This window comes from Poecilia formosa, unplaced genomic scaffold (genome assembly GCF_000485575.1).
Source record: "Poecilia formosa unplaced genomic scaffold, Poecilia_formosa-5.1.2 Scaffold186, whole genome shotgun sequence".
NCBI lineage: Eukaryota > Metazoa > Chordata > Actinopteri > Cyprinodontiformes > Poeciliidae > Poecilia > Poecilia formosa.
This window is the reverse complement of record NW_006800125.1, coordinates 1,016,790-1,086,869: the sequence shown is the minus strand read 5'-3', so window position 1 is coordinate 1,086,869 and position 70,080 is coordinate 1,016,790. Positions and strand designations below refer to the sequence as shown.

At 38.8% G+C, this 70,080-nt stretch overlaps 7 protein-coding genes across 12 annotated transcripts in view; 2 read left to right on the top strand and 5 right to left on the bottom strand.

Annotated features, from left to right (window-relative positions):
• LOC103147657 (zinc finger protein 385A-like) overlaps positions 1–7,002 on the bottom strand; it is a 44,164-nt gene extending 37,162 nt beyond the window's left edge. The window contains exon 1 of one of the 2 annotated variants that reach the window (XM_007566106.2): positions 6,526–7,002. In XM_007566106.2, coding sequence (XP_007566168.1) covers positions 6,526–6,538 — 13 coding nt within the window. In that variant the 5' untranslated portion in view covers positions 6,539–7,002. Of the gene's footprint in view, positions 1–137; positions 572–6,525 lie in introns of those variants that run through there. The other variant, XM_007566107.2, reaches the window with a different exon arrangement.
• A 7,343-nt stretch (positions 7,003–14,345) lies between these two features.
• LOC103147656 (neurogenic differentiation factor 4-like) lies at positions 14,346–18,776 on the bottom strand. The gene is made up of 2 exons (XM_007566105.2): positions 18,605–18,776; positions 14,346–15,517 (listed from the first exon to the last, which is right to left on the bottom strand). The coding sequence occupies exon 2, from the start codon at positions 15,509–15,511 to the stop codon at positions 14,510–14,512; it is 1,002 nt and encodes a 333-aa protein (XP_007566167.1). The 5' UTR covers positions 15,512–15,517; positions 18,605–18,776; the 3' UTR covers positions 14,346–14,509.
• A 5,354-nt stretch (positions 18,777–24,130) lies between these two features.
• Positions 24,131–35,536, bottom strand: endou (endonuclease, polyU-specific). Of its 4 annotated transcripts, XM_007566101.2 has the most exons (11): positions 35,282–35,536; positions 31,226–31,300; positions 31,000–31,113; positions 28,844–28,966; positions 28,115–28,243; positions 26,097–26,262; positions 25,797–26,002; positions 25,243–25,356; positions 25,053–25,159; positions 24,820–24,962; positions 24,131–24,336 (listed from the first exon to the last, which is right to left on the bottom strand). In XM_007566101.2, the coding sequence occupies exons 2-11, from the start codon at positions 31,281–31,283 to the stop codon at positions 24,222–24,224; spliced, it is 1,275 nt and encodes a 424-aa protein (XP_007566163.1). In that variant the 5' UTR covers positions 31,284–31,300; positions 35,282–35,536; the 3' UTR covers positions 24,131–24,221. The 4 variants fall into 4 exon arrangements, with proteins under 4 accessions (XP_007566163.1, XP_007566162.1, XP_007566164.1 ...); XM_007566100.2 differs by lacking the exon at positions 35,282–35,536 and having other exon boundaries at positions 31,226–31,332; XM_007566102.2 differs by lacking the exons at positions 28,115–28,243; positions 35,282–35,536 and having other exon boundaries at positions 31,226–31,332.
• tsfm (Ts translation elongation factor, mitochondrial) lies at positions 32,655–37,501 on the top strand. Its single transcript, XM_007566104.2, has 6 exons — positions 32,655–32,800; positions 33,012–33,164; positions 33,244–33,372; positions 33,457–33,579; positions 34,434–34,515; positions 36,810–37,501. The coding sequence occupies exons 1-6, from the start codon at positions 32,753–32,755 to the stop codon at positions 37,196–37,198; spliced, it is 924 nt and encodes a 307-aa protein (XP_007566166.1). The 5' UTR covers positions 32,655–32,752; the 3' UTR covers positions 37,199–37,501.
• A 660-nt stretch (positions 37,502–38,161) lies between these two features.
• myl6 (myosin, light chain 6, alkali, smooth muscle and non-muscle) lies at positions 38,162–41,575 on the top strand. Its single transcript, XM_007566099.2, has 6 exons — positions 38,162–38,280; positions 38,461–38,488; positions 39,550–39,693; positions 39,891–40,064; positions 40,219–40,296; positions 41,204–41,575. Exons 1-6 carry the CDS (start codon positions 38,278–38,280, stop codon positions 41,230–41,232), a joined length of 456 nt encoding a protein of 151 aa, XP_007566161.1. The 5' UTR covers positions 38,162–38,277; the 3' UTR covers positions 41,233–41,575.
• A 1,829-nt stretch (positions 41,576–43,404) lies between these two features.
• On the bottom strand, positions 43,405–57,497 carry smarcc2 (SWI/SNF related BAF chromatin remodeling complex subunit C2). 2 transcript variants are annotated; one of them, XM_016678656.1, is made up of 26 exons: positions 57,353–57,497; positions 55,644–55,763; positions 55,466–55,551; positions 55,225–55,306; positions 54,726–54,818; positions 54,484–54,553; positions 54,323–54,392; positions 53,871–53,946; positions 52,404–52,648; positions 51,718–51,842; positions 51,548–51,601; positions 51,073–51,110; positions 50,774–50,904; positions 50,165–50,236; positions 49,941–50,054; positions 49,696–49,849; positions 49,493–49,609; positions 49,143–49,205; positions 48,802–49,060; positions 47,781–47,942; positions 47,635–47,696; positions 46,848–46,968; positions 46,599–46,762; positions 46,370–46,504; positions 45,340–45,703; positions 43,405–44,386 (listed from the first exon to the last, which is right to left on the bottom strand). In XM_016678656.1, the coding sequence occupies exons 1-26, from the start codon at positions 57,461–57,463 to the stop codon at positions 44,322–44,324; spliced, it is 3,153 nt and encodes a 1,050-aa protein (XP_016534142.1). In that variant the 5' UTR covers positions 57,464–57,497; the 3' UTR covers positions 43,405–44,321. The 2 variants fall into 2 exon arrangements, with proteins under 2 accessions (XP_016534142.1, XP_016534143.1); XM_016678657.1 differs by having other exon boundaries at positions 55,225–55,300.
• A 3,569-nt stretch (positions 57,498–61,066) lies between these two features.
• c1ql4b (complement component 1, q subcomponent-like 4b) overlaps positions 61,067–70,080 on the bottom strand; it is a 26,485-nt gene continuing 17,471 nt past the window's right edge. Inside the window, exon 3 of the mRNA XM_007566096.2 lies at positions 61,067–64,232. Within this exon, the coding sequence (XP_007566158.1) occupies positions 64,053–64,232 (180 nt within the window). The 3' untranslated portion in view covers positions 61,067–64,052. The remainder of the gene's footprint in view (positions 64,233–70,080) is intronic.

Below are 70,080 nucleotides of genomic sequence, written 5' to 3'. Positions count from 1 at the left end.
AATGTTGTAGAACGAGCTGGATAAAATGGCCAAAACTTTAAATGACCATTCTGAAGGAAAGCTGTGTGCCAGCGAGAAGCCAGTCAATCAGATCAATAGCAGTAAAACGAAGCAGGAGCTCTTAAATACGGTCTTACCCAGGATCATCCTGAATCCTTCCACTTCTGTTTCCCACGTTGTCTTCCCGTTTCACTCCTCTCTACTCCTCAGTCTGCTAAAGGGATGACTCAAATCTTTGGAGCCCTACATCTCTGACTCGTACAACTCAAGGTGGAAAAACCCAATCACCATCACAACTTTCACTTTTTCTAGCCCCTAACCTCGTTCCCCTCTTCGTCCTCCTCGTCCTTGCAAGAAGCTCGCTCTGCCTCTGATCTCGACACCCGGCTCAGCCAGCTGTTGACAGAGGAGGAAACCCAGCAGCCTGAGCTGCAACACAACATGCACTCAAGCTGCTGCAAGGAAGCCTGTAATTTATTCTCTGTGATGCAGGAGGAACACCAGAGACACGGAGGCTCAGCTCACAGGAGGAACCTCTGCACTACAGCATGCCTCTCTCTGTCTCTCCCTCATATTTTGGGGTTGGGTATAACCTAAAGGCACCTTGCATTCCCGAGCTACGATTGGCTGGAGGTGCAGCCAATGAGACGAGCCAGAGCAGAGCGTTTACTTGTGGTGTTTGAATCAGGAGGCAGAGTGATAATGCGGCTGTCATTTCTGCTCTCTTTTTCTCTCTGTCACCGTTTCTTTGCTGTTTACTACCGGTCATTTTTCACTCATGCGTCCTTGTCTGGCTGCACATCCATCCTCCTTTCACCCTTCTCTCAGGTGCATAAAGCCAGCTCAGACATCATCCTCTCTCTCTCTCTCTCTCTCTCTCTCTCTCTCTCTCTCTCTCTCTCTCTATAATCCTGGATGTTTCCACTGGTGTCCACCTGTCTTTAGACTTTTAGGTTGGAGACATATTTCCCCCCCCAACAAAAAAAAATAAAAGAAAACGTTGACAGAGTTCACTGAAAGCTGTGTGAGAACAAAAAAGGGAGGCAGACACAAAGGTGCAACGCAGACTGACAGCTTCAGAGACTCAATGAAACATTGTGTGGAGGTGAGGAGAGATTGAGGTTAATGCGAACTGACTCCTGCATGGACGTTTTTGGGCGAGGAAAGGCGGAAGATGTGGTGAAACAGCAGGATGAAGAGAAATGCTGACAGCTGCTTGACAGTCATAGGCAAAGGCTGCCGAATGAGCTCAAATAGTCTTTGCATGCACATCTTTTGCAACGTAAAGCAGAACAATGCAGCCTAATAAAAGCACAACTCTGTGCTAATGGATGTTTAAGGGTTTTATAAACCACATTAGAGTGTCACAAAAGCCTCAGCTTCAGGTAATATAAGAGTTACACTTACAGCAAGTATGTCCATAAAATAAAGAGGCAGTGCCAAAAGAATTTGGTCACATTATAACTACTTTATTATAAGCAAACACAAATTAATTCATATTTTTCACATCCCTAAGTACAAAATCTAACGTCACCTTGTTAGTAAATATTGCCACTTGTGTGTAATTTAATTTGAGTATGAAGTTATTCTTTAAACACCTCAGAAGCTCGTTGGCAAACATCAGTGAATGAGTATCATTAAGAAGACAGAATTAAAACAGAGGCCAGAGATGAAATTGTGGAGAAATTTAAATCAGAATCAGTTTAAAATAGTTTTCCAAGCTTTTATGATCTCAAAGCATAGTTCAATCCATCATCTGAAAGAGCCTGACAGAAATACAAAGACATGGCTGTCCACTTGAACCAACTGGCTGGGAAGAGGCAGCATCAATCAGAGAATCAACCACGAGGTCCGGGATACGCCTGCAGCCGAGCCAGATTTATTCAGAAGCATTTTTAAAACAACAAAACTGACCAAAGTGCTGAACAGACTTCATATGCAAACAGCAAACTGAGAATGAAAATGTGTTTCGTAGAAGATTTGCAGTCATGTTGGAGACGTCGTTTCCTTTGTGAAACGGCAGCATCATGCTGTGGGAACACTCGTCTTCAGCAGAGACAACAAAATACAGAGCAATCCTACAATAATCTGTCCTGCAGGAATTTACAGCCAGAGTTACAGCTGAAGCACCGCAGCTGAAGGAAGGTTAAAATATTGGTTCAGTCAGACTGAATATTAAAGCTGCAGTTTGTAACTTTTGCAATAATTTTTAATTTAAAACTGTCACCACGTTGTTACAGTATAATATGAAATAGATCATCTCCTCCCCATGTGACTATTGCAGTCTGCACCAGTCAAAAACAACCAATCAGAGTCAGGGGGAGGGTCTTAGCACTGTCAATCATCCTCCTGTATGATGCTAAATGAGCTAATGGTGGAAAACATCTTACTCTGACAGGAAGACTGTTTGGTGGCTGTGCTAACTAGCCTTAGCATTTCTGGCAAGCTATGTTGTGGTGAACCAGTTTAGCTTAGCAAAGAGAAAACGGGATGAGCTGAGCATGAGAGTGATTGACAGCGCTGAAACCCTCCTCCTCTCTCTGATTGGTTGTTCCTGACTCAGTGGTGTTTTTCTGCAGTTAGTACTGGGAGGACTGGGAGAAGGCAGAGGAGCTAGAGTTTTTACAAAAATCTGTTTTATAATGATCATTTTAACAAATATGTACAAAACACATATATTTTTAATAAAAGTTACGTACTGCAGCTTTAATTCTTATTTTTTTAAAAACTTATTTTTCTCCCGGTTCACAGTTATACACTACTGTGTGTTTTTGTGTCATATAAATCAGATTTTAAAAACCCTTTTCTGTGAATGAGGACATCCGAAAGGCCTGCAGCAGCTCGACGTCAGCCCATCTGTTCAGGCCTGGGACGGCGCTCACGACTGATAAGGTTTCCTCATTAGCAGAGTCGGCCTGAATAATGCAGACAGGTGTATTGTTGTAGCCAATAGGCCAGGTGCTAATATGGCTGTCTGAGGGTGCAGGGTCAGACGCAGCATGACTTTAATGGATGTCGCCATGGGAGGATGAAACCAGACCACTGGGCTCATGTTGCAAACCATCCTGCATGTCTGCGGGAGCGTTTGGGTGTTGCTCCATTGGGGATTTATAGCAAAGTTTTAAGATGTTTTCAAGGCTGTTAATTATAAAAATTTATTGCAAGCCTTTAATTTACACAGCTCATGACACTGTGGTCTTTGAAGCTCTAATAAGCTTTTATTATTCAAATATATGCAGAGGAAAAAGTCATGGTCTGAGGGCTTCATCAAAGTCATAATGAAAGGCACGTCATTTTCTGGAGCTCACTTCGTGTGTTCCTCAGGGCGACTTGAGCTTTCAAAGATACAGAAATATTATCGAGACATATGTCAGTTATTGTGTCTAAATGTTAGAATAAAGTTAAGAAGATAATTGAGGGAACGACATTAAATCAGTAAACAGCCGGTTCGTTACATAACTCAAGAAGAAGAAAAGGAAGAAGTTTTATTTATAAAGCAGTTTTTCAGAAACACGTTCGTTTAAAGTGCTTTGCATGAATTAGAAGAAAAGCAAAAACAACAACACAGGCACAATAACAAAGAAACAAGCACAATAAAAGAAAAACTACACTTTAAAATGTTCCAGTTGTTGCTAGTCTGAAAGTCTTGGGAGCCATCTAGATGTTTTACAGTTAATTGCGAGATTTTGTTGTTCCTATTTTTTTTATTAAGAATCATGAACTCTGACCTTGTGACCTCCTGGGCGAATTGTTGTTATACTGTAGGAGTAAGTTTGGTTGGCTGTGCATTTCTGGGAAGATTCATTACTTTTCCATGATTTCTCTATTTGTGGTGAATGAATCCACTTCTCTTTGAATCCCAAAGCTACTGGAATATATTTTAAACATTTTACAGACTAATTGATGTTAGTAACTTTATTTTTTCTTGAACCTCATCTTCTTTATGTACAGGTTTATGATTGAAATAATTTTGAAACTGCTTTTGTATTATTTGTCAGAGTATATTTAGACGAATAAGCCGAAACATAAGAAGTTTGTAACTTAGCAAATACTTCTTCATAGTATTCATTATGTCTGAACATTGTTTGTTGTGTGTTCTCAAACTGTCAGGTATGATTGATTGCACACAAAAAAATAAATGCCAAAGAAAAAGAAACATGTTGGGTGGTGAAAAACATCCAACATGTTGAGTCCAAACATTTTGAGTCAGAGTGTAATGACTAATTTTTGGCTGTGAGCTGTGCAGCCAGGATTACTTTATTGTGACCTCTGCCATCCTCTCACTCCCTCTATCTGCCCCAAGAGGCCATAACTGTGTCGACAGCCTTGTTAAACTAAAATTAGCTTCAGCCGCTAGCAGAGAGTCCAGATGAGAGTCCTGCCAAAGCTAAATGATGTCTTCATTCGATGTGTAACTCCCAAGGAAATAGCTTTAAGCATGTGTTATAATCAGCTACTAGCAGGTTAAAGTGCTTTAATTTGAGGAGACGAGAGGATTGAGCTTTACTTTTATCATCTACCAGGCAGCTTAGATTTAGTCTCTACGATTTGTTTTCTTTAGCAAAGTAAACTGGCTCACAGTTTTCCATGGGGTTTAGTTTTTTGATTCTGAAGTGATAATTTGTGTGTCTCATGTTGTTACACATATAACAAATTGTTCAGTTGAGGAGACTTGTTTTGATATGTGGAAAATATATCTATAAGTTTATCACCTTATAAGCACATAGAACCAAAAACGGACTGTAGAAGTTATGACAACTAAATGCATCCAAAAGATTATATTTAAATGCCAAATTATTCAAATACTAACAGACTAAAGTCTAAGTAATACATAGATACATGCTGCTTAGATATATTTATGTTTACCAATATGTTTCGTCTGAATGGAAAGCATCTTGTAGATATAAAGTTGGTGGAAGGAGCTAAGGATTATGGTGATGGCATGGAGGTGTTCACACCTCACACCTTGAGGTCTTTGTCAAATAGTCAATGGAAACAATCAATTAAAAAGCTGCAGAGAAAGTATAAGATGTCTTCTGTTGCTGATTATCAAGAAACATCTAACGTTTTCTATATAATGTAAATAAAACCAATAAGTGATACCCTTTTTTGTTGTGCAGTGTTATTGTGAATTTTATCTGCATAGACTTTAAATTTCTAAAAGAATAAACTAATTAAGCTCTGACCTTCCTAGTTTATTTATCAGCATTATTAGCTTTTTCTTCTTTTGCTCTTTCCTTTGGTTTGTTATCCTGTAAAGCACTTTGTATTGGCTTGTTGCTGAAAATGTGCTATATATATAAAATTATCTTTACTATCCCATCCTAAAAAATATTCTGATTAAATGATTTTACTTTGATACATGAAATCACATTTGTAGCAGGTGGTAAAACTCTACTGCTGACAGTAAAATCTTAAGTAACTCTTAAGGTTTCCATATTTTAGTTCTCAACTCTTAAATCTTGCTTTTTGAAACTTTTCTTAGCTCTGCGTCACCAGACATCTTTTCATCAACAGGAGGAAAACACACAGACTGAAATTCTTGTTGTTTTGGGGAGATTTCAGCTACATGTCGTCCTCAGGCAGAATGCAATCACTGAATTGCAGTTTTATTGACTTTTTGCTTCCACCACCTGGGGCTCTGTATGTGTGCATGATATTTCTGTTGTAAAGCTGCAGGAGGGACAGCGTGAATGTCAGGAAATACAGTAGCTTGAAATAATATTAATACTCCTTCATGTTTGTCACAGTCTATGGAATTTCAATGGATTGTATTGGGAGTTTCTATGATAAACCAACATAATTTTAAAGGGGAAGTATGATTTTTATCTCTTTTTTTTCGCAGATAATGTCCTTTTATTTGCTTTAAGCTTTTCTGAGTAAATATTTTGCAGAACCGTCTTTTGCTGCCATTTCAGTGAGAATCTTCTTGGGTTTTTCTCTCTACCACGTCTGCAGATCTAAACACTAACCAATATTCTTGTCCAATATTTTCTCAAACTAACTCAAGCTCAGACAGAATGGCTGAAGAGAGTCAATGCGCATCACTTTTCCAAGTCTCGCAACAGATTCAGTGTTGGTCTGGACTTTGACAGGACCATTATAGCACATTTGATTCAAACTGTTTGTGGTTCGATATTCTCTGACCGTCCTCCCTGATCCTGGTGAAGAAACGCATCCTCACAGCATGACTCTGCCGCCACCAATTTACACCGCCGAGCCAATCGTTGTGTACAGATGAACCTTGCCTCCCTCAATCCCCCTCCTTCTCTCCATCGCTCCTTTTACTGCATCAAACCCGCTGGCCAGAGCAGGACGTGTGTTACACGCCGATGTTTGCCGACGACTGCCCGAACTTTCATCAGCATAAAAACCCTCACAGCCTCGTGTTATGTCACTTGCTCTTTGGTTCTGCTCAGAAAAAAAGTCAGCTGTGAGAGGAGCCCAGCTGATGCAGCCTCTCAGCTCTTTTTAAAGTGATCAAAGGACAGGTACTGCTACCTGGAGGTGCTTTCTTAGCCTTACCTGAGCCCCACATCTGCTGCCTCAGGTCCTCACGTTGTTCAGACTGATTTAGATCCGTTCTCCCCAGCTCCAGAACTCAGTGCGTCAGCCGGCATAAAGTAGTACGGATACGTCCGCGTAGAGTGGAGCAAAGAAAGTATTCTCACGTTATTTTGGGTGGATAAATCATGTAGCACTCAGCCACATGAATGCAGATCTTCCACCAGTCAGCTGGAGAGTGTGGAGGGAAACACTGTGTGCAGGCAGCCACATGCCTTCAGTGAAGCCGCATCAAACAACAAGCATCTGCATGTTCATCTTCCCTTCACACAATTTATCCTCCTTCCTTAAGTTTGTCTCAAAGCCTCTTGAGAGTCTGTATTTCCCTCTCGTTTTCCCTTCATGCCGTCACCTCCTTCCTAGGATTGAAGGAAACAAGTGCACAAGATTCCAGGCTAATTCTGCTTCTTAGGACAGGGGAACCTAATATGTGAGGACAACTGTGGAAGGGGGGGAGATACAGGCAGAGCGAGAGAGAGGGAATGTAAGGGGAAGGAGGGGCTGAACGGAGGAGGGAAAACCCAGCAATGGATGGCAGATCAAAGAAAATAGGGATTGCAGACTGGGTGCAGGAGGGATGTTGAGTCACTGAAACTAGACTTACAGATTCCAGTTGAGGAAGGAAATGCTAAAATGACTTGGTGGACACAGAGATGAACTGCAGGCTGTAATTCTTCTATGAGTTTCCAGGCAAATTTTGCAGCCTAACAAGTTCTTATCATCTGATTTAATGAATTTTTAGTGACTAAAAAGGTGAGGAGACTTTCTGCAGGCCCACACAGGCTTTACTAAATGGAAACATGGAGCACAGGATCAGCACACGAAGCTGGACTCTAAGCGAAACTGGCACACATGAAGCAACGCTGAAAATTAAATGCACAACTTTGACATTAAAACAGTCCCCACAAACCGTGTGAACCTGATACTGTGGGAGTTCTCCGTCCCCACATGTCAATTCCTCCTCGCTGCCAGTTAAGGTGTAGATTCAGATCAGATATCTGAAATGTGCTTGCATGTGTCATTTTAAAGAGGTAGGCAAGGAGAGAGTGAAGGAGCAGAAGACGAGCGCCGAGGTGAAACCGACGCATGGTGCAACGTCGAGTAAATGTCAATCTAATTCTGATATACAGGACGGCCTCAGCTCCTCTCTGCTTTGACGCAAAGCGGGGAATAAATGTGTGGTTTGGTTTAATCTTACAGAAATATAAACATGTAACAGTGGCCTTTTGTGTAAATGGTGATAACTGTCCTGCTGGGTACGCCGGGCTCCCATTGCACTTTTAACGATGCATCCATTCAGGAAGTTTATTCCCCTTTTATTTCAGGCACACACCCTGACTTTTATTCCATTTGAATAATGCGAACTCCCAGAAAACAGATGCACCAGCTCCGTCTGGCAACGTGCCGAGTAGAGGTTAGGTTCAGGGACAGCCAGGAAGGACGGCAAACTGGAGCAGTAAGCACATTTCGTCAGGGGACACAGTTACACACTAACACACAGACACACAAAGATGTGTCTCCATCACTTAAAAACTAATTGCACACACTTGCATAAATTTCCTAGAGCCTTACCCAACCATTAGCATAAATAGCTCTATCTCTCAACCACATCTTACTGGAATGCTCTACGAACCAATTTTTTTCTGGCTAAAATGGAGAAGGGCTTAAAATAGGCCTGTAAACATGTTTATGTCCTGACAGCATTGTTGGTGTAAAGACAGCTGACCACGCTGCTCTCTCCAAACGATTTGCTCTCTCGCTCAGTCATAAAACTTTTACATGAACACTCGACATAACATCTGCAAGGCTTTGCAGGACGCTACATTCCTCTGTGTCTCTGATCTATATGTGGCCCGGCAGTGTTTACGCCCTTCAAATGCAGAGCCGTGACATAACCTCTGTCATGTATATGACAGCTGAATACACAAAGGATACTGAGAAATCTTTATGATTCTGTCTACTTTGGGTTATATGTGTAGATCGGCCTTATATTTGATGCATGGTTCATATAAAACAGGTGATTAAGGTGATTTGAATAACATTCCCTTTCCAGGGACTTTTATTTATCTAAACTAACAAATTATCTTCCTAGATAATTTGTAATACAGATACAAAGATTTTGTTAGCATCTCTGAAACAGCAGATGCCCTTTGAAGCTTCTGTAAAGTCCAATACGTTTTCTGTAAGAACAGAGAAATTTATTCATTTAGTTTTTTTATCTAAAACAATCATTTCTTCATTTCCACTGAGTGAGTTATTTCATAAATTTAAAAAGGAAATGAGAAATGAAATGAAAACTCAACTAAATAAGATTAACTTTCAAAGTTCACTGACTTTATTAACACCCCTGCAAGGTAATTTGTCTCGCCACCGGAAGAAATCATAGAATATCACAGAAAAACCAAACAGTTTAGAGAAAAAAGTGTTTAACTATATGTAATCAAGGATTTACTGTATCAATGACATGAAGGTCTGATTCCTAATAATTTATTTCAGTAAGAGACAAAAACACAAAGACGATGTCTAGTTATTGTCATATTGTATTCTTGTTGAGTGGACCCAAACACAGCAGGCGGAAGTGTCGAGTTTTAATTTAAACAAACTTACAATAATATAAACAAACTTATAAAAATTACAAGGAGCCAGGGCAGAACAGCAGGGGAAGAAGAGATGGGAGGAACCAGCGAGGAGTGACTGAGAAAGAGGTGCTGAAGTACTGAGAGTTTGAATGCTGAAACAATGGACCTGGGCTGATTAGTTAACAGGTTGCAGGTGTGAGGGGAGAGAAATCATAAAGCAAAGTGAGGAGAGGGAGAGAGAAAGAGAAAGTGGCACATGGAGACGAGGGAGATTACACAAGAGACTAGAAAATGAATCTAGCAGTAAAGCAAACTAAACATAATAAAACTAGAGTCACTAAGAACGGACTGAACTAAAGAAAACAGGAACAAGACTGATCAAAAGAATGCAAACACAATAATAATGAAACTAGAATCAAATCAAACTACAAAAACCCCAATATCCTAGCAATTCTAGTTAAATCTTTGTAGATAAAATAACATTTCATGCCTAGAGCTGCTTTACATTTCCAATATTAATATTAGCTGAATATTAACCCATGGGTTAGTATTTAAAGCTAATTAATTCATTTTATTTATGTTGTTGGTAATAATGTGTAAAAATAAAACTATTTCTTTGAGCATAGCTTTTCAAGGTGATAAAAATACAAATAATTTGAAGAGGGACCGCTTTTAGCTCAGACTACTACTGATCTAAAGTCCATCAAAATATTTTAAGGAGACTATGGAGAAAAGCAGACTCAAATCCTGTACTCATGAACTATTAAGTATTAACAATTACATTTCTGCATCTATCGTTTTTCTAATAGAAAATGTTAAAAATGCAACTACAAACCCAAAATTTTACAACTTTATTTTTACAATAGGCACAGTGTATTCTTGAATAACCAAAGTATTACATTTGTCTCCTGCATCTCTCATCATCACAGTTATCAACTACATTCAACTCAGATGACCCGTTCTCCCCCAAACTGTGGCTGTTTTTTTCTGAAAGTACATCGAGGTTCCTGAAAAGAACCGCCTGGTTACTCTCATCCCTTTTTTCCACGTCAAGGATAAAAGTGCCGACTACATCCCTCTTTCCCTGGCAGCCCTTGCGCATCACTGCTGCCTTTGAAGATTTAATCAGTCAGATTTCCTTGATTAATCCCGCTTCATGTACTTTCACAGTAAATAATTACAGATATGATTGCTCGCAGGATAGAGAGGGCAGCATGGAGATTTCTCATGAAGCAGAGTCCCCAGGTATCTTCATTAGCCTGATTATTCCGATCCAAACAAACTCCATCAGCCAGTTTACATGCAAATAGGTTAATTTCATTCCAAAATCCCCCCCTCGCTCTGCAGGCATGTGGTGTTTAAAAGATGATTTCCCACCAAATGTGTCCCTTTTTTTGAATCTGTGTTTGTGTGAATATGTTGCTGGAGATATAAAAACATCTTACTGGAATATTTAATTTGCACATTTAGATTTTTCAGCTGATCATGTTTAATAGATGATACACCATGCATACCTCAATGTTTTCAGAAGCAGACGTCAGCGCTTCAGGAAAGTGGTCTAACAGTGACACCTAGTGGTCAAACTCCTAAACTACTCTGCATTTACAGCACTGACCACTTGGTGGCGGTGTTCGCCTTCCTCTTTGTTCGACAACTACCCTTCTTGACATCGTTGCCCACCCCCCGGTGTTTTTATGAAATAAACTGTCGCTCTATCAGACACTGCAGTGCTGCGCCTCAGTAAACAGCGCTGACTGCCCCTCTTCATCAGGATTAGTGAATTAATGAAAACGTTCAGACACTGAGCCCTGATCATCAGCTTAGCTGTGTTTTATCCCAAACAGCACATCCGGCAGCGTGAGCATGTAAGATGAACATGATGCCAGACAAACCTGTGCAGACCGCAACAAACGCGGCTGACATGCAGACACGTCAAGAGCAGGAAGCACGTTTTTTTTTTAAATAATTGGTGGCACAGGTGCTGGTATCCATAAAAACCCTGGTAAAATGAATATAATTGAAGCATTTTTATTCCTTTAGATCAGATTTTTTTTTTTACTCATTTAAAAAGGAATAGGTTACAATTTGTTTCTAATGAAGAAAAATTTGATGTGACAGAGGTTTGGTTCTTTTAGGCACTAACTAGTCTGGATGAGGGCCCATATTTAACCATGCAGAGTGAACAGGATGGCAAGGGATGCAATGCTGGAATGTTGGAAAACTGCAGCAAAGACATGATCTGGAATAAAAAACAGGAAAAAGAGGAACAAACTGAGTGGAAGCAGCAAAGCAACAGATGCACGGTAAAAACGGACACCGAGGACACGGACAATGGTCAACCAGGAGAGATTTATGAGGAGAAAGCTGATGAAGGATACAAGCAATAAAGATCTTCAGTGCAACCAAACCATTTTATGTTCCTTCATCAAACTTTGTTAGATGTCAGTGGTCAAAAAGATTTATTGGGGCTCCAGCTGATTCTTTGTCTTCCTCTTTCTTTTTAAAATGTTTTCTGCTCTAAAGACGGCGCTTCATCAAATCCATCATTTATCATGTGAGAGCTAAACGTCTGTGAGTGTCTGCATGTCCGTTGACCGGAGAGATGCCCTTCTTTTGTTATTCATCCGCTCCCTTCATCACAGTCCCTGCTTTTTTCTGCTTTACAAATACACTCTTACACACAGAGGCTTATACTAATCCTTGTGAAAACAAAGTGATATATTTCTCCCCACACGGATCAGGAATGGGATGTTCATCAGTGTGTTTATCGGGATTAGGAAAATGTCTCCCATAATGCAACCTCTGACATCATACCTACAAATATCTGGTCTAAAATGATGAGCTGCTGCAACTCTGCGCAGAAATACAAAGTAAGTGATGAGGAAAAAGTAACGATGCAATGAGTGACCATTCTCACCACTGAGCCCTGACCCGGCGTGGCCTTGTGACCTCTTTCATTGACCTCTCGGTGGGTGGTCATTGATACTGACCTACACCAGCGCTCTCAGATCAGATTTGTTATTTCTGTCGTCCCTTCTTACGTTTTCCTCTCTTTCTCTTGGCTCCAAAGCCGGCTCTCTCTGTCTGAAGTCAATTGTATTGATGTGAGTATTTAGTTTGTGGTCCGATGTCAGGACGGGATTACGCTGACCCAGAGTCGGTGAGGAGAAAAGTCTGCACAGGCGGTTGGACACGTTAATCATAAAATCTTTATCTTACAATCCAGCCTCACGCATCCAGGCTTCATTAAGAGACAACCCTGGGATTAGGGCAGCTAAACCACAGAGCTGCAGAGAAAAATGAGAGAGGAGAGGGATATGTCTGTCTGTCTGTCTGTCTGTCTGTGCTGTTTTCATCCTGGATTATGGTTAGACACTCCCAAGTCATCTGACTCCCTCCATGTCCGTGTATGAATGTGTGAACATCCATAAGTAAGTAAGAGTGAGACTTGTCACGTCAGTATTTTGAGTTATGACTAAAAAGCGCTGCGCAGGTCGCAGTTTTTCTCAGTCGCTTTGATGAACTTCTCATGAGTTGAAATTCTCAAAACTACTTGTTCAATCTTCAAATCTTTTCATCGCCTGTGAACATCAAAAAATAAGTTTTTCATTCTTTCAACAAGTTGCAAATATTTTTTTATATCCACATGCATGAAAATGTAAAACTCTCTGCTTTCTCCTACATTTTCAATCGCATAAATCATGTTGATCAAAATCTAGATAGGTCCCTGTTGAATAGTCTAAACCTCCATAACATTTAGTCGAACGTTTGCCGTATAAATCTTAACATGGAAACTGTCACAATATGTCAAGCATGTCAAGCATTTTTCTGAACTCAATTAGAATTTTCTAAATATGTCTTGAATTGGTAAATTACTGCCAAGTGAATCCTGAATTTCTCTTGTGTAGGTAAATGTGTGAATCATTTAATCCACCAATGATCAACCAGTTTTCTGAATTAGCTCAAAGTACATCTGATGAAACATAAACTGGCAAGTAAATAATATAGTCAGAGCAAAACATATAAGAAGATCTTCTAAAGCCCAAATATGGCAGAGATTAATGTGCGCATGTCTACTCATGAAAGATGCAGAGTTTAACAATTTTTCAAAAATATTTTAATGATACATTTTCCAAATAGAAACAAGAGTGAATAAGTCTAATACATAACACAAATCCAATGCAAAAATGGCTGCTTTGTCAACCTGAGAATTATATGCTTTTCTTCTTCTAGTATCCACAAAAAAAACAAAAAAAAAAACAAGAACATCATGTTGAGAAATTTACCTTTTGATGTGTTTTAGTGCAAAACATCAAAAAAGAACACAAAAAAGGAAACTGGACACAGAAACAGCGTAACAGGACCAACTAAGCAAACAAATAAAAGCATTGACAAAACATATGCAAGTAAAAAACAAACTTCATATACGCGGTATTAAATTAAAGAATAAATAAACGTACTTTATGCAGCAGGTCTCGTGTCACCAAAGCAAACATTAGAAGTGCTTACTGTACAGTACCAGAACATCTGGTCAAAATGGCTGAAGCATCAGCTGAGGACCTGAGCACTCCTTTGATCATTTGGTAATAATCAGTTTGGGAGATAATGTATTGGTTTCAGTTAAGTATTTTCTAATCATACTTAGCAGTGCTAATCTACTGTGCAAATGCACCTTGTGTTTGTAAAAACCTAAAGTTATCCTAGCACTTCTTCATGAAGCGATTGGTCAGTCTTAAAGGTGACTTATTATGCTTCAGGATGAGAAAGGACTATGGGTTATACAAAATATGCTCATCACATGTTCTGAACAAAATCATTCTTAGGTAATGAAACTTTAGTCTGCCTTGTTCTGTTTACACTCACACGTGAAAATGGCTGCAAACAGATTAATAACTATACAACTGTACAACTTTGAAAAGCATTGGTAGAGGCTCCTGCATAATCAACAAGGATGCAACAAGTGGTTGATGAATGGTAAGTCAGCCACAAAACTCTTGTCTTTTCCAGCAGCCATTGTACAGCAGTGAAACCAGCTGAGCTCCGCTTGGGTTGCTAGGTGATGGACTTTACTCAGCTGAGGTTGCTAGGTAACGATGCACTGTGCCTCAAAAATAGGGAAATTTTTTGAAATGGCTCATTTTCCATTCACCAAAATACCATTATTGTCAAAAAAATGTATCAGTTTTTTGTTTTGTTTTTTAAGCGCTCTGGCTGTTTTTAGAAGCAGTTGAGACTCAAACGGAAGTATAAAAATGTGCAATAAGTGAATTTTGCATAACAGATCCCTTTTAAAGAGGTCATGAAGGGTTCATTGCTTGGAATCAGTCAGGTTGGAGTGATTCATGAGGTGGTGTATTGGATTCATTTCAGTCTCTGTAGACTGAGGTTATTTGTCTTGGGACCATGTTCGGTGGATGGTAGGAGTCATACGGACCCTCCAAGTGAACATCATAGCTGGTCTGAGTCTGATAGAGAACCTGGTCCACGTTGGAGGGGGAGTACTGGTGCGGAGGCGGCGGGTAGTGGGGGGACGGCTCCCGTTTAGGCACCATGTTGCTGCTGATGCTCAGAGGCGGAGTGGGGGGGCCGTCATACGGAGGGGTTCCCACACTTCCAGCATTATACTCCGGCGGAGAATGGTTCTCGCTCTGCCTTCCTTTCATGGCTCTCAGGTGAAGCATGTGAGCCGTGTCGTAGGTGCCGTACGGGGGGCTCGGCAGGCCTGGAGAGGTGTACCCCACCATGCCTCCCAGAGGATTAGGTGGTGGACAGACTCCAAGTCTGTCCTCGGGTCTCATCCCAGTGCCGGGACCTGATCCAATCTGTAAACATCCGGCAACCAGGTTGGTTGTGGGCTGAGAAAGCCCCTTGCAGAGTGTCTCCATGAAAGCCCTGCTCTCGGTGGAAAGCCCTCCCTCCAGGGCCTCGGACAGAGCGCAGATGTAGTTGCGGGCCAGTCGCAGCGTCTCAATCTTGGACAGTTTCTGCGTTTTGGAGTGGCAGGGCATGATGCTGCGCAGGTTCTCCAGAGCGTCATTCAGGCCGTGCATGCGCGAGCGTTCCCGGGCGTTTGCCTTTATGCGTCTGGCACGGAAGCGCTCCTGCCGGGCTTTGGTCATTCGCTTTTTCTTGGGCCCACGTCTCCTGGATTCATTTTCATCCTCCAGTCCTTCATCTGCGTCCTCCTCGTCCTCCTCTGCGTCTTCACTTCCCATCTCTCTGCTCTGCTGGGACGCCCCGCCGGCGCCGTAGTGGTGCGCTGGGATGGAGGCGCTCCCGTCCGGTGAGCTCACATCTCCATCCATCCACTGCAGGGAGCTGATGACCTCCTTCCCCTCTGCTAGTCTCACATATGGCTTAATCATCATGATGTTCTGCAAACAAGAGCTTTGTCAATCACATATGCTGTTGCAAAGGTTTACAATATTCAAACATTTTAAACCAGATACTTTAAATTTGACCAAACTTTTAATGTTATAAATTTATTGTATTTTTTTTTTATCATTTATCGTGATAAATTTCTTATAATGGTAATAATTCTGATTTATTATTGTCGTGATAAGTTCCAGTTATTGATATGTAAAATTGCCCAAAACTGTCCATAATATCATAATTGTTATTTTTGACTTTTTTCTCCAACGTTTGTTTGATGAGAATTTCAGAAAATGTAATAATTACTCTCATGACTGTGAGCAGCTTGGAGATAGAAATCAAACTTTCAAACTGTGACTTGTGTCCTAAAGAAGCACATTACAAATAGATATGTTTCTCAAGAGATTATTGTTGTGCCAAACAATTGAAAAGAATAAAGTCAAAAATTGTTTTTTTAATCAACATTTTCATCCTTATCGCAATAGTACCACAAAATATTTTAACAAAACTTAAAGTCGATATCGCCTACCCCAAAATTAATCATGCTTACTGAATGCCAGAATACAGAAAGACATATTTTCGTGAGACGCGACTAACTTGAAGCTCAAAAGTTTACATACATTACCTCCTTTCCATTTAGACTTTGTGACTTTAATTATCCATCTTACAATAATTTGCTGTAATTTTGGTCAATTCCTCCTGACAGAACGACTCTAACTCTCAGTTTTGTAGGCTGTTCTTCACACTGATCTTTTCGACAATGTACCTAACTTTTCTCTGGGAACAAGATTTGAGATCGCTGCTCTGAAACATGGATTACTTGAAGTTATTGGTGATTTAAAATACCAATTTGCTCCAATTTCAACATTTAGCATTTGGTATTTCTTCATGTCTACAAAAATTATGGTCTTTATCTCTGACTGCATTTGCATTAATACTTTTGTTTAAAAAAAGAGGCTTTTCCCACACTTTTGTTAATGAAATGTTATTCAGACATATTCTTGGCCTTACAAACCTGTTAAGCCGTGATAAAGCCTTTCCCAGATTATTTAAAGGCATCTTAGTATCTGTAAAGCTTCTGAATTTGAATAAAGTGAAACAAAAGTTGTTGTTTTTTTAATCTCTCATTATTCTGGCATTTATCAAATAAAATCAATGCTGTTAACAAAAGATTATTATGATTTAATGTCAGACAGTAAGGAAATAAATAGCTGTCTTTTTATGAAGTTTATGAATATGTATGTGTTTTTCTTTTGTGTGTGTGTGTTTATTGGTAAAACTCTTTTTTAGGGAAGAACGTCCCATGCAAAGTCAGATTATTGAAATTTCTAACCAGTGCAGCTCGAGCAGCTCTACATGGATCTGTTTCTGGGCCTGTTTTTATGCATCATGTTATTATTATTATTTTTTTCTTAGAGGTCAACAGCTACTAAGTTAATACTTTGAGCTTACGTAGCTCATGTTGTTGGTTTTTCCAAGAAAAAGATTTTTAGTGCACAATTTTGCTTTCACATCCAAATAGTGAAGATACTCATGTCAACAGATCAGAAACTGAAATTGCTTTTGCAGAGAATTTAATTTCTCTAGCATTTTCTAGAACTCAAAAGCAATGCAAGGAAATCTGGTTTGCTTGCACAGATTACACATACTAAAAGAGATAATGTTTATGAGATATCATTGTTACACAACAAAGTTAAAATGCAACACTTCCTTAGATTTTTTTAAAACCTGAATGTCGTGGTGGATGTTTTGTAAAACAAAATGTAGTTAAACATTTAAATTTCAACTCTTATCATTTTGTCCATATTGAACAAATACAATTATTTTAAAGAAGTTACAAAAATCACAAATGATCTTAAAAGTTTATAAATAAAGCTGCACTAAAGTAGATGCGCATCTCAGTTCGAATTTTATTATATTTTAATACATTTTTAAAAAATAAAATAAAAGTGATTATAAGGACATTGGATATTATTATTTGAGAAAGATGATGTGTGAAGTAGTTGTTTTTTTTTTTTTTTTTGGATTCACTACATGAATACTTTAAATAGTGATGGACTCCCATTCAGACTCTTTTGTACTCTACTCACCAGATCTTGTACATCATTATGTAAATTTAGTTTTAACGATTTGTGGAATGAAATGAGCTCAGTAAAACAAAACAAAGCCGAACTGACAGGAACAATCTCTGCCTTTAAACAACTATAAATTGTCCTGTGTTGAGATAACAATGATGAACCTTTCACTTTATTTATACACAAATTAAACGAACAACATCCGTAGGTAGTTGAATATACGTTTACTAAGCAATATCTTTTGTCTAATAACTTCATTTTATTTAAAACAGATGATAATACAGGTTATAGGCCAATATCCAATAAAATATTTGTGAAATATCTAAAAAAAAAAAGAGGATGTACTCCTATAGAAGAGCATCCTCAATAATTAATATAATGAATTACTTCAATAATTAATAGTAACTATTAAAAGATAACATTTAGTATGTGATGGCCTGTTTCAGCACCGGACAGCTCCTCCCTCCCTGCCCATTACCCGAAGCTCAATTTAAAACCTAAAATAAAATAAATATTCTCTAATTTAGTAGATTGTGTTTTTAAACGAATCCATTGTCTTCTGTGCGCGCACTGTCACACTCTGCCCCCCCCCCTCCACCCCCCTCGGGGTCAGCCTAATCCCGGTCATTTTGTGAACTGGTAATGCTGCAGCGAGATAAAGTCACTGACAGGACTTCAAACTGGGGCAGCGCAGGATTTACTCGGTGGATGAAGCGGCGACCACGAGGATTAAGCGAAACATTGACATCCTCCAGATCACTGGCCTAACAGAGGGCTCCGGCTGAATTAAAACAGGCATTTTGGCTATTATGTGTCGTTTGGTAAATGCGAAGTAACTAAACCTTAAATACAGATTTTTCCCTTGATTTTACAAAAGCTTCTTGCCTCGTATTTCATTCTTTTTTCTTTTTCCTGCGTGATGTTAGCGCAAATTCAAACGAAAACAAACATACTATAATCACGATAGAAACTTTATAAATTCTGAGTGTTTAAAAGTATTATTTGGAAGCCTACCTGCACTTTTGGTTCCCTCTTAAGGAAGTTTTTCAGGCCTTTTTTATTATTATTTTTGCTCTGATCCCGGATCACAGTTTGCGGTCTGCGCACATCAGTCAGCGCTAAAGTTGTGACCTGAAGCAGAGCAGTCCTTCGCTGTGCGGGTCACTCCACAGGGGCTCCTGGTTTTAGCTTCCACCTCAAGCTCCTCCTCCCACTCCCACCCAACTCCTTTTGACGCGCTGGAGATCGCTCGTGTCCGGCCCGTGGCTCAACGCGCCCCCATCTCACCCCCCACCCCCCGGCGCTCCACTCGTGGTGCATGCGTGTGTCGGTTTATGTGCTTGTGTCTTTGGGAGTTGCGCAAAAGCTCTCCGAGGTTTTGCAGACAGACAAACAGGAGAGGCCCAGGCTTTTGTTGCCTTGCGAGGGCGGCCGCTAAATCCGCAGCGCGGCCGCATTGAGCGGAGGGGAGACGCGCTCAGCAGTCTGAGCCTAACTGTATGTGACAGCTTGAAGTTGCGTGTGAGCAGGTGTTTGCTCCATCCATCCCAATGCAGTGCGGAGATAGACTGTCGAACAAGTTCATTTCTCTCCCTGAGGGGTTACTCTGACCAGAAGGGCCACATAGGCGCATGAGACGCTCAATTATGGCCGATATGACTTTAGGGACCCCCGACTCTCTGCAGTGAAGGAGAGATGAAGGAGGGGGGCTTGGAGCGTTATAACATTGTCAATAAAAGGCGGTCGGGTCCTTGCTTTAGTTGAGAAATTGTTCACTCTTTGAGAAATTGTAAAGCACAGAAATCAAAAATGTGGAACATGCATTACCACAATTTACATTCAAATGGATTCCTGAAAGCTCAATTTTACTGTATTAAAACATAAACCAAATATAAATAAGCATTGAGCTCTTAAGCTTTTTTCTCAGTCTTTGTGCATCAAGCAAACCAATCAAAATTGGGACGAAAGGGAATAAAATGTCATGTGAGTTTGACTCACCTACCTTAAAGTCTTGGAGGTTCTTGGGCTCCTTCCTTTGGATGTTCAGTTTGTGTGACATTAACATTCTAGCAGTTTGTTTACATTATTTCTTTGGAAGGAGTCAGATGTTTTCTCAGCTGTGTTTGGGGCTATTTTTCTCCATCGATTCTCCATCCAAATGTCCTTCAGCTCTGTGAAATCTGCCAGTAAGACCCAGATCATCACGCTCCCACCTGCAAACTTCCCTTATGGCACTGTGATTTGGGGTCAGAGTTCAGAAGAACCATTTTTCAAGACACAATACCTTCGAGAATAATCCAACGTATTCAAACAAACATCATTCAACCAGATATTAGACGTGTGATTTCAAAAATAAAAGGTTTGTGTGATCCCAATTTCTTGCATTGCTGATTATCCTGTTTTTTTTAAGAAGCTATAAAAACTGTAACTTTAGTTAACATCAGCTGTTTACTCAACATTATATTATCTCTACTTGCAGCTAGAAAAAGATGGTCAACATTCACACTTTGACTAAGGAAATTGTTATTATGTGAATATGGACAGGAGAAATGTTTAATACAGCCTTAAACAAAATTGTTATTTCAAATCCGATTGGTTTTCAGTGAACATCTTATTGAGTAGATGTGCAATGCATGGTCAGTTGATAAAAATCGACTGATTAGAACGAAGGAAATTATAAATAATTTACAAAAGTCCTTTTTAACTCCCAAACGTTCAGGGTTTTTTTTAACCAAATGGTTCATTTCCCTTTAAACATCACATGCCTTTTATTCATTAAATTAATGTATAACGAGAAATGTACAAATAATTTCCTATTTACAACAGGAATATTTCCATGATAGAAATAAGAAATTGTTTCGATTGCTTCAGGTTTTTGAATGTTGGGTAAAACATTTGAAAGCTTTAATGTTTTTGAATGTGTTTTTTTCCCTCCACTGTTTTCAAGAAATTGTTCATTGAGTAAAACAGCTTTGGGTTTGAAATCCTGATTCAAAGTCAAAATAGTGACTGTGTGTGCCAGACGTGAAAACACAGAAATGCGTGACAGGCTAGCTGGGTAACGATTTGGTCCATAAATGAGAACTACTCTCTCCTGCCTCATTCCCCAGCCGACCACCTCGCCCGCCTCTCCTCCCCCCTGCATCCTTTCCTGTCGTACTCCACACCTGCAGCCTGAGATGGGAATAGCAGAGCCCGGCGTCTGCATCCCTAGAGGCAAGGCGGCAGGGGAGCATGATGGCTGAGGCTCAGTGCCTCCACCGCACATGCTTGCTTCATGGGTTCTAATATTCATTTTTATTTGCATCAGAAGATATACATCTACTAGTTTTGGTTTCAAAACTTACCTCTGTTTATTTTGGATTTTTTTCCAGGTAGACCCACTTTAGAGTTTAGCCATCAGGCTCCACAGGTGCTGCGTGAGAGCGGAGCTGTAACCGTGAAGTCCCCTGGTTCTCCCTCAGTGTCCACACACGACAAAGTCCTGCTGCAGATGGCCGACTCTGTGGCTCAGATGCCCGTCCGCTCTCCCTCGGCCGCTTGGTCCTTTCCTTACCTTTCTCAGGATATGAATTTAGTTTATCTCCTGAAATTGAATGACATATAAAACTTCACTTCAGTACACACACAAACATGACCCTCCTGTTAATTCCCAGAGTGTTTGAGTGTGACAGTGGGGGGAAAGTGGGTTTCGTCCATCTGTCATACTGGAAATCCTCTGAGAGAAGCCAGACAAACTGCGCGCAGGGTACAGCAGTGTGCAGATACGACCGCGCTCTATAAAAAAAAGTATCGCAGAAGTATTTATGCCCCTCAAACTGTTAAGGGAATTTATATGAGTTTATATGATAAACATAAAACAGAAGGAAAATAATAAATTTTCCACATATTGAAAGTGAAAATTTACATTTATATCCGCCTCTCTTTACTGTGACACCTCTAAATATGTAAAATATAAGCAAACACTGCAGTGGCACCATCAGGCAGAGGGGATTATTTTCTAGCTTCAAGGATTCTGGTGAGATTTCATTGGAGCAATGCATCATCTATTGTTGGAAAAACTTTGGCAAAACTTTGAACTAAGACATGACCGTCCACTTGAACTGACAATGACAGATTAAGCAGGCAAGAGGCTCATAGCAACTCTGGAGGAGCTGCACAGGTCCACAGCCCAGGTGGGACAATTTGTTGACACGACAATCATTTGTTATGCTTTCCACAAACTTGGTCTTTATGGAAAAGAGAGATATGTTGACAACATCGTCAACACTCAAGTCAGGGACACAGCAACACAGGGAAGCGGACTGCGTTTGAGATGATAGGAAGACTGCAGCAGAGACTGACAACCAGGGTTGTCCAACTCCAGTCCATAACAATCCTGCACGTTTTTAGATGCATCCCTGCTCCAGGAAAGTCAATTTAATGCTTTAATTTCCTTCTGATTATGTGGTGAAGTTATGCAAAGGCCTGGTAATGAGCGATAATTTGCTTCAGGGAAACATGCGGAACCCTGAGGACTGACTTTAGAGTTGCATCTGATTAATAACTGGAACGTCGACCAATATATTTGATGGTTATTTGCTTGATGATTATTGTGACGGCATTTGACAAAATGTAATGTTTATTCTTTCTTCATAAATAGTTTCTACGTTATATTTTTATGATGTAAAAGACTTCAGGCTTCCTTGTTGCTGAAATGAGCTATGCAGGTAAACTTAACTTGACTTTGAGGTTTAAATGTTTCACAAAAAGGAAGAGGCGAAACATGTTGCCTCCAACCTTCGTCTCGTACCCCATAAACTCATGCAATATTTTCTGTTAAGCTGTTAAAATACATTTAGACCTGAAGCTGTAACATCACAAACTACGGTAAAGCTTTCAGGAGCACGAAAACATTTCCAAAGGCTCTGTAAGCAGTCGAGGATATGCTGCATGAGCAGCAGTTTGAAAGGTTTTTGCAACACAAGAGCGGCAGCCTCAAATGACAGTGCGAAGGCCATCTCAGCAGACCAATCGCATCTCTCTCCGTCTCCCCGCATATGTCTGCATCCACTGGTGAGAGCAATGACAATATGGTCAGCTCAGCCAAATTGTTTGGAAAGCTCACAAAACAGCGGCAGAGAATGAACGTTGCTCTGTATTTCATGGTCTCTCATCAACTTTAGAAATGGCCAGCATCTAAGCCAAACTTGAACCAGCCTCCAGCCAAGCTCCGACCCTGGGGAGACAGAGGTGATGTTGACCATGTGTCCCTCCACTAACCATCTCATTGAAGGCCCCCCGACTCCTGGGTTAAACTGACACCCTCCTCTGCGATCACCCCTGAAAACCCTCTTAACCCTTTCCTAAACCCTCTGCGAGCCCCCCTGTTGTGCGTGCTCATTGGATGACCGCCTTCAGGCGTCCCTGTTCCACGGCTCCATTGTCTGGCCCCATAAGCAGCTTTGTTTCTGCATGTGCAGCTGGGATAGCCCCGCTCAGCCATTAGCCACAACACGCTAAAAAAAAGAGTGCGGGATAATATAATTACAAAACAAAAGTCAGGTGGTTCACGAGATCTGCAGGGAGAAAACCCGTTGGGGGAGATGCGAGGACACGCTGGCGGGTGGCCAGCTATAATTTGATTATAAAGTTGTGTGAGCGACAAAGGACACAATTGAATCTTTTTTTTTTTTTTTCCTTTTTTTTACCACTCCATGATTTAATTTGATTCCATTGGGGCTCTAAAAGGAGTCTAGTGTGAAAAGAGAGAAGATTTACTCTTCCAATTTCCAGCCACCAGCTCAGAAAATGTAATATGCTCTGACAAAATATCGAAACCAACTTTATTGTCCTGCTGCCTGTGAGGCCCGAACGGCTGAATCACCGCTGGGTTGAGTTTTCCTCCAAAATAACTGCTCTCGTGCTCTTTTTCTTTTTTATTTTGCGTGAATGCACACAGACCGGCGGACAATAGGATCAGTGGCAGATCCATCTCCTGTAATACTTTCTTTAAACAGGCCAGCAAGTGTGTCCCCCTGTTCTGTCGGCAGACCAGAATTTATCCTGTTAGTCACCCTAGATGAGTGAAAGAGCAAAATCAACCCCCAGTCCAGCTGGTCATGCACACAAAGATGCAGCCATTCACACACACACACACGCACACACGCACACACACACAGCTTCATGGACAGCTGATAAGAACAGGTTTGCGCTGGTGCTACTGTTCAGAGCAGGTCAAGCAGAATAAAATCTGTTAATGTCTTTTTGTCTCTTCATTTCATAGCACAAGTACAGCTTTTTTTATGCTTTTGTTTTGCTCTTACATAAGACAATGAGAAGCTGCACAATACGCACATGCCCCTGCCACTGCAGGGCTGGTGTCAGCTTTGTGCCCTCTCTGGGTGTGTAAACGCCCATTTTTTGCCCCATTAGGCACTGAGAGATTGAAACACTGGGAGAGAACCGCATTCTCATGCAGCCCTGAGCTGCTCTAGAAAGGGTTTTGCTGCAGATTTATTCTCACACTGTGCATCAGGAAAACATACAGAAGGCATCGGATTTTCAGATTATTATTATTTTTTGCTTTATTGCAGCATGTAGAGAATGAAATGGTAACGCTGTGGTAATTTCCACTTCTGTTCTTTTCTCTTTACATTGATACAGGATAGGCTGAGCCGATGTACTTCTTTCCATTTCCATAGGAAGAGTTGTCCCAGGTGTAAGTTTGTATGATGAACTGTTTTCCTCCCAGACTGAGGTAACAACTGAGAAGGAAGAATATGAAAACCATCAGAAAATGTCCACATGTAAAGAAATTATGGATTTTCTATGATGTTTTATATATATATATATATTTTGTTGTATTTTAACTGGATGAACAAAATTTCTTAGATAATCTTAATGCAGCTTATAAAGGAGCCCAAAATACTTTCAAATAATGAATTTAGTTTTCTCACATCCTAAAATGACTCCGTGCTTTTCTGGTACAACTGGTTCTGATATCTGCATTTTCACCTCACTGGTACTGAGTCTTGGAAAATTCCTAATACCAGTCGATTTCTTACACATTTTGTCCATTTTAAGGAGATTTTATGTGATAAACAAACACAATTATACCTTCACAATTTCACAGCGATTTTGTGTTAGTTAATCAAACAAAATCCCAGTAAAACATAAAGTTTCTGGCTGATAAATTATAAAATGTAGTCGAGTCTGAAGGATACCGATGTGTTTGCAAAGCTACTCACTATTTCCCAGGCCGAGCAATGTAGCAAAGGCTGTAGAGGGCCAAATCAAACTCAGGGCTGCAGCCAATCACTGCAGAGCCCACCTGCTTGTAGTAGCCGTCCCAGTGGAATTGCAGTCCCAAAACATCAGGATAGTTAGACCACTGCAAGGAAAAGAAATGGACAGATTTCTGTTTAGCATGTGACACACAGCTTAACTCAGTCACTGTCAGTGGAGGAGGGAGGATGCTCACAGGCCCGTTGAAGCTGTGGCTGTAGTAGTTCAGCTCCCCTCGCTTCTCAAGAAGATAAAACCGGATCCAGTTGTGGAAACCAGACACCTTTCCTCCCTTGATTTCACCTGCAGATATTTTACTTTAGTTTTTTTTTTAAATTGATTTTTAAATGAAATGTGACTTCCAATGAAGTCTGCTTCATTCAAACCTGCAAAGATGTGTTCAAAACCGCTGGAGTCCATAGCGCCGTTGTAGCGGGAGTAGAGACCAAACCACATGTTCTTCAGGTCCTCAATGAACTCTGCCTCTGATTTATAAACACCTTCAAATGCAAAGAGACCCCAGGTGTCATGGAAACCGTATCATGACATTTTTAAAAACAGAATTAGTTGATTAGAGATCAGACTGTGAAAGAAGAGAGCCAAGCAAAAGTGTTCGTAATGTTTAAGCATTTTTAACATGACAATCATTAATCCCAGTGTGTCTAATTCAACTTAGTTTATTTACCTCAAAGCTCCAACATCGAACCATGGTACCACATGGAGACGCAGGGCTGCATCCGTAATAGCAGATTTACTTGTGGAAAATGGAGAGCGGCAGAGATACCAGCAGCTTGTAGCCCGGTGCGGCTTATATATGTATGTTTCCAGTTGTTGTTTTTTTTTTTTTAAACTTTGTGGGTGCCGCTTATAAGTAAGGTGCGCTCTATAGTCCGGAAAATACGGTACTTCTGCAAGGTACTGTAATTTAAGACCACATTACCCTTGGTGTAAAGGAAAGCAAACAGCTCTCTGCCCAGCTCGGTGTTCAACATCGTCTCCTTCAGGAACGTCTCCTGCTCGGTCAGCTGCTGAGAGGTGAAGCTCTCTGCCTGTCCAGTGATCCTCTTGTAGTTGTCGAAAAGATTCAGAAGGGCTGCATAGGTTGGGCGGGTGAACAGGGCGTTTTCATCCACGAACTTGTACAACCTGAGAGCACAAAAAGCAAAACAGCTACACTTCAAAACACAGAGATCTCCAGAAGGTCTTCTACGGGTTCGCTGAGATGCATAAAGGTCCTCACGGTCTGGAGGAGAGATCCGACTTGGAGCTGGTCTGTGAGTCGGCCACCAGGGCTTGGGGGTCAAGGATCAGCTGAGAGGCCGAGGCCTTGTTGGTGTCCAGGGCAAAAAGCGTCTCAGACAGAGACTTGATCTCAGCGTCAGTGATGGTAGCACCAGAATCACCAGCTGGACACGACAAACACAAAAGTTATCACTTTCATTATTTATCCAGCTGCTTTTAAACAGATAAATCCTCAAAACTCCAGAAAATTTAGATGAATGTTATTTTTATTCAATTAAAATGTTTCTGATATAAAATGAGATGGGCAAAAGATAATAATATCCTACATAAGGGGTACAATTATTACATAGAATCATTTATGTGTTTTTATTTGCATTTTGACCAAAAACAACAACATGTCAGATGTTACTTAAACTGTTCTCAGTTATTAATAAGTCTTTATTGGTTTTGCAGTAATCTAGTGCTTCTAATATTTGCTGACAAGTTTTTGCATTTTTCCACTGGTATATATCCCTTCATTCTTTACAATTAGCCCCGAGTATTTGCCATCACATCTAAATCTACCATGGGGTATAAACAATTTGGTCACCCTTTCAAACAAAATGGGTCACTGTAAGGTTTACATAATGATAAAAATGATTAAGTATTTTTGGGTAACTGAGGGAAATGTTTGAGTTTTGGAAAGGAAAATATTGTCTTTCAAAGGTAAAGTTATTGTCTATAGAGTAATAGGAGTTTTTTTGTTTTTTTTCACTCGGGCCAAAATTGCTAAGTCAATGACCACTATTGCACTTTTTTAAAATTGAAAATATAAAAATGATTTATTCTAAAAGCTTAATTTTCTCTTACTCAACAATTAGTCTCAAAACAATTTTAACTCACACAAAGTGTCCCAAGAAAAAGAATCCAAAAAGTAATAATTGTGGAGCTGAACTTTAATAAAGGCTTTGTATACTTGAATTTTTTTAAAGAAAGGCATATTGTGTTAAAATGTTTTGGGTCTGCTACTATAAAACGTTTTCAGTTTATTTTTTATTGTCTCCTAGACTGCACTTTCGACAAGAACGACATGTTGAACAGGTAAAGACAACAAGGTGAATTTAGAGTTCAAAGAAGGCTGAACACTGACCCCTACTGGTCAGTTCTGAGTAAAACGAATAAAGCGCTCTGGGGAAATAGTCATACAAATAATGGTGGAAAAAAAAACAATGTGGATACACAAGTTATTGGAGATAAAAACAATTATTTGTCCTATCAACTAACTTTAAGGATTTTCTTTCTATTCTGGAGAAATTTCACTTCACTCTTACCTACATTGTTGTGCATATTTCACCATAAATCAAGTCAACAACGACCCAAAGCATATCAGCATATTATATTTATTTAGGTTAATATTTTTTTGACCTGCAATATTTAAATTTGACAAAGAAAATAGCTAACTATGTAAGAAAGTATATACTTTTTCACACTAATATATTCATCTTTTTATTTTTTATTTTTTTGCAGGAACAGATGGTCCTTTTTTCATGTCCTAATTTCTAGGGTATGTTATGGGAAGTAAGCATTAATTCTCTGTAAAGCCTAAGCACCAACCTTTTAGTTTCCACTAATTTGTACTTTAATAGCTTTTTAGGGTACTCAAAGGTGCTCACCTTAATCTTAACTTAGCAAACTGTAAATAAAAAGCGCCACTAAATGATCTACTTCTGATATTTTTCCCAAATTTCCCCCCTAAACTGAAAAACTTTGTCTTGCAGTTTTGTGTAATAGATGTTGAGTCTCCATGTATCTGCTATGATGATCTGCTAAAAAAGCATCTTGCAGTTGACCGATGAAATAAAAATACTACGAGGCATGTGCTCTGAACAGCAAATCAAAAATGTACCAACAAACTGCTGAGGAACAGGTTTAGATGAAGTCATGGGAAAACAACCAGGTGTTACAGAGAGACAGAAACTGATCGAGTAAAGGCAGCAAAGAGCCTTTAACAGCGAGGAGAAACACTGCTGGTCTTACTTGAACAGTAGTCTGAATAGTCGCTGCAGCAGTTGTTGTACTGGGAGCACTGGGAGTTGCAGTGGCACGGGTTCTGAGCATTGTAGCTTTCACCACACCTGCCATTACAAGATGTGGGTCCAACTACAGCTAAAAGAAAGTTTCATATTTTTATTTACATATTTGTCAGTAATGGAAAAATACAGTTCCCACATTTTACATCTATTTCAACGCAGTTTTTATAATTCAGAGCTGTAGAAATGGGTAAGTTTAGATATATCTGTGTAAAAAGATGAGAAAGTCTAAATTTTTTATGTTGAATTAACTTAAAATAAGTAATTTATTAAATGATCGAGTAGGCTCTTTTGAACTTCACTGCTAAACGTAAGAAAAATTAGACTCAGTAGAGTTGTCTTTATTCTCCGAATAGCGTTTTACAGTGTATATAAATCTGTTAAACCAGCCACTTGTTCTATGAGAAAACTAAGAAAGATATGTGCCAAAACAACACAGCTGAATTTACTTAAAAACAGGGTACATTTACAAGACAGGGAAACAATTTAATTAGTTTAGGTGCAATAACTTGTTTAAACGCAGAGTAATACACTGAGCTTCCTAAATGTGAAACTTAGCAAGTGTGAAAAATAAATCACAAAAGCACTCCCATAAAAATAAACAAATGACTAACTTCTGATGGGATCATGTGGAGTGGGAAGTGTTAAGAAGCAGCTGAAGTGTTGTTGGTTTTACCATTACAGAGGGTGGAGTAGTCGCTGCAGCAGTTGTTGTACTGGGGGCACAGGGAGTTGCAGTGGCACGGGTTCTGAGAGTTGTAGCTTTCACCACACCTTCCATTACAAGACAGAGCCGCCTCTGGGAGCAGAGGAAAGGTTCGCACAGACAGGCACGTGCAGAGGGGGGGGTTAGGGGGGCTTGAGCACCTGCCCCTTTTGCTCCTTGCCAAGTGCCCTTTTGTTTTGTTTTTTTTGTTTGTTTGTTTTGTTTTGTTTTTTGGGATTATTATTTTCTAAGCCCTCTTCTGACACATAACATGTACTAAAATTATTTGTTTTTTTGTTGGGTTGTTTTTGTACAACATAATAAGCCGGTCACCCTGTTACCTTTGACCTTTAGCCCGTTTGCCTCTTGCTCATTGAGATAAGGCAGCTAACTGGAGCTCAACGTAGCAAACGTTCCAGATTACAGAACAGTTTTTGGTGAATTAAAAAGAAAATACTTTGGTGAATAAAGTGGAGAAGACTTGCTACTTGTCAGATCACGGAAAACGTTGAAGTATCGTTTCTGCTTCAGCCCGGAGTCGCGGTTTAAGCAGAGAGGTAATGAAATACAACAGACACTGACAGGCCTCTGCGTCTGGCTTACTCTGAAGAACTACTGAGTGGGAGGAGACAGCCAGGTGAGGAAAAACTGTTCTTATCTATCGATTCAGTATTTTTATCATACAGACATTCGGCTGTTGTTGATGCACTATTAGCTAGCTGCTAGCTAACGACTTTGCTAGCAAAGCAAGATAACTGAAAAGCTTCTTCCCTGTGTTGTTATTGATATCAGTCATTCTTCAGTATTGCTTATCGCCCGTCCAAAACCGATCATCTCCATAATGGATATATGTCCGATCTTCTAATTTCCTTTGCTGCATAATGTACATTGCATTTATTCTGGCGTTATGTAAATGTATCTTGAAGGAGAATAGCACTTAAATAAAAGTTCAACAAGGATATTCATTTAGAATTAAAAATAACTCGCCCTGAATTACCATGATAGATAAAATGTATGTAATAAAAGTGTGTCATTATTGGAGAGGATAAAACTCAACTCAGACTTTATTAAGTAAGTTTAGGGTCTGGTTCACAGAGTATGCAGTTAAATTTTTTCCCAGATATTCAATGAAAAAAAAACCTTCAGTTAAGTAAAATAAAATTGTAATCAAAACCTTTGGAATTGTAATGATTCCTTTTTTAAAAAACAAAAGGTTTTCTTTAAAAATCTTTTTTTTTAAATTAAATAACTAATTTTTGTCTTGTGAACTTAAAAGGTTATTTGCCAAACATAAACTTTTATTTGTACACATCAGAAATCTTTTGTTGTGATTTTAGGCCCTGCCCACGATGTCATGTGAGAATCACAAGCAAAACTTTGAGTCAAACAAAAACTTAGAATAGCAAGAAAAGATTTCTGACATGCACAAATAAGTTTGTTTTGCAAAAAAATAATTTCACTTCATGAGACAAAAATGTGTGATTTTAATTTTAAAACAAGTTTTTTTTAAGCAAAACTCAGTAGGTTTTTCCCATTGTGACATGCATTAACAATTAAATTTTTTTTTTCTTTTTTCTGCAGTTCCATGTTAAAGTTTGATGCAGCTCTGCTTTCCTCAATGGACCATCTTCATCTCTATTGCAGCAAACAGGCAGCTCTTTTTTATAGATTACAGTCCACTAAAAGGTTGCATTGTGTCCTTGTTTATATTTTTAAAAGTGTAATTCTGTAAAGACAAAATATGTCTGGTGGTCTAGCTCTGATTTACATATCTTGCTAAATTGCGGGTTTGAATATTGCAATACTTTCCTATAACAAATTAGACCTGCAGAAAGAAATTACTAATAAAATATCTTACATATGCATAGTTGTATGCTCTATATAGAGATTTTCCTTGGCTTTGATTTTATATCTCACAATTTTGTAATTTATCATTCTTTATTAAACTCTGAAAGCTGTGTGGCTTTGTTAATATTCTGTCCTAGGATGCGGTTAGATGTGCCCTTTTTTTTTTGGAGCATCTGCCCCTTTAGTGGTCTCTACACGGCCCTGCCACATAGGAATTTACATTTTACAAACAAAACAATGTTATATTTTAGTAGGTTTTACCTGGTTTTGCTACTTACCTTTGCATAGTGTGTAATAGTCGGAACAGCAGTCGTTGTACCTCTCACAGGCTGTGTTGCACTGACAGGAGTAACTAGTGTCTATTCCATACCCGCACCGGCCCTGACATGAGTCTGAAATCACACCAGAAGCATTTACAACACCGACTGCAACATTTCACTCACATGCTACCGGCTCAAGATGCTCATTGTAAAGTGATGCTGTGAAAGAAGGAAAGAGTCTTACTGCTGTGTCCCTGGTGGAACAGGGCCATGCAAAGGAGAAGGATAGCAGCGACTTTCATCTTGGATCAGCAGCCCCCTAAAACAAGGTGACCCAACTGTTACCACATCCATGTTTTTATAGCAGTTTTATCTCAGCCAATCCAGAGGGAGCCTCGTGAACACAACCCAATCACAATCATATCAATCTAGATATGGTCTTATGAAAACTTTTTCTGATGAGTCATGGATTCTATTTATATTCTGTAGATTATGCTGAGACATACTAAAGCAGTCAAAACTGTTGAATGTTTGAATACGGTAACACATTTGGAAATATGTAAAATTCAGATATCACTCTCATGTGTGAAAGTGCACACCTTACTGTCGGATTTCAAAAAACATTTGGATAAAAATGATTGTTTAAATTATTGATCAGCCATCTTATATATTCAGCGTATTCAGTGTGAAGTACAGCCAAATCAGTATCTGTCATGTGCCTTTTTCTATTTTTATCAAATCAATTTGATCAGATGTTTTACTTCTCAGGGTCTATCCAACATGAAAACATGGAGTTGTCGGTGCAGCGTCCCTGATCACGTTGAGGTGACCTGCCCCTTTGTAAACATTATGGAGTAATCATGTTCTACACACAGGGTTTCAGATCGATGGAACATTTTAGTGTTGACATAATGAAATATTTGCACAAATGTCTTCAAAAGAAATTTTCCATTAGGTGTGGGCAGAAAACACTGATGCTTTGATTCTTACTGCAGCTTCAAAAGAAAAATTTATTTTTCATTCATTTTAAATAACACATTTTACATGTTGATTATTATTATTGTAGTTTTTATTTTATCATAAACTATAGTATTATTAGTTTTAGTGTAACTCTGTTTATTCTCTTCTACTCATTTTTTTTGTACTTTATTCATTCAGAGTGGGTAGGGAGAAAAGATGAGTAAAGTACATCTTAGTCCCATATATGTTAATTTATATTACTTGTAGCAACTCTGAAAGGTTAAATGGTTTCAATGGAAAGCCATTTAAAGCAGGTATGCATTAAATGACATACCTGGATAATTTAGGAGAGTATAAAGTTAAAAGGTGTTTATTTGTGGCAAGTCATGGTAGATGTGAAAGGTTGGATTAACTAAAATATAATCACAATAGTTTTTTTTTATTATTATTTTGATTGTATAATGTTGTGGCAAGTATTTCTATTAGATAAATAATGTGAATAATCGATTCTATTTCATTAGAGGAACTTCTTTCTTTCTTTCTTTCTTTCTTTCTTTCTTTCTTTCTTTCTTTCTTTCTTTCTTTCTTTCTTTCTTTCTTTCTTGTGAACTCGCTGAACTTACGGGTAGCAGATTAAGAGCAGCTGCATATTAAACTCTGCCGTCCTCCAGGCCTGTAGATGGCGCTAATTAAAAGTACCGGTCTGTAACTCCGAGTTTTTTGTTCTAACTCGGCTTCCTTCCTTCCGCAGCGTGGATTTCAATGACATTGTAAGCTTTCATAAGAGAGCTGTGTTTTCCAGTTTTTAATCATGTCGCTAGCTTTTTTATTTAGAGCTGTTACAAGAGAAGCCGTAAAGGTGAGCAGACTAAACTTCTCCATTTCACTTTTAGCTTCAGCCGTGTTTTAAGAGCTGTTGTTGTTAATGGTTGACTGTTGTCTTTCTGGCTTTCCCTGGGTCAGTTCCAGTGGCTCATTTTACCATTACTGGGTTTTTATGTTTCTGTAATTGTTAAAAAGGATGAAAATTGAATAGCAGTATTTGCGTGTTTGTCTTTTGTGTGGTTCAGGTGAGCGTCAGTCAGCCTGTGCAGTGTTTGCACTCAGGCTGTCAGCTGCTGGCTGCAGATAAAGCCCTGCTGTTGAAACTGAGGAAAAGCACCGGCTACACCTTCATTAAATGCAAGGAAGCGCTGGAGAGGTTTGAGAATGACATGGCACAGGTGTGTTGTCTGTTCTGGAGGGGGGTTCTAATACTGACTGGTGGAGAAACAATGTGTGACTGTGCTGCTGAACCTCCAGGCTGAAAGCTGGCTACATGAGCAGGCCCAGAAAGAAGGCTGGAGCAAAGCCAGCAAGCTGCAGGGTCGAAAAGCCAAAGAGGGTCTGATCGGCCTGTTTGTGGGGAAGCAAGCCGCAGCGATGGTGGAGGTAAGGGCAGCAGAGATCTACTGTATCAGCAGGTTTTATCCCCTGCTTGTTGGACTTTGTGCTTTATTTCTGGTTTTCTTGCAGGTGAACTGTGAGACTGACTTTGTTGCCCGTAATGAGAAGTTTCAGCAGCTGGTGAAGGATGCGACTCTCGCCACATTGGCACACCATCAGGATAAAAATCAAAACCCGACAGGATACGTAAAGGTAAACGTATCTTTTACTTACACACTTGTTGTTCCTGGCCATAACAATTTGGGGAAATGGTTATGCTCTCCTGTAACTATTTATAATGTAATGAATATTAATTGTTTAAATTTCAAATGGTCATGTGCCACAGCATTCACGAAGAAGTGTCCCTTTTAAAACCAAGACATGAACTGAGAGATTGGAGAAAGTTTCTGATTTATCACACTTTTATTACTAACTAATGGTGCAAAGATGCCAAACCTGAACAGACTCTTGCAAAACTATTTGTACCAATTTAGCTTTACTGCATTTACTCCTGTAACGACTAGACCTGACGATGTATTTTGTCATAATCTACATGGTTTTATTTTTTGTTTTTACTCAAATAAAAATCTTAGAATAAATCTTATCCCATTTTACTCTGAAACCGCTAAATAAGACCGCATGACAAAGACGGAGTAACACAGCAGAGGCAGGGATAAAACTGTGGAGAGGTTTACAGCATTGCATAACATTTAATATGTCATGGAGCACTCTTTAATCTGTGACCTGAAAGGTACAGAAATTCATAGCTTGGGTGGAGAAATCTGTTGACATTTACTAGTTATTCCCTTCACAAGTCTGGTTTTTGTTGGCCAATAAGCCATAAGCATTGCTGTTTAATTTTATAGAAGCCATGTTGGGACTTTAAGCTAATGCACGCAAACCTTTTGAGGTTTTTCACGGTAGAAGAAAAAAGCTAAAAAAAGACAGGAAACATTTTTTTGCAATTAACAGTTATGCATAACTTTGTGTAGTAGTTGTTTCACATAAATCCCAGTAAAACAGACTGGTTTGTTTGTTTTTTTCTAATGTACAGCTTTTATTTTCAGAGTGTCCTGTCTGGTGACGAGCTGAATAAACTCAGTGTGGGAGAAGGATCTTCACTAGCTGACCATTTGGCTCTCACAATAGGTCAGTAAACAAACACATGCTTATATATTTATTTCCCAGCTCAGATGTGATCTACCTTATTGATGTTGCTTCATCTTGTTAAAAGAAATTAAAAATAAGGTTCTTTAATTCAACCCTTGCAGGGCTACAGGCTTTACTGACACTGATAAATTTTGGATCATTTTAACTCTTTAAATGCATTTAGATCTTCTTGCTTTTTGAAGAAGTCTTTTATTTTTCGTTCTTCCCAGCTCATGCATACAAAGTGGAAGTTCTTAACGGCAACGTTACAGACTATGTTTATGCTAAAAAAAAAATGGTTACATTGATTCTGATTTTTAAAAAAATTGTATGCAAATTTAATTCATATGTGCTTTTTGAATGTTAGAAAATAGTACTAAAAATTCAAAAAAGCCAAACTTTCCTCAGGTATTTTAGAAGATGTGATGAAAATAAATAAATCATGAATAATCAAAATTCACCTTAGAATATATAACCTCATTAAATTTTAATTTATTTACCTGAACTCATGCAAAGTTATCTCTGAATTAGAAAAAAAAACATAAGCTTTTCAAGGTAAAACCAAAATTTACTTTTTGAACATTAAAGATTACTGATTTCTAATTTAGTCAAATTTGACATAAGGATTACAGAGGAAACTTCAGTTACCTCAAATTAACCACTTAGTGACAAAAAATAAATATGATCTCCACAATCTAATCAAAATAATTCTGCAAAAATAGAACATCATATTTCAGCATTTTACATAAAGACTTACATAACTTACCAGTGTTGTCAACTCAGCAGACTGGTAGGTTTCACTGGGTTAGAGGTTCTTCCCAAAAGTATTCTCCTTCTGCTATTGTCACAGATATTTGTAACTTTTCAACCACCTGACTTCTTCTGTCTGCCACTCCTATTGATGAAGGGCTGAATAAAGACTGAATTAGTGTAGTTTCTGCCTTAACTTGACTGGCCAGATCTCTAAGTCAGTCTTTTAGGATGGGCTATGGAAGACTGTTACAAAATCAAATGTCACAAAATTATGTAATTTTAAAAATGTTCAGGGTTTTTCCCAGAAAACCTGCTAAGCCTGGTAGTTGGATCCTAGGGGAGTCATTCATCCAGCAGCCTGTCCTGTTTTTGAGTTAAAAAATGTTTAAAGTTGACAGGAAATTTTAAAATATCCCTCGATAATGATGTGTTATTGAAAGATTGGAATAGTAACACCTGAACGCCAGCTATAAAATCTTTAAAAATGCAAACATTTAAAAAAGAAATTAAATAAATAACCAATGCTAGGCAGGGTGGGGCACAAGAAAATCTTGGTGGCCCGCCAGGGAAACTCTGGCTATATTTCTGCACTAACTAGGTAAATTCCCAAAAGTAATGTATAATAAAATTATAACATTTTGTAATTGCTTAACAAAATGCTGCAAAGTCTTCAGTAGCCTGTAATGTATCAAGTTGTATCTCATCATGAAGAAATCCAGAACTGATTATTATTATTAATCTATTTCCCTGGTTTAGTTCATGGCCTAAAACTGTGTTGTTGTCAACTATGTAATATGATTAGGGGACAATTTCTTTTTCAAATAAAGATAGGCTGCTTCATCTAGTTCTTGCTTTAAAAATGCGATTATAATTTGGAAACTGTTGTTGGTTTAATCTGAAATATTTAAGTATGACAAAGTAAAAACAGAAAAAATATTGAAGGGGAAAAATATGCATTTACAAAGTATTTTGGATCGATCTCCCTCATCAATTAGATCCTCATGGGGTTAGGAAAGAAACTCTTAAAACATTGTGCATATTTAAATATGCACAATGTTGCATTTAATTTAAACAGATTTAAAGCTGATTTGAAAAAATAACAATCACTCTGTCAAATGAAAAGTTCAACTTTTTGCACATCAACAGTTTTTGTGCAAAGAAGTCCACATACTTACCTTTCAGGAAGGATCTTTCAAGATTTAAGGTTTCTCCATCTGTGGGAAACAAACGCTCAAATGTTATTTGCAGTATTAAAATTAAAGGTCTGGTCCGCAACCAGATTATTTCAGCCTGATTATAAACTTAAACCAGAGTGCCGCAGTCATATTCAATAAATTAGATTACTAATGAATAATGTTTCTGTAACTCGACTCAGATTTGAACAGGTTACTTGACCACGTTTTGTGCTTGTGACTAGTCCGAGTTCAATAGTGGGAATTGCTAAAATTGGATTTGTACTTCAGAAAATATATTAGTTAGAAATATTTAAAGGTTTAAGAAGTATTATCATTCATTAAATGGGTATCTTCTGCTCCTCTTAGGACGTCTTGGTGAGAACATGTCTCTAAAGCGGGCGGTGACCGTGAGAGTCCCTGCTGAATGGCACATAGGCTCATACGTACATGGCAACATCAGCGGTCAGACGGAGGTGACATTGGGCCGCTACGGCGCTCTGGTCGTATTCCAGGGTGGAAAGGATGAAGAACGAGATACTTTAGGTCGTAAACTCAGCCAGCATGTGGTGGGGGAGGCCCCTTTGTCTCTAGGGAACGAGGACGACCTACCTTGTGGTGAATCTGAGACACGGCTGCTGCCTCAGACCTTTCTGGGAGACCCCACTAGGACCGTGGCACAGTTCCTCAAGGGTCAACAGGCTCGAGTGTTGGACTTTGTCCGATTTCAGTGTGGAGAGACACTAGGGGAGCAATAAGGAGTTCCCATAACATTTCTCTGTGTTTTTTCATGTACAGCGATGAAATGCAAGAGACGGAGTCACAGAATGATATGACAGATGTGATGGCTAAAAGGCATTTTGGAGATGATGAAGTTGAAAATCTAACAATAAACTTTAAAACAGTAAATGTTCAAGTACTTTGTTTTTTTGTTTTTTTAATTAAAAACATGTTTGTTTTTGCCAATGTTAATTAAAGTGGCAGCAGTGTGTATTTTCCATACCAAGCATTGTGCTTTAAAATAGCAAATATGACTTAAAAAGAAATTTGACTTGAAATTGTCCGCTGTCTCTTTAAGGAGTTCATGCTCTTTCCAACACTCCGCCTTCTGGTCATCACAGTCTATGATCGCAATGCCTTTCCATTATGCTGTTCACCACCATTCTTAGGAGCATTGGACTGAAAAGTAGATTATATGATAAGTTCAGCAGATTCAGTTCCACCTGGTGTTGGCTAATGGCTGCCCTGCCAATCTGGTGGAGCTGAGTGGGGGAGGGGCTGTCTGAAGCTGCAGCTCCAACAAGGAGAACTTGAGACGGCAAGCGTTTGGGCACCTCCAATGGACCCCACGGGAGAATCAAGGATTTCTCAAAGATTCATGAAAGAATTAAAGCAATAGTGGTTTTTAATGAGAGAAAAGTCGATTTTACATAATGCATCCTTTTAAGATACTCACAGATTTCCACTACTGAGGCTGAAAAATAAAGCATCTGTCAAGGGGTGACTCTGAATTTCCTAGCTCTTTGTTTTTGAGAAGTGCCACGAGCTAATTTCCTATTAAAACATGAAGAAATTGGCATTAATGTGTGAATATTAAAAGGGTGTGGCATAATAATGTGCATAGTACAATCTTTGCCCAGGGCTCGAAACTGCTGTTGAAAGCCACAAAATATGTCTTATATTCTGACATTCTTGCAATGTGATTGGCTGATTCAGTTTGAGACGTGTGACGTCAACGGGGGCGTACCTACCAAACTGGTTAGCTGCTGCTGTCCGTTTAGCTCTGTGCAGACTGATAACCTCGTCATAGAGACACCAAAATAAAATAAAATAAGACATGGTGAGTAAAGATTTTCTTCTGGATTCATGCTTTGTAGCATACAATTTTGTTAGTTCGTTTCTAAAGGTTGTAAAATGTGGAATAAATCAAAAGCAGGTTAGCTAAATGTAGCCTGCTTTACTCCATGTTTTTAACGTCTATCCTTCGTTGTCTCGTCTATCTTAAATCTGCCTCTACCAGTCTGACTTCACAGAAGACCAGATCATCGGTGAGTTCATATTTATGAATAGTTTGGCTTTTAATGGTTACATTAAAATGTTGTACGATGTGGTGTGGATGCAGCGCAGATTTGAAAAAGCTTTATAAATTTTGACCCTGTAGCTCCCCACAAACTACTGGAGCCCTGAAGGTAAATAATGATGAACGGAGTTTTTTTTTTTTAGTTTTGACACTGCCTCATTAACAGTCTGCTGAAGAACTGTGTGGTTTTTGCATGGGAGTGCAAAAAGTATTTGTGTTGAGGAGTGCATTGCGTGCATCAGGGTATGAACCAAGACATGAAATCACTGATGTGGTTACAGTCACACAGACAAGCATTCAAAAATGTGTGTTGGGTGTTCAACAAGTTATAGTAAAGCTGAAGGTTAACAGGCCTCTGTAATAAATGTGCTAGCATCATTTTAAGACTTTATGTTTGAAATGTCATACAGATTCATAATTCAGTGTGTCATACATGTCTGACCACCTAAATCTTGCATGATTCAATTGTATGAAAAATTACGTTTTCACACAACTTTTGTTAGTATCAACTGTAAATATAGCAAGTTTTGGGCTGCCAGTAATAAATGTGGATTTACAGAACTGCCACTAAATAGATACTTCTTTGTACAATAGATCAACTCCGAGTCATAGCCAAGTCTGCAAATGCAAGGTGGCATTATCGGGAAATACAAAAACATTTTCTACCGCTTTCACTTCTTCGAAATACTTAAAAAAGGACCCAACAGGAAACTTACTTCAGTTCTTTTAGGGACATTTCATCTGCGTAGTTGTGTGGAGCTTATTTGCTTTTCAGCTCAGATATGACCTATCTAACCAGCAGATTCTGCACTGCCCCTTCTATGGATATGCTGCACTAACTGGATGTCTGAACAACTTTAGGGAAATGAAGCTGAAGAAGTTTGTTCAATAACTTATCTATGGCCCTCGGACACATTTGAATGTTTTGCTCTCATTTCTTTGTGTCTGGACGGTTTGTCACTAACAGATGTCGAGCTTAGCATGTGCCGTTTAGCTGAACCGCACTTCTTTCTCTTTTTCTCTTTTCAGAGTTTAAGGAGGCCTTCCTGTTGTTTGACCGGACCGGTGACGGGAAAATAACCTACAGTCAGTGTGGCGACGTGATGCGAGCTTTGGGACAGAACCCGGTCAACGCAGAGGTGCTAAAAATTCTCGGAAACCCCAAAATGGAAGGCAAGCATCTAATTTCACCAGTCGCACAAACGGGGAGTGTAAAAATCCAGATGGATAAATAACTGTCAGACGTTTGGTTGGCCCGTTTGGATAATTTTATTTTTAAATTTCACCAGACGGCTTGTGGAAAAATCTGCTTTGTGTTACATTTCTGGAATATAAAAGTTTCCCTCCTGCTTTCTTTTTACCACCTGCAGAGATGAACAACAAGCTGCTGGATTTTGAGCAGTTTCTTCCCATGTTTCACGCCATCGCTAAGAACAAGGACCAGGGCTCCTTTGAAGACATTGTCGAAGGCCTGCGCGTCTTTGACAAGGAGGGAAACGGCACAGTGATGGGAGCAGAGCTGCGTCACGTCCTCACCACTCTGGGTAAGACCTGCACCAGAAAAGCTCGGCTTGACGTTTCTCTGTACAGTTCAGATGTTTGTGGTTAGGTCAGCACTTCCAGTAATGCAAAAAAAAAAAAAATAGTGTCTATTTTTTAAATGAATTTCTCAATTTGAATTTTATGTTTGTGTTTCAGGTGAAAAGATGACAGAAGAAGAAGTGGAGACACTTTTAGCAGGGCATGAAGATGCCAATGGCTGCATTAATTATGAAGGTAAATCTGATGGATAAGAAATACATCGAGCAAAAATGACAGACATAAATACACACACTTTTCATTGGTATTTCCTGAAGCAAATGTTACTATGCAAGTTACGTCTGAGTATGAGTATAGTTTCAGCATCCAGGTGAACAAAATTTAATGGCAGGCCTATATTTATATATATATATTTCTAATGTAATTATCATTTTGGGGTTGTTTTTTTTAGCTTTTTTTCAAACTAAACAACAAAACTCCATCCCACAGTGGAGATCTTTAAAGAAGTAAAAAAAAATGAGTCAACATATTTTTTTGACTCATAAAAAATGCAGTAAGCAAGTGAAACATTCCTTACTGCAATGTTTCACTTTGCAGTAAGGAAAGTGAAACATTCACAGATTTAGATTTTTATGTTGCTTGATAAATCTCACATTTGTAACCAAGTACACTTTAAATACTTTCTTGCTGATCCTGCACTGAAGGCAAGCAGACGACCAAACCCAGGCGTGCTCTCAGTCATGCCAAACATAATGGAGGAAGAAAATTACTTTTTATACGACAGTATTAAATATGGCTGGCCTGTTGACCATAAAGATAAAGTAAAATTTACCAACAACAAGCGAAAGGAATTAGGAAAGAAAAACCACTCAACCATACATGTATCTCTGACTGCCAGCTGTTCACTGCCAGTTTTGTTAAAACGGTAAACATTACTGCATTTGTTTGTTTGCGGGGGATTTTTTTCCCCTCACTGGGTTTTGAAACAAACAGTCATTGCATATTTTATTATGTTGTTTTATAACTCATTATTTTTTGGTGTTTTGGCTGGAGAAAGCTTCTTTTTTTTTTTTCTCCACTGAGGGATGGTGATGAAGTGTGCTCCTGTCATGGTGACGCCAAGTTTCTTCCCGTCTCTTTGCAGAACTCGTCAGGGTGGTGATGAGTGGTTAAGGACGTCAGACGCCTCCATCTTTAAATTTATTCTTGAATATTTTCTGTGCTGTTTGTCTCGTCTTTCTCTTTCATCCACGTCATTCTACCTCCAACATTGTTGTTTTGTTGCTGTTGAACCTTTTTTTTTTTTTTATGTGCCTTTTCCTGTCTAATGTGAAAACCTCATATTCCTAACTCCTGTTGACGTTTGCAGGCACAATCAGTGGTACAACTCCTCCTTTTGGTTTACCTTCATCATCTCTGGCAGCCAGCCTATGTGTTGTCCTTTTCTTTTGGATGGATATGATCATGAGACCTGTTGCGTTAAACATATTGAATAAAATGGTTTACAAAGTTTTAATTAGCCTCCAAGTTTTGTAAGTCAAAATAAAAATAGATTGAAGTTGGGTAAAATGGATTCTGTTGATGAAATGTTGGGATGTGGATTTGTGATTTCTTTAAAATTGTCTGAGAAGGTTTTCAAATTATTCGTGTTTTGCCGAATACAAATACAGACCTATTTTGTTCAGCCTGCTCAGTCAAAAGATAATCCAGGTAAGTATATCAAAAATACATCTAGCTGAATAAAACTACTTGATCTGGATGAGAAGCTGCTGCTATAAAAATAACTCAGAAGGCTTTTAAGCTAGCATTAATTCATAAACTGAATTTATCCATGTTATTTTCTGAATTAATGCAAATGCATCTTGATCGGATTAGATCAATTAATTTTGTTGAATTGGATCAAACTGATTTAATTTGGTCTGAACTGGATTTCTACATTTAAATCGAGACACAGATGTGACTGTACTTTAAAGCAATGCCTTAAACATTTCTTGTGGGACACAATTAATCCAAAGATGTCAAGAAATGATCGAGAACCTCCACAATTTGGTTCATTTTACAAATTCTACAAAATAAATAAAATCCTTGGTAGCAAGGAAATTAATCTAAACCTTTAAACGGAAAGGATTGAATGGAAGTGATAAAAGATAAAGTACTTAGTGAACATAAATTATTTTGGTAATCCTAAATGAAACTAAACCTAAACCGAGATGAGTTTTGTCTAATCTTGAGGAAAAATTAGTTTTTTGCACATTAAATGTGAAAACCTGGTTTCTGTTGTATGTATTTGAATATGAACGAGGGCTGCTTGCTCTATGAGTTCACTTAAGATTATTTTTGGAAACTGGAAGAGCATCAAAATGAACAAAATTAGTTTTAAATGCCATGAATGAAAAAAAAAACACTACACAATGACTCCTCTTCACATCTTTATTTTTTCCTCAAACATTTTGTAATTAAACCAGTTCTGATGTTTTTTTTTTTTAATAAACTGTCAGCACTAATGTGATGATTTTCAGAGGAAAAAAACTCATGTCTACTGTATAATACCGCACTTGCTGCTACCTTGAGCGAAGTGAAAAACATACAGAAACTGAGCTGACACTTATTTCATATCACAAAATTCACACAATGTAGTAATAACACAGATAAAAGATGTCAATTTATGCTCACGGCGGAGGTGAGGACTGCAATACTGGCTAGATGGACATTAACTGCAAACGTTCACCATCTGACTGGATTATATATCATGACACTGATGTGACGTGTTGAGTGTGTGGAGCAAAAACGTTTTTTTTTTTTTTTTTTTTTTTTAAGTTTTCCAAACTTGGTGATCACACGACTGATGACACTTAATAAAAAAAATAAAAAAAACTGAAAGGTAATGTTGTTTACAAGTCTTAATGGCTTGGGCACACATGATCACAGTCACGTCTCTGACAGATCCGGCAAAAACAGTCCAGATCGCACACGAAGATGGCGAAGGTAGATACAGGCTACAAAGATAATAATATACAGTTACAATGTTGACATATCAAAGGAAAAATATGGAAAAATTACATGTAAAAAATATAAAAAATCGACAGGATATAAAGTGAAAACACTGTTACGGATTTCAAGATTTCTCTGCTAGAGAGTTTTAAGGTGTTCCCTTGTTTTTGACAACATTGGAGTTTCTTCCAATTTTCTGTATGAAAAAACAAAAGTTGTTAAAAAAAACAACAAAACAATCCCATATGCAATCCCAAGCAACCATCATAAAAGAAAAATATTTTGGTTTACATAACACAGCATCTAATACTGCTTTGCATGTAGTTGCTATAAGTGAACATAAGTACATGTTTAGACTGGATGCTTAGAGTTCATCCACACTGAAAGGTTTTACTCTAAGTCCTGCTGGCATGATGGGAGTTTAAACGAGAAAAAAAATCAAAGAAAAGTCTTTTCAGGATTTCAGGCTGTACTTTAAGTTTCCACAGCATCATAACTGGATACAAAATAGATGTTTGTAACAGATAATCCAGTTTACAGTCCGTTTCCCTTAACAGCTTAGATCGGCTAATTTAGCGATTTAAATCTCTTCCTTCATTACAGACTTTCAGTCATGTAACCTTCAGGTTCAACCCTGTAGACACGACTTATCCATGCGACGTAAACACAAGTGGATCTAAAGAACCATGAGTAAGTTTGAAACTTCCTGTTGGTTGAAGTATTTAAGACCACAAAACAAAGATATAAGTGCTAGAGTTCAATACGACGGATGCTTCAAGTCTTTGAGCGAGACTTTCAAGGAGAAAAGTGCTTTTCCTTTACATACATGTATGTTTTTTTAAAACGTACCTAAAGTACAAGGAGGCAGGGCCACTGGATGAACTATGAGGCTTCATGAGCTATCGCAAAATGTTGCAGAACATTGAATGAAACAACAGGAAGCTTTTGTTCTACGCTCTGACACGTTGGCGAAGCTGAGTAAGGTGTTTACTGTGAACTCGCCTCGCTGCCGTTTGGTCGGCAGCAAAAGATTAAAATCAGTTTTCCCTTAAGAGAGTCAGTTGTGTTTTTAAAATGACTTACTTTCAAACAAAGAGGTGGATTCATTTACATTTTGATGTTCACATCGATTGCCTTGTAGAAAAACAAAAACTAAACATGTAAAATGTCTTCTCATCCATCTGTTGGTGACTTCTTCATTTCAGTTGACATAGGCAGGCGTCAAAATGGTCAGTCATTTGGATTCGCAGGCAATTTATGGGTGTTTTTCCTCACTGTGGTGCAGGAACAGGAGCTGACGGGTGGAGTGACTCACCTTGGTGAGGAGCGCTGGGCTCTGTGGGAGGAGCAGGAGGGGAAAAATATAACAGCTGTGACTTCAGGTGGAAAGCATTGTGCTGTTTAAAAGTTGGACTCTTTCTCTTTTTACAAAAGTTGTCAAAACAACAATGCTTGCATTTATTGAGATGGGCATCATTCAGACACCATGTGCAGTCAGTGAAATGTTGACTAGTAGCTTATTGTGGTGGGCGGAGCAAATTATAACCATCTTTTTAACCTATAACTATCCAGCTTATTCAAGATCAACAGCAAAGATGAATGTTGATTTAATTCAAGACATTCTTCTGGTGTAAGGGTCTGTAACCTCTTTGGGTCTTCCACTATGGTTTTTAACAACTTTGGCTAAAAATTAAAATAAAACAGTTAATGTTCTTAAATGCATATATAATAAAAAAGGTTTTTATCTTTTTTTCCCCCAAAATTTTACAATATTTCCACAAAAATGACAATAAAAGCACTAGTAATTATTTTAAATCTCAAAGTTTTATTACGGCTGAACGATATGACTGAAAAAGATGATTTCATATAAGTGGATATTGATAATTATTGATCAATTATTTGTTTTAAATATGGAAAATGCCGCCATCTGGTGACGTGACCTTTTCTGTTTTATCCACAGTTTTTCACACCACTCCATTGTGTCTTTTATTTTTAAGCAGTTTTGATGCACAGTGGCACAAACCTTAAACTGCTGCTGCACAAGTTACTCCACAGGCTGTTGCTAGGTAACCACAAGCTGAGTTCCACAAGGAACTCAGCCTGCTGAGTTCCACAAGGAACTCAGCAGGCTGTTGCTAGGTAACCAAAGAGTGAGCGAGTTAGCCGATGGCATCCAGCTAACAAATGCCAGAATACCATAGCAAAAACTCCAAGTGTTGTTGTGAATTCCTGCTATAACTGTATTGAGCAACAACTAATGTGATCAATGAGCTCCACCTCTTAACTCACCGTGGTGTATGGGTGTAGTGCTGGAGCTGGAGTGAGGGGCCGGGGGCTGGCCTGGGGGGCAGGGAGATGACGTGTGAGTGCCTGCTGCAGGTTGGGACTCGGGGGCCGGGGCAGAAGAAGCTGGTGGGGCAGGACTGGGGGCCGCCTGTGGAGCTGGTGTGCTGGGAGCTGGCTGACTGGCACTGGGGCCTTGAGGCGGTGCAGCCGAGGCCGCCTGGTTGGAGTGAGGGCCTCCGGCCTGGCTGTGCTGCTGGTGCTGGATCTGCTGGAAGTGCTGCTGGCGGGCCCTCATCTCAGCGTACTTCAGCTGCTCCATGTGGAAGGACTGGCGGTCAGCCAGCAGCTGCTGCCGCTGGTACTCCAGCTGAAAACACAAACACAACTTAGAGCTTGATGATCAATTCAGATTTTTTTTTGTGAAATCAGATATTTTATTTAATTTTTTCATACATTGTAGGTCATATTTTCAAATATAATCGACTTATATAGGATCTCCTGTGAGATTTGCAAACAACCTGAAAGAATCTCGCATCTGCAGTGGAGGACGCAGTAACATCAGGAAGAGAGCGCGCTCAGTGTTTGCAGAAGTAAACATGGATGCTAATGGTGGAGCATATGTTGTGATTTTAAAGCTGCTGTCTAACCAGAGCACGAACATTAACCACTTTAATCCACATTTCTGTCTGCCGTGATTGTTGTTTCCATCCTGTTCAGGATGCAGAATAGTGACGTTTGATGAATGTGACCTGGCCTTACAGACACAGGTCACATTCGAAAAGATCGGATCATATTTAGAGCCACATATTTAAGTGGTTTGGGTCACATTTATAAAAATTTGATCTGTGTTGTTCAGTCTGTCACGAAAGGATCAGGTGCAGGTAACGTAAGAGCAAAAACAAATCGGACTTGAATCACTTCAGGCTGCAGTCTGAACGTATAGCGTTAGATTATTTGGTGAAACAATACTCGGATTATAAATAAAACTGTGTGCTGTTTAACAGGACCACATATCCCAGGTTCCCGCACTCACAGCCTCCCGCTCTCTGTCCATGATAGTTTCCAGTTCTTCAAAGTGTCGCAGTTTAATCTCAAGCTTCTTCATCTGGGTCTCCACCAGCAGAGCCACCAACGATTTGATCTTCCTCTCTTCCACTGCAGCTAAATGCTGTGAACACAGAGCAAAGGGATCTGCCTTTATAGGAGGTAAAGAATAAAAAAAGAGTGTCTTGAAGAGGCAGGAGTGACAAATTGAGCTTCACCTTGGCTTTGACGGCAGCAGCTGCTAACGCGGAGGCGGCAGCAGTTGCCAGGTTTCCCTCTCCCACATCGCGCTCGACTTTAGCCTTCCTCTCTCCTTCCATCTCTCCTTCTCTTTGTCCCTCCTCTGTTCCCTCCTTAGCATCCTTCTCCTTCTCACCATCACCTGAGAGAAGAGAAGAGAAACATAATGTCTGAGCTTTAATCGGGCTTTTATGCATCTGACATCTCAGAGATAAAACCTCGCGTACCCATCTCAGGCTCTGTTTTATCTGCCTCTCTCTCGCCTTCGGCTTCTCTTCCTCTTTCTTCTTCTTTCTTCCCATTCTCCACCTGCTTCTCTTCCTCCTCCATCGCTCCATCTTTGCTCTCCTATGTGAAAGAAAAACAGTAGGTGGAGCTGTTTTTTTTTTTAAATGATCTATTATTCTATAGATTATTCTGATTAATCAAATAAATTAGAGATTTTTCATGTAACCACTTCAGCCTTTTAGATACAATGTTATAAATACATTGACAGATGTAAATAAAAGGCAATTAAACTAATTTATTAAATAAGAAAATTAACATTTTATTGACTAAAATGCAACAATAAAGCCTTCCTTTAGTGAACTCTTGATCATCTGCAGCTAAAACGTACGTGTTGAGCTCAGCCCTTTCTGGATTAATCAAAGAATAATTGAATAGAAAAAGTGCTTAACGAGAATTTTTATTTATTTATTTTTTTTTTTTTTTACAGAATTTGAACCAAGTCAAGCTAAAACAATGCCACTTGAGAAAACATATTTACAGACAGAGAAGTTGTTCCTTTATTTTAATGCAAAGCAGTTCTGACCGTGTTGTTCTTTTAGGAAATTTCCTTTTTTTTTTAGTTTGTAGACTCCAGTTGACGATTAATCAACATTTCAATCATTGATTTGTCACGATTAATCGTTTCAGACCTACAGTGAAGTTAGCTGCACTACGGCTCCCAAGAAGATGAACAAAATAACACAATTTGATTTTATTTGCAATCTTTCAAATGAGCAAGCACGATACCTTAGCATCTCTTTTCTCCTCACTCGACTGGCTGTCACTCTTGCTTTCGTCGCTGCTTTCATCTGAAGAGAAGTATAAGAATTGTTTATTCATCGTTGCAATCGGTACAGCTCTTTTTGTTCCAGCTTCTCGTGTTTTTTTCCTACCGGGTCTGTCTCCCTCCTCCAGGCCGGTCCCTGCGATGCCGCTTCCCTCCAGGCCATACAGGGGATCCTGTCGGCCGCTCACTCTCGCCGCTTCCTCCACCCGCCGTACGTGAGCCTCGACAAGCGCTGCAGGAACCTCCTCTTTCATCCGGGAAAACTCCTCTAATAAGGAGAGACACATTGTTCTTGTCAAGACTTCAGGTTGTTTACTTTAAATAAAACAATTAACACATTGTGCTTTAGTTAAAGGTGAGCTTGAAAAGGCTAGGATGGGTGTATGGGCTTCACAAAGCATGTTCATCACATTATTTGCATAAAATCATTCATTTAAATCCAAAGAAGAGGCTGCTGACCACACCCCCCAATCTCAACGTTGACATTCGCACTTGAAACAGCAAACAGATGCACAATTATACAACCATACATCATTGAAAAGCAGAAGTTGAGCCTCCTGGAAAAGCGACAAGAATGCATCAAGTGGTTTATGAATGGTAAGGCAACAACAAAACGCTTTTCTTTTCCATCAGCCATTGTACAGCACATACAGCGGTAAAACCAGGTAACCAAATGACCTGAAGCTCAGCGTGGGTTGCTAGGTGACAGGCTGGGCGTGGCTGAGGTTGCTAGGTAATGGTGCAGTGACCGTAGATTGTGACTCAACAACTTTAAGGTTTTTGAAATTACTTGTTTTCCAGACACCAAAAAACATTAACTTATGGCCAGAAAATGGCTGGGTGTTTTTTTTTTTTTTTTGCTCTTGCACCATTGCTGTTCTTATTCTTAGAAGCAGTTGAGACTCCAATGGAAGTAAAAAAACAAAGTGCAAAAAGTGAATTTTGCCTAATGGGTCCCCTTTCACTGTCATTATTGATAAATGTTTAAATCTCTGGATTAAGAAATGCACTAAAACCATACGTCCATATTTACAATGATGGAGAAAAAGAACACAACAAAACATCACGCTCAGCTCATAACTGGATATCTGTTCATCATGAAATTTTCAAAAGAAGCCGCTTCTCACCGAGAGCGGATTTGGCTGCAGCTGAGGCCACGCGTGGGTCAACTACAGAAGCCAGGAAGGCCACAGTGCTCATGACGGGGTTTCCTGCTTGGCTGAAGGGAACGGGCTGGTAGGCCAGTGGGCCCAGAGTAGACGAGCTGTCCTCCAAGTACGGGTCTTCGATCGGCAACCGCAGGAAGTGCAGGATGCACTCGTCTTGTGTACGGCTGCCCACGTGTTCAGAGACCTTGTTCCAGTCGTCCTTATACATCTCCAGCCCCTGAGAGACGAGGGATAGCCATTCAGCCATTGCTGTCTCCACAGAGGAATTGTGACTAATAGTGTCGGCAAAATGCAAATACCTCAAGTAGTAGTAGTGTTTCCTGCTCTGTCCACTCCCTCATAGAGCTCACTCCACTCTTGCTCTGCACTCAAAAATATCACCACAAATTTATTTGCATGCCAGACATACAATAAGGGTGACAGTAAGAGTTGTGCATGAGTTGTGAAGCTAAAACTGTGCGACTTGAGGAGTTTTAGGTAGGACATATTTACACGCTGCGGTTTTTATCTTAAATGCAAATGTTATCTCAAAAATGGCCTTTTTTGAGTCTGTATACTCCAGTTAATGATTAGTTGATTGCTAAATTAGTTGATGATTGTTTCAATAATCACTTCAGCCTTCGTTATAAGCAACCACTCTTGTGTTCACCTTAGCAGATCCAGTCTTCTTGCTGTACATGTCGGTCCGCAGCCCAAAGTTTTGCAGATCTGTGGGCTTCTCCTTCACCTTGTCTGGGAATGATATCATCGGCTGGGTGGCGGGGGTCTGAGGGGGTTACAGTGAAAGAGCAAGAATATAAAATAACATCCAGCAATCTCTGTTTGCATGTTTACATGTGAGTATTTAGAAACCTGGGATGTTTTGGGCTGCAGGGGCACCAGACTCGAAGGAGTGTCCGCCAGGACGTGGAAGTGAGAGGTCGGCGGGGGTCCCATGGGCGTGGGCCGACTCTCTGAGTCCACCTGATAGTTGATCAGTCCCCACTGCTCCAGAAAAGCATGAACTCTGCAGAACAGGAGACACGTGGTGTTTCCTCCACTGCTGGAAAGTTCAGATTAACGGCCGAGGAATGGATAAAGATCAGCCTCCACTCTACCTCATGATGGCACACACGTCTCCTGCCAGGTTTCTGCGGCAGGCGGTGGAGGTCAGGTACTCCTGAGGGTTCAGTCGATAGGTGTCAATCATGAAGTTCCTGTATGCTAGATAACTAAAGGGATAAAAGGGGACAACTGAGATATGCTACTGCATTAAAACAATCACAGTAGCCTCCAAACGCCTGATTAGACACTCTGTGTTGTGCACCAATCGAATGCTTACATCTCGGGGGTTTTAGATTTGTTCTTCCCGTTGAAAAACTCGGGCAGGGCTCGCCGCTCAATGGCATGAACACTGCAAGAGAAATCAGAGCAGAGTCAATGTGATGTTCTCAGCCATAACCAGATATGGTTTCTACTTTAATCTTTGCTGAATCAGTAGGAACAGCAAAGAAACATTAATTTGATATGCGAGACCACAAACCAATCAATGATTTTCTGAAAGTCTTGAACAAAACCCGATGAAGATCCTATAAACAGCAGCTTTCAGTCAACAAGACTTTCTGTGTCCAAGAAAAGTACGACACTGAATAACAGCATTTAATCAACTTCTATTATTTTTATCTGATCCTCTTCATTAATCATCTGTGCCATCAAAAGGCAATATCACTTTTTTCAAGGTCTGCAGAGGCATAAATGTGTTATTGAAACATTATGATAAATCCACTGGGAATGAATTAAGGAAAGAATGTTTTATCTCTCGTTCTTTATGTGACTGCAATGCTGTAAAATATTCAGAAATAATGAGTCAGACGGCTGTAATTCCTTAAACTCACGTTACAATCGCGTCTTGGAGACGTTTCAAATGAAGCCACTGCGTAAATGCTGTTACCTGTTGTAGTCGAACCAGGCGGCGTAGCTGGGGATGATGATGTGGTGAGTTTGCTCCGTCACGTTGTCCTCGTGAAGGTCTGAGCTCTTCACCGGTTCGCCCTTCACACTGGGGCTGCCCTCCTCCTCTTCCTGTCAAAAACACACATTTCATTAAAAAGTCATGTAAACAAATCAACAAACAAAAATTAAAAAAAAGGCTTAAACTGACATTTTTCAGTTTAGTTAGAATTAAATTAATATGCCTCAACACATTTCAGCATATTTTCTTTTAAATTAAACCTGTTGGATGAACGATACCTTTCCTGTTGTCTCCATTGACTCGTCTTCTTGTTCGTCTGTTGAAATCACACGTAAAAAGACGAAGGGGCCAATATTTTAATAAATACCTTCAGCAGCACAAAGCTCTGCAAACACCTCTATAGTAATATTTAAAAAAGTCATGTTTGCTCTGACACATATTTTTCAAAGCTGCAGCAGGTAACGTCTATAAAAATGTGTTTTCTGCATATTTTTTAAACTGTCGAGACGGATAAAAAAAAAATCGGCTCTGATTGGTTGTTTCTGGCCGGGAGCGTTAAGTTTCTGCAGATCGGAGGGAGAAGCCAAAGAAGGTTGATTGTTTTATTTATTTTTCACAGATTGTGTGTCTCATATTGTACTGTCTGAACATACTGACAGTTTTAACACAATATGTAAAGACATATTGTTCTGTAAAACGTTACCTACTGCAGATTTACAGATGAATAGTGTTTATATGTTTTATCATCCATACCCATGTCAGTGCCTCCCTTCACTGGGGTCGATTCAGAGTCCTTCTTGGTGTTGTCTGCAGGCAGACAGCAAGAAATTAATCCACTGAAAAGTTTGACAGTATAAAAAAGCTTACATAGTAGTTTTCCAACAATCTATTAAAATTTTAATGAATATATATTATCAGTATACTTGTCTTTGCTGTGTTTCCCTCTTCAGATGCAGGAACAGGTGAGGCTTCATCCAGATCCTTGGACAGCTCCTCCTGTTCCTCCTCCCTCTGACCTCGTTTAGACTTGGTGTACGGGGTCGTTGGCCTGGCAACACACACGAAAACACCTGTTCACCACCCAGTGTATCCCCACAGTGTGTGTAAGTCACTGGAAAAGGTTTTTTAGTGATAAATGTTGACTTTCTAAGCCATTTTCTGAAAGGTTTTACAGATTCTTACTCATAAATTTGGCTCAGAAGATGTGAGTAGCAGCAGAGCTTAAAAAAAATTACTCTTCCGTGCGAACTTGGAAAAATAAAAGAAAATCTCTAGAGTGCATAAACACAGGATGTTTCGGCAAAGTCAATTACTTTATAAAACCAGCAGGGCTTCCTGATATATATAAACATTTTTACAACTAGTAAAAGATTTCGACTGCGTTTTATAATAAATGGAGTCCAACCTGAATGCTTGAAACTGAATTACAATCGGTCTTATTGTTTTGGTTTGGCTTGACTGAATATTTCTGGATATGAATCACGTCTGTTTGTTATATGAATAAATTATAAGTAAAGTGAAATGAAACTGAATTGGACAGGCAGACAGAAGGATGAATGCGACTTGTAGGTTTGTTTGTGAAACGAATCGAACAAACCTGAGCTCTTACCCTTTTTTGGTGTTTTTTTTCTTGCTCTCTTGAGGCGGAGGGGTTGGTGAAGGTGATGGCGATCGCTTTCTTTTCTTGGCACTGCCGGGTTTCTTGTCCCTTCGCTCATCTGGTGTCGTCACCTCATCGGTCAGCGTCTTGGCAGAGATCCTCTTCCTCTTTGGACAGCCGTCTCCCACCTCATAGTCTTCCTCGTTCATCCACTCGTTGTACTGGTCGAGGTCTAAAATCCACTTTGCGTGAACCTGTCAATAGCAATATTCAAACATTTTCAGTAAGCAGATAACAAGCAAGAGGGAAATAGTTCTGCTTATTGCTTCAGACACAGAGTGACTTGCACCCATTTAACTCTTTTAATATTTTGTGCAGCTAGAAGCAGGAATTTACTTTATTGAAATATCATCTAAGTGAGCAACATTAAGTAGTGTGTAATGGTCAAGCAGAAGGAATGGAAAAGATGGTTTTAATTCATTTATTTTTTTTTAAACAAATAAATGTTTAAAGAGTGTGGCCTGCATTTTTTTACTCACACCCCCCGTACTGTGAAACCCTTAAATAAAATGCAGTGCAGCCTACTGCCTTCAAAATCCCCCTGTTCAGCTAATAACATTCAAGTGAAGCTAATTTAATCTCAGTGTAACGTCAGTGAACAAACAGCATCATGAAGACCACAGCAGGCCAAGGAGGAGAAGCTTAAGGCAGAGTTAGTTTCTAAAAAAATATACAAAGTTTCACTGATTATTCATATGACAAGGGGCGGTTTTTGGCACCAATTCACACCAAAACTGTTATCCATGATCCTGAACCAACTATGTCTCTGATCTGGAGACATGATGGTGGCAGCATCATGCTATGGGATTGTTTGTTTGTTTTTTTTACTTTTTTTTTAGCAGGGATAGAGGAGCTGGTCAGAATTAGACAGAGCTAAATACATACAGCAAACTCCAGGAAAAAAAAAAAACCTATTAGAGGCTGCAATAAGCTTGAAAGTTCCTCTGCCAGCAACCAGAACCACAACGAACCAGTTCAGTTTAAAGCAGTTCAAATGTTAGAACGGCACAGTTAATGTCCAGATCTGTAGTAAGATTTCAAAATTAAAATTCAGAGATTCTTTCCTCACTTGAACCGAGGCAGATCTGCAAAGAACGGGTCTCCAGATGTGCAGAGACCTGCAGCTGAAACAGGTTGCAGCTGGGTGGTTGTAAAAAAAAAAAAAGTGCTGACGCAGGATGGTAGAATAAGAAGACATTTTTCTGAGTTTTATGTGTAAAAAATGTGAAAACCATGGATCGTGTTCCTGCCACATAATTGCATGCTACTTCATGTGGTTCTATTACGCAGAATCCCAGTGAAACACAGTAACGTTAGAGGCGAAACGTGAAACGTTTTCATTCCTAATTTAAGATGAAGAACATTTTTAAAAGGTCGTTAAAATGAACAGCAATAAATCAGGACGAAGCAAATTACCTTTCTGGGCTTTTCTGGGCTAGGAGGATCCTCCAACGCAGCCTCGATCTCACTGGCCGGGATCCAGGTGTCATAGCTGAACGACGAGAGGAACACAGTCGGACCAAGGGAACAAATAACATGTTCAGGCCTGCGAGAGACGACTGCAACAGCAACGACGTGTCAGCTTAAAGTTTAGGAGCAAACACAGGAGGCAGGTTGGGACCTTAAAGACGTTCCTCAGCTGTGTTACAAAAATTACAGAAACTTTGTTGCTCTAACTTGCAGTGACCGTCGATGTTTTAAAAGCAAGAGTCTATTCACTTGTTTGTAATCGATAAGCTCCACAGTGTCACTGAAAATAAATTATAATTGTTTATAATCAACAGAAAAAGACAAATGAGGCTAATTTTCTTTTCTTTTCTTTTTTTTTTTTTTACACAATGATCCAGACACATGAATCCAGAACAAACCTGTCTGGAAAATATCCCCAGTGGAGCAGAACCTGCTTGTCTCTCTTCATCACAGGACGCACCCACTCCTCTGCACAGAGAAGATCAGTTCACGTCGTAGCAGATCCTGCTCACGTCGAAGAAGATTTGACAAATACACACCACACCTATCAAGACCTCACCTTCCTCCAGACTGGAAGGAATAGGCACCACAATATGGGAGCTGGAGGTTTTGTCCTCAGTCACGGAGCCCTGAAAAGACGACACAAAGAGGAGACGACGCTAATTCAGAGAGGGCGGCGCCGCAAGAAAAGCTGGGCTGATGTGAAAAAGCATGACAAATGCTTTACTAAATAAAATAATAATAATACTAAATGAAAAAAAATGGTTAAATTGAAAATGTGTTTACAAACAAAAAGCCCACCTGGTGTCTTTTGATGATGTCTTTCAGTTTTCCGAGCAGCTTTGGTTCTATGTCAGAGCTCAGGTAGATGACGGGTCGAGTGAGACAGTTGTTCTGCAGCGAATTATGACACGAAACTTAAATTCACAAACATTTACATGTTGACAATTAGTGGGTACTCCTTTTATTAGTAATGTTTTCCTCTGAGTTTTAGAATATTAAAGCAGAATTGCTGTAATTTGTTTCCTTATTCCCATCGTTGAAGCTCAGCAGAGCCATCCTCAGTGTATCAAATGGGATAAATAATGTAGAGACATGTAACTTTCCTAAATAATGTTTTTTAATACTTATTTGTATCTGTTGCCCAAAGCAAGGAAAATTTGACCAAAATAAGATGATTAAAAAAATTAAATCTCTTTTTATATTGGACGAAATTAGATAAAAAAAAAACAAACAAAAAAAACATTGACTAATGCACATTGCATGTCCAAGAAATTAGTTTCTCAGTAAAGATTAGTACCTGCACTAAGGACTTCTCTATGGTCATGAACATCTCCACATTTCGGTCCATCCTCGACGGATTCTGGAAGTCAAACCTGCGCCTACCAGGAAATTAGACTGGAGTTACACACGAAACAGCAAGAAAGCCAAAATCCAACTCTGCTGCAAAACTTTAAACAAAAATAAATAAACAATAATAATAATAATAATAATAATAATAATAATAATAATAATAAAGTCAGGTGGAAAGAAAGTCTTACCATCCTTGGTCACTCTTGAACTTGTAGGCAGCAGCCAGAATGTGGCACAGAGCCCCGCCGGACTTGAAGTCTAGGAAACATTTCATCTGAACGCAGAAAACACAAAAGTTTGAGTGCGAATCAATGCCATGAAGAGTGTTTGTTCAGAGATCTCAGCGGGGAGAGGAAATGAACCCACCGGCAGCTTTGTGAGGGGAGGATTGCTGACATGTCTGCCGAAAACCTCCTCCTGGAACTGGAGCAGCTGGACCACCAGGCTGGACAGAGACTTGTTAGTGGGGGGCTCAGCCTGGATGTACTGAAGAGGAAAAAGAGAGGAAACGTCTCAATAGTGTGCAACTGCTTAAAAGATTGTCATGTTTTGTTCTTAAAACAACTTAGTATTTTAGGGCAGCCCTTGTTTGTATGCGTTATATCAGCAAATCTACGATCAGGTTATGATTGTGTAACTGCTTGTTCCGTCTCCTCTGATGCGTCATTAATAATCTGTTTTCTATGATCTATAATAATCTATTTGTTAGGGACACAAACAAAGCAAAAATGTTGACAGTTTGATCCCACAAAACCATGTTTAATTTATCTGATGATACAGTTTTTTTCAATAAATCAAAAGTTTGTTTATTTCTTCAACAATCTACAGTATATACTGATAGGTATTAACAAATTTTACACATATGCACCTACTTTTCCATCCTGAGCTAAGTCTGATCTTCATCAAGTAATTGGAAAAAAAATAAATAAATTCCTGAACATTTCATGCCTTTTCTTTTGTTAGTATATTGTTTTTATTTTTTTCTAACTTATAGTAGAAACAAACAGCACTTTGAATGTGGACTTCATATTTTTATTGCACTTGCAGCAAGGACTATTTTGTTGAATGACAGCAAAGGTTTTCTATATTTATTCTAGTATTAAAAATAATATTGAGATTCTGGATCAAAGTTGTATTTTATCTAACTTTAATCCCCTACCTGTGTGTCACAGGGGCCTATAATATAATATGAACATAAAAATACAAATAGGGAGGTAAATTTATGCTCTCTGTTTATATACAAAGCATGTTTAACAAAGAAAGACTCCTGGTTGTAAATGTTTTTCATTGATATATTTTTTTTCTGCTACAGCTTTGCTCATTTTTGTGTACACTGAATTATAGAAATCACTCCAGGAGTCCAGGTTTTAAAATGCTATAACAATCCTAATTTTAGGATGAAGTAATTGGAAAAGTATTTAATCCTTTTTCAGAATAAAACTATCTGAGTTGAGATACAGCACCAACGTGTCTGGATTATTAAGTTGAGACAACCCATCTAGTTTTACAGTGTAGAAGTTCCAGCGCTTTTACGTTCATCAGTGAAAACGTTACACCGGGATGTGATTGGATATCTGGTGAGAGCAAAATAAATAAATAAATAAAATTAAATTTAAAAAAAAAATCACCGCTTTAATACTATTTCAGTTTCATTTCGTCCAAAGCAGAAAGCTGCTCGCTGTAATCAAGCCCAGTTCAGGACTTCAGTCACAGAGGCGCGCCACTGAGCCAACATCTGGATCCGAGCTGCTTTAACCGTTAGCCGATTAGCTGGCTAGCTTGCCGTCTGCCTGGCTAAAGACACCTTTATCTTTATAAACTCTACCCTCTCGGGTCAGATTTTGTGATGGCTTTCATTCGTTTAGCTACCCAAACGTAAGCAGACACCACCGTTCGCGGTTGCATCTGCTGCATCTGTTGGCTCAGCATCCTTTTGTGAATCAAACAGCTGGATGCTCATCCGCAGCAGCAGCAGCACCCTCCCTCCTCTCTTTGTCACTGCCTCTGCTCTACGTTTAAGGATGACAGAAAAAAGAAAGCCCCGTGTGCATGCTTATAAAACGTGCGCTCAGTACCTTTTTATAATTCTTTCCCAGCCAGACTCGGACATTATCAAACTGGGAAACGGTGTCAGACGCTTCAAAATATTTTACATTCGGGCCGCCGTCTTTCTTCCGCACCGCCATCTTTGCCTGCAGACAACCAGTCGACGTTGCCTGCCACCTAGCGGACAGAACAGGCTACTGCATCTGGTGGATGACACAGAGGTTGTGATGACAGGGACAGATCGGCAGGGGGCAGCGTTGTGCAGATAATATTTTTAATTGCGCGTCTTGGGGGCAAATTACAGTTTTCCAGAACACGGTTAGTATGCTGATAATATTCGGTCCTTTTACAAAATTAATAAGAAAGGTTAAAGCTAATTGGATGTCTAGAATTGAAATAAGCAACAGTGTTTAAGAACATTTTCAACATTGTAACTGCATCGGTCAGCTAAATAAAATGATGGGAATTGACATTTTAAATGTCATAATACTTTAAAAGCAAACAAATTGTGAATGAAGAATAAAATGTCATACTGGAAACATAAGTACAATAGTTTAAACAACTATATAAACATATGTTTTATTACACTAGTGGAACTACAACTATTTTTTTTTTTAAATAAATCTTCACATAATTACTTGAGCCACGGCTGGAGTTAGGCAGAATGTAGGAAGGATTAGAGGAATTTGTGAAAATCCTATAGAATAGATTCACATAATTATCTATAAAATGACATTTCAAGAGTTTTTTTGTTTGTTTGTTTGTTTGTTTGTTTGCTTGTTTTGTTTTGTTTTTTGGGGCACATTTTGTTATTTGGATTTTCTCTTCAGAAGTAATTAAGAAATAAATAAAAAAAGTTAATTCCAATGGTTTCTTCTATTTTCCCAACAAAAAATTAAGCAAGCTGTCTCACAACAGCCTGGTAATAAAGCCTGTGAAAGTGAACAATTAGAAGAAATGAAGAAAATCAATTATTCTGATATGAAGGTAGTAAGTTTATTATACACTATTTAAGATAATACTCTCTATTTTAACCCTTTGAGTATTTTTTGAGTGAGACGGTGAGATAGAGAAATAGTAAAAAACAATTCCATAGTTCTTAATAGTTGTGAATATATATATGTTTATATATAAATTGCTCAAAACCATCACTACTATCAATAATAATAATAATAATAATAATAATAATAATAATAATAATAATAATAATAATAATAATAATAGACTGACACATTAAAGAAAGTTCTTTAAAAATTTACTGAATAAGATTCACGTCAAGATGAAAACAAAAACAAAAACATGGGAAGAGCAGTAAAGGTTTCCCGGTATTTACATGAGGCTAATACATTTAAAAGCTTTATGTGCAGCTCCTATCCACATGGCTAAACCTTTCTAAGCATTGGAAGTTAAAATATTAAATAAAAAAACTCCAGAAAAACTAGAACCAAATACTTGTCTGACATGTGAGACTTTTTTCATGTCTCTGACCTTTTCAGTGGTTCTCATTTAGTCAGAAGTTAAAATTAACCCTCATTAACAGACAATAGTTGCGTGTGTGAGTGTGTGTCTACGTGTGTGTGTGTGTGTGTGTGAGTCTTATAGGACCCAGACTAATTTGTGAAAATCCAGAGACAACACTGAGAGAAGAGAATTGCTCCTTGAACTAGTATTCCTCAGACTCTTGGTGTGTTTGTATTTGCTCTTGAACGTGTGTGAGCATATCTGTGCGTGTGTGTGTGTGTGTGTGTGCCGTCCACCCGTCGTCTGTGCCGAAGGGGAGAGAGAGAGAGAGAGAGGAGCCTATTGATTATTTTAATCCTCCTATTTGTGAGTCTGTGATCCTCTCGGCTCAGCCTTCCACAGGAGGATTGCTAATGGGCCTGAACGCTTCCCTCCTCAGCCCACTCTCCCTGTCCAATTAACTCAACGTAGGAATGTGCAGGGGAGGGAGCGCTGGGACTCAGAGGAAAGGGGTGAGGGGGTTAGGAGGAAGTGGAGGGGGGGTGGGAGGCTACAGTCCAGCGTTTCTCAAACCAGTCATCTACACCACATTCTGCAAGAAACCCCTCGCCCAGAATAGTATTACCTCTCACCTTTAATTAAAGATCCATCTCCTTGTTTTTATTCTGGGGAGCCGAGAACTCCCTTCTTTATGTTCCAGTGTTTCATTTTCACAGGCCGGTCAGGCAGGCCGACGGCGGAGCCAGCAGAAATGGAGAAAACACACATTTTAATGGGAGAGAGTCACCTTCTCACAGGTTGGTGTAGTTGTAGTTCTGACATTTAATATTTGTCTCAGAAATGTGTTCAGCTCTCGAATAAAAATGGATTTCAGAGCAGAATCTGTGATGCTTCACCTGAATCGAAGCGGTGTGGTTAACATCAAAAGGAGTTAATTTATGTGGCTTATTATTTATTTATTTAAATTTACTGAAAATACTTCAGATTTGCCATAAAAACATAACGATATGTTTGCCACTGATGAATCCCAGACTGCAGATACGTCAAGTGGATCCATTTTTAATAGCATCTCAAGAACTCAACAAACTTTCCACCAACTGATGAGCTCATCGTTATCATCATTATCATTATTATTATTATTTCTGGTATTACAGTCACTACAGCATCTTTTGAATTTGCTACATGATTATAAATACTTCTGCTCACTCTAAACATGTTTCTCATTTTAACGGTAAAGCTGTTGTTTTTACTGCATGATCATATTGTTCTGTATTCATAATAGAAGATTAGATTTTTTACATTTTGAGTTCTCATACCTCCTTGATGCACAGCAAGGGGGTCCATAAGTCTTACAGCATAAATAAGTATCAAAGCAGAGTCAAATGTTATCACATTTTATGAAATTTGGATGAAAAATCAACATCAAAACTAGAAATCTTTCAATTAATTAAATTATATACTTAATATGATTTTGAAAAGAAAAGTCTTTCCAGTCCCTCACAATATTTTAGTGTATGTCTTTTTTTTCTGTGGCATTTGTGAGAATTTACAGAAAACAACAGAATGAAATGTAATTTACTGATTTCGTAATTAGCCATGGTAACAGATTCCTTCTGATTTTGCCTTTTTATCACACTTGCATGATTAATATAATCAAACCCGTTTTAGAATCAAAGATAACGAGGTATAAGGTTTTTAAAAGGTGATTTAATATCTTAGGGGCGGGAGAAAGGCATCAAAACCTACTTAATAACTAGTTGTGCAAACCTTGAAGGCATCACTTTAGTAGAGGTAGTAGCAAATATGATATGATTAGGCAAGAGTCTAATTAAACCGTTAAAATAAAACATTTTAGTTTCATTTATTATGTTATTTGTTTTTACTTTGATTTTTATTTAGCAGTTTTATTGGAAATTCATTTATTGTCTTTGTGACAGAATGAACTCAGCACACTATACTCCAGTGTGTTTCTACAAGAGGATATTTCTTAATCCTTTGTTTACATTTTAACCAAGCAAGTCCACGTAAAAAAAAAAAAAAAAAGATATAATGCAAAATGAAATAAAATGCTGCATAGTTTAGAAAGTTGTGGTTTTCAGGTAAATCAAATAAAGAAAGAAAATGCACAACTATGCATTAATACTTCTATGTAGGACTTGTGAGTATTGACTGCTCTACACTGTAAAAATGAATTTGTACTTACCTGTTCTTCGTTGTCAAAGTAGTAAATTATTAATATCTAAGCTCTGCTGTATGATAAATCAAGTTTATTTGATTCTTTTTTTTTTCTAAAAAATGCAATGTTACTTTAAAAATGTTACCGCTTCACAACAGATTTTACCACATGGTTCTTTATTTTTCCCCAGAATAAATAATAAAAGTGTATAATAAAACCCGGGAAGCCATTTGTTGGACTTAGTTACAGTGAAACAGTTCATAATTTTCTTTTTTTTTAAATTGTATTTAATGGTCTTTCAGGGGGGAGGGGGGAAAACACTGCAGCTCACAGTAACAAAGTAGAACACACAACTCAGCTTGCAAATGCACAGTGACAATAACTCAAACTTTTTCCAATCAAAGGTAACAGTTCCGGTAATAACACACACAGTGAGATGCAGCATGTCATCGTGGTGTTATGAAAGCCTCAGAGGGGGGAACTGGAGGTGTAAAATCCTGGAGTCGGCTGAGTTTTTCTGTTACAGCAAGAAAATTATGAGATGAACGGATAATTTCACATGAGAGACGAGTCATGCTTTATATTTGGGACAAGAAGACATACGATACATTTACAGTATTGAGGTCAAGCATTAAGCATAATTATAAACTCTTCCCTTCACTGTGTTTACAAGTGAAAGTTACAATTCATTTCTTCACAGGATTTCTTTTAGGGGTAAGCATCCTTGTTTTATGGATGCAGAAATAAACTGACTTACAAATAGTTTTTTTTTTTCTCTCTCCTTACATCATTATCCCCTTTTCCAACGTTTACAGGATTTATTTTCTTCTGGTTATAAAACAAAGACTCATAGTAGCGTTCTTCTGCTTAATATTCACTACCAGTGGATGAAAACATGAAATCCCTCTCCGTTTCTGTTGCATCCTGTGGATCAACTTCTGCACATATCTTTGTTTTAATAAGGGAAAGAAATGTATTCAAAAGGGAAAAAATATATATATATATAAGGCACGAAGAACCTATACTTATGGCAAATGGCACTAATAGTCAACAACAGTCAGCTGCATTTTGAAAAGAAAAGCATTTAATATGTGTCCGTTTACAATGAAATAATGAAAAACACATTTTAAAGTAAAAGCTCATCCCTGCCTCACTGAAACCATCTTTCTGTGCCGAGCTAAAGAAGAGGTTTGAACCTTTCTTGCTCTACTCTTTTAATTCAAGGAGCTCTGGCACTATGTAAAGAACCTCCAAGACGTGTGTGTTTTAAGAGGATTATGCTCCTTTTCAGCTTGCTTCAGGATGCCACTCAAGTGGTTTTACATGATTTATGGCTGCAAGGAAAACTTCACATGTGGCATGCCGTCTGTTTTCCTGTTTATCCCAAGCCTCAAAGGGGTGGATGTAGGCTAAAATACGCCCTTTAGACAGTATTTTTTTTATTTTTTTTAACATCTTGTAGAAGGACAGCCTTTAGCAAACTGCCAGAGCTTATCAGTGTCCCACTGAAACACCCATTTGTGTTTAATTTTCACATGAAAGGAAATTGGTTTGAACGTTCAGGAACGATACTGAGACCTATCGAGCCTGGAGTTCATTATGTACCGAAAGATGTTGAATTACGACTGTGACAGTCCACAAGAAAACAAGAACCACCTTCCCTTAAATCAACATGCTCAAGCTTGACAACATTTCGCATCTGCCCACATAAACAAGCCAAATGCCCTTTTCAGAAAGTCTTTGAGGCCAGACAACACAAAAATCGAGCAGTTTGGTGACACTAAGAGGTGTGTATCAAAGCGTCAGAGTTACTATTTCAAACCTTAATACACGGTCGTAGCATCATCATACTGAAGTCTGTTTTGCTGCTAATTGTACCAAGTAGATGAAAAAATTAAGAATAACCTCCAAATTATTTAACTTTATGGTAAATTACCAGCTGGATGGCTATAATTGGGTGGTCCAGCATCCCAAACCAAACTGGTTTTGGAATGAATAAAGTATGCAAACATTAAAGTTTAGGAATAGTGCTGCCCTCAAGCCTATTGGAAATGTATCGACGAAGTTTAAAAGTCAAGTGTGAAAGGAAACAATTAGATGAACGCTTCTAAATTTTGATGAGAGAAGTTGGGCTGTTGATTCTCAACATATTAAAATCTGCATTTGTGGAAAAAAAATGAAGTAAGTTAAGTTGAGAAGAAAGTAAATTGGTATCAAAAATGACATCATAATTATCCACCTTTTTTCATCTCATTGAGAAAAAAAAAAAGCACACTTCGATCAATACGACACACTGTAGACGTAAACTTAATGTGTAACTGAGCATGGGCTTCAGAAGAAATCTCAGCTTGTTACCACAACGTGATGTTGCTCCGAGGCTCAGGAATCAATCTGGAAGCTAAACCTGGGTATTGATAAACTGTGTGTGTGTTGAGGGACTGTTACCAGCAGCTTCACTCTCTCCTTCCCCCTTTCTGTGCAAATTACACCAACAACAACAGGATGCTTTTACACTTCCACAGAACCTAAGGGCAAAAAAAAACACACTCGTATGCTTCCGCACAGGCATTAACACAGACATACAACACACAGCGTTATAATCGAGAGGTGTGCTGAATTATCAGCTGCGATCAATATATTCATGCCTTTTTCTTGTTTGGTCGCAATGGAAATCTATCTCACAGTGAGGGAAAGAGGCTGCAGCAAAATACTTCTGCCCCGGATTGACAGTCTACATTCAGGGATCATTTCAGTTGGTTTGTCTTTGAGCAAAAACTGAAGTTCAATATCGTGTAAACAGCAAAATGATTGGAGTAAAAGTGAAGATGATTTATTTTAGCCATGCTTACACATACTGTACATGGCATTTTATTAAAGATCACAAAAGGTGTGTGCATCATGAGTCAATCTTGTCTGATGTATGTACATTATATTCTTTTTACACAAGCTTTCTTTAGCTCTGTTGTCATGATGTCACTATATGCATTAAATGGAGAGAGGATGAATGGATGGCAGGATGTGTTGGATGAAGAAACAGGAGGAAACTCTTCGCTCGATCAAAGGGTAAAAGGGGAGGAGGCGGGATTATATTGTCAGTCGGGGTAGATGAGGAAGCCGGAGAAGGTGCTGTATTTGTTGGTGTTTCCACCGTGAACTTTGCCCCCGTCCAGCTGAACACACACTTCGTCGCCCACGTCTAGGTGCAGGATGACGCTGTTTGAGGCGTAGTCGTAGTTCTGATCTGCGTCTTGGGCGATGGCGCTGGCTCTCACCTGGCATAGAGACAAGAACGTAGATCAAAGCTCGAAGTTAAGATTAAAACCAAAGGGAAAACCTTTCAGTTTTCTTTTGTGTTTTTTTTTGTACATGTTGCTCATTTAATTTCTGTTGCTACATTTTTCCCATAAGAATCTTGATTTCTTGTTGGGAATCATCTTTTCTCTATTCAGTCAGGTCCCATTTTCAATTATTAAACTTTATTCAGGCAAATTAATCCACATATTCTTCAACCTCGCAACGCTATTGAATATATAGTACTCAGCTCTTCATTACATGCACTCATCTGCATCATAAATAGTACTTAAATTAATGGATTTTAATGACGCATTAACCTTGTTCTTTTTCACTTCTAGATGATTATACAACATACAATGAGATTCAACAACAGGAAATGGGTGCACAAGTTTATATCATGGTGGATTTCATATAATTTCCACATAGCTAAAATTATACATATTGGTCCAAATATATACATAGACCCCCACTAAGATTTGGATAAATTCTCCTTAACTTGCTGCATCTAAACCATACTATTGTAGCCCCAACAAGCTTCATAATTCTAGATTTGATCACTTTGTTTTTGGCAGCATGTGCAAATTTAATCCAAATTGGTTGTTTTCCTGCTTTGATCTATTTATTAAACAAATAAATCTAGCTGGAATGATGTCAGAACCATTCCAGAACCTTAATGACAGTCGACTCTGGTTATGCTAATTTCAGTTTTGGTACTTCTATATAGCAAGAACACTCAATTGTTTCAAACCCCTAACTCAAACTTTTACCGTCAGATGAGAAGGAATTGGTTAGCAGAGCAACACAAGGACGAAGTAGATAAAGACAATCCCACAGAGGAATAATGATCCTAAACTGACACCATAGCTCATGAACCAGTATACCACTAAGCTTCTGATCCTGGAAAGCAACTACTTGTTTATGTTAAATTTAAATCTGGATCGCTTTTCTTGCGACTCAAACTCTGTCAAGACCTCTGAGGGGCTCATTTAGCTTTTAAAGTATGGTGAGATTTGTCATATTGACTTTATATTTCTATTTAAAAGCAAAGCTCTACAGGAAGATTGTTGTAAAAGACAACTATTTCACAATCAACCATCAGATTCAGTTTATTTGGAAAGATGCTGCATCCAGTTTGCTCATACTGTGATCTGGGGGCTAATGTCATCAGTGCTGATCCCTTCCTGCTCACTGGGTAGATAAATGAGATGTTCAGTGATCTTTGGCCTCGAACCTCCATCTGAGAGCACATTCTTAGTCAGTATCAATTTATTTCCCCAGAGGATTGTTGCTCTCACAGCTGATCCACCTGTAGCAGAGGGGGATTGCAGAGGGATGAATGTGTCAGGGGACATATCAGATAATTTATCAGGCATTTAAAACTTTTGCTCTCTTAAAAAAACACATGATCAGACCAAAGTTAGCAAGAGAGAAACCAGACATAAACCAGAGCTTCATGAATAATGTTCTTTTAAAATGTGGGTCTAAAATTTTAGGTTATTTCGACACCATAGCAAAGTGTTACGGTGTCTATTAGTGCGTAGTTTAGGTAAAATATGTAAATGGTACATGTGAAGTAGGGTTTGACTGTAAAACAGTAATATATCTCACAGTAAAGACATCATCATAGAATATCCAAAATATTCATTGAAGTCAGATTCAGAACTGCAAAGCAAGACTGGTAGAATCAACTAACTCACTCACTCTTTGGTCACCTAGCAACAAGCTTGTGGTTGCCCAGCGACTACTAGCTGAGAAACATTCACAGCAGCAGTTTAAGATTTTACCACCATACTTCATAACTGCTTAAAAATAACGATAATAATAAAAAAAACAATGCCATGGAGTGAAAACTGTGAATAAAAGAGAAAAGGTCACATCACCAGTTTGGCAGTATCTCAGATATAAAACAAACAAACAAAAAAAAACGAATCAATAATTATCAATATCGACTGATACGAAACCCTCATATCACCTACTGTGAAGCAACAACTAAACACCCCTGACAAGCCCCCTCTTTTTTGAATAAACAGTCTTCTGATGAGGACTATATTTACAGAACAGTTTACATTGTTGCTGCAATGTTTCGCAGTGATTTAGCTGCTGCCCCTGTCTTGAGAAATGACAAGGATGAATGTCGCAGTCGTTAAATAAGCTCGAAACAAAGTCATGAACACAATTTCTGCTGTATATTTCCAGAGAACAGTTCCACAGTAAAGATATAAAGTTGCACATCGGCCTCTTTATCAATTCTGTTGTTAAAAATGTGAAGGTGTTGTTTTCATCCACCCTCACTGAAGTCTGTTTTTACAATCAGTAAGCAAATCTTATAATAAATTGAGCTTTCACTGGCCAAGTAACAAACTACCCGAGCAGACAAACAGTGGAGAATAAAGCATGCATCTGCATACATATTAATGAATGCAAATACAATGCCCCAACTCCATCCTCTGTCTCCTCCTCTGGGTCTCAGTCTGATGGAGGATATGGTTCATCATCTCCACCAGTCATCAAGCTTCCCATGTGATCAGAAAGATAAATCAAATAAGTCCAAAATAACAATTTTTCCCCCTCACATCCCACCTTTGTCACCTTTCTTCAATACAACTGAGCGTATTTATGGTTTTCTTGCAAAAGCGTTCGTTTAACAGCAACAAGGTGAACATGTTTGTTTCGTTCCCAAAGACGGAAATAAATCAATACATATCCTTTGTTTTAATTCAGCTCACATCTCTCCATTAATTGTTGTCTCCCCCACCACACCTCTCACCCGCTCCATCATCCCTCTCTCCTTCCCCACCCGATCCTTTTCTCTTCATTCTCGGCCCATCTATCCATCTTTTTGTGTCCGCGCATCGGAATAAGATGCAGGTCACGCACGCGTTTCCTCTCCCCCGCTTGCCAGTGTTGGCGGGAGCAGCGACTAAGTGTGTCCCTGTCCAGCCTAAATCGGATTGATTAACGACACGCTACTATAGCAGGTCTCCAGAGAAACCCTACCCGACCCCCAAAATACCAAGACGTCCTCCCTTACATCCCTCCCCCTCCCAACTCCTTACAACATCCCTCACCCCTCCCATATTGTCCAGATGCATTAAGCCAGGCTATACATGGCTGCAAGCTACAGTAATTGGTAGTCTGACAGCCATGGCAGATCCCCGCCTAATAGGTTCAACTCCTCAATAACTCCATACAATCACAATAAATGGGGGAGCAGGCTAGGCAGCAGTGGTCAAACGGGCCGATGAAATACGAGCAGGAGGCCAGGATGAGATACTACAGACTGGATGAAGTGGCTCTTCTTCTCCTTTTGTTTCTGTGAAACTCAAGCAAACACCTGAGGAACAAAATGTGCAGGATTCGTGGATTTTTGTTGCTTTAAAGAGCAAGTGTGCCGTGCTCCAAAGTGAATGAACAGCTCCCCAAAGGAGATCTAATAGGTTTTAGAAAAAAGAAAAACAACAACCACCCCCTCCCCCCAAAAAATAAAAAAAACAAGAAGATTCTGACAACTTGTACATCTAACATCTGTCTGCATGGCTGAATGGCGAAATTCCCCAGACGGCACCATCAGCTGAGCTAAAGGCTGTCAGCCAGATATAACTAGCTTTGAGAACAGTGCACTGATGAACAAAGAACGTCAAAAGCACTTATAGACAAAGCAAATTGCATTGCCTATTTATTAAAACCATTGCATTTGATGTGTGAGTTTGATAACTCGAACTTTTAAATCCTGAGACGGAGCTATCAGGCACATGCAGAGGTGGGGCGGGCTGGGGGTGCTTGAGCACCTGCCCCTTTTGCTCCTTGCCCCCAAGTGCCCTTTTGGTCAAATAGAATAGCACTTAACCAAGAAATCATTATTGATATAAATTTGTTATAAAAGTATTACTGATTGCACTTTAAAAATGAGGTAACTTTATGTTATTAAAGGTAAAGTTTAAACAGTAATGATTAATTGGTTAATGTCAAGTTGTCATAACAAAGACATTTTGAATAATGTCAACTTTGTATTAAAAGTGTCATAATTTACCGAATGACGCTTTATGACAACAGTCATGAATATTCATGAAGGCTTATTCATGTTCATGACAGGTGTTATGTCATGTTTATGACAGTGTCATGACAGTCTTATTCAACCCCCTTCAAATAAAGTGTTACCAAATGTTCAAATCCTGTGTATAACTATATTTAATTGCATTAGTTAAATTTTTCTATTGACTTTGGTTCTGATTCCAGTTGAGGCCATTTGTCTCATATGAAGACGGATCAAACCAAATTACTGAGCGACCTTCAATTGTATCAATTGGAGGCAAAACCACTATATAGTGAAGACTTTCAATATATTTTTAAAAATTAACACCCAACGCAGGTGCAAACAGATGAATGATCAGATCTTTACGTTTCATACGGAAAAAGATGCCCATGACTCCAGCAATGACCCAAGGTCGAGGGATAAAATAATGTTTTAACATATTCATGTTTTAACATATTTTAACATATTTCTTCTAATTGTATGAAGTATTGATGTTTTGCAGTGGCCAGACCAGAGTCCTGACATGACCTGATAGAAAATTGTAAGATTATGGTTATGTAAAGGTTCAAACACTTCAAACTCATCACAAGTGATAAATCGTCAAAGTATGAGTGGGTTATGACAATTATAGGAAGGTTTTTATTACTGTAATACTGTAATTACTGGGAATCATATGAATAATTTCTGGCGTACTATTTTTTTATGTATTTATATTTTTCACACAAAAATATATTTACTAGAGAAATGCATCATTTTCTGACAGAATAAAACTTCTTTCGTCAATGAGTTTGAGTTTATCAAACATATTGTAAAAAAAACAACATAAACACTTATGTAAAGAAAATAATTTAATTCAACATGCAAGAAAAAGAAGAACAACCATAAAAGATAAGAATTTTACAAGTTCAAAATAGGAGAGGGGTTAAAAATCATTTAGGTTTAAATCTGTGAGAGAAATGACTAATTATTGGAGAAATAACTAATAATATAAACTATCATCTAAATTTTACAGGTTTGGTTTTAAAATTGCAAAGTTCATTTGAAAACTACCATTTAGCTCGACTGTCCATCAGAATTATGTTGTCTTTCTCCACACTGAGGTCGATCAAACAGCAGGTTTAATAACTTTGCATTAAACCACTCAAACAAAGCCTCTACTGATCACTTAAAGGATCTGAAGGCTAAATAAAATCTGTAGATGGCTCAGAGAGAAGAGCCAGCATGTAGGGAATCCACTGGATCTCCCAACTAGATGTTACTCTGAAATTTACATAAAACTCCAGTTAACCCTCGCTTGCCCTACAATAAATACAATGCATGTAGAAATGAACAATAGTACCGTAAATCATGCTTTGAGTAACCCGTACAAACCAATAAATGTTGCCGCAGTGATATTCACACTACCTCAGTGAAATGGCCTTTAAATATGAACGTCAGCTAATTATATTTGCCAGCCAAAAGGACACAATGTTATTTATGGCTTATGGTTGACTTCCTTAGAAGACACATAGGTTTGTTCAGCCTCTGTTCAGACAGTGGAGATGCTGACATTTATTGTGGTGTGTTTATGATTAATTCATGGTCCCTCTCTCTTTCTGTAAGTACAGTGACCCAGGGAACACATCCTCCTCTTTGGACGTTTTAAATACATATTTACAAGAGTCTGACATTTAGGATATAGCTGTGGTCACCATCGGTTGACACAGTGTGATTAAGATACACTGTCTTAATCTCACATTAAGTCATTTTGCAGTAGCATGACGAGACCCCTGATGTTGTTAAAATTGTCATGT

Coding starts and splice junctions, on each gene's coding strand:
- endou (XM_007566101.2), bottom strand. CDS start 31,283: ATGAAAGTCGCTGCTATCCTTCTCCTTTGCATGGCCCTGTTCCACCAG. Junction 31,114..31,225: donor GTTCCACCAGGGACACAGCA/GTAAGACTCTTT, acceptor GTGTGATTTCAG/ACTCATGTCAGGGCCGGTGC. Junction 26,263..28,114: donor CTATTCAGACTACTGTTCAA/GTAAGACCAGCA, acceptor TGTCGTGTCCAG/CTGGTGATTCTGGTGCTACC.
- LOC103147656 (XM_007566105.2), bottom strand. CDS start 15,511: ATGATGATTAAGCCATATGTGAGACTAGCAGAGGGGAAGGAGGTCATC.
- myl6 (XM_007566099.2), top strand. Junction 40,065..40,218: donor TCACGTCCTCACCACTCTGG/GTAAGACCTGCA, acceptor TTTGTGTTTCAG/GTGAAAAGATGACAGAAGAA. Junction 40,297..41,203: donor TGGCTGCATTAATTATGAAG/GTAAATCTGATG, acceptor GTCTCTTTGCAG/AACTCGTCAGGGTGGTGATG.
- tsfm (XM_007566104.2), top strand. CDS start 32,753: ATGTCGCTAGCTTTTTTATTTAGAGCTGTTACAAGAGAAGCCGTAAAG. Junction 33,373..33,456: donor AAGCCGCAGCGATGGTGGAG/GTAAGGGCAGCA, acceptor GTTTTCTTGCAG/GTGAACTGTGAGACTGACTT. Junction 33,580..34,433: donor ACCCGACAGGATACGTAAAG/GTAAACGTATCT, acceptor TTTTATTTTCAG/AGTGTCCTGTCTGGTGACGA.
- smarcc2 (XM_016678656.1), bottom strand. CDS start 57,463: ATGGCGGTGCGGAAGAAAGACGGCGGCCCGAATGTAAAATATTTTGAA. Junction 50,055..50,164: donor AAATCTAAAACCCCCGAGAT/GTAAGCATTCGA, acceptor TTATCCCTTTAG/TTATCTAGCATACAGGAACT. Junction 47,943..48,801: donor TGCAGCCAAATCCGCTCTCG/GTGAGAAGCGGC, acceptor TCTCCTTATTAG/AGGAGTTTTCCCGGATGAAA.